At 31.4% G+C, this 72,089-nt stretch overlaps 6 protein-coding genes and 1 long non-coding RNA gene across 9 annotated transcripts in view; 1 reads left to right on the forward strand and 6 right to left on the reverse strand.

Annotated features, from left to right (window-relative positions):
• Positions 1-1,428: 1,428 nt before the first annotated feature.
• Positions 1,429-2,365, reverse strand: LOC108475326 (deoxymugineic acid synthase 1-B-like). Its single transcript, XM_017777290.2, has 2 exons — positions 1,927-2,365; positions 1,429-1,846 (listed from the first exon to the last, which is right to left on the reverse strand). Exons 1-2 carry the CDS (start codon positions 2,250-2,252, stop codon positions 1,588-1,590), a joined length of 585 nt encoding a protein of 194 aa, XP_017632779.1. The 5' UTR covers positions 2,253-2,365; the 3' UTR covers positions 1,429-1,587.
• A 1,483-nt stretch (positions 2,366-3,848) lies between these two features.
• On the reverse strand, positions 3,849-4,698 carry LOC108475470 (17.6 kDa class I heat shock protein-like). Its single transcript, XM_017777438.2, has one exon. It carries the CDS (start codon positions 4,567-4,569, stop codon positions 4,006-4,008), a length of 564 nt encoding a protein of 187 aa, XP_017632927.1. The 5' UTR covers positions 4,570-4,698; the 3' UTR covers positions 3,849-4,005.
• A 31,846-nt stretch (positions 4,699-36,544) lies between these two features.
• On the forward strand, positions 36,545-36,925 carry LOC108475327 (probable 2-oxoglutarate-dependent dioxygenase AOP1). The gene has a single exon (XM_017777291.2). It carries the CDS (start codon positions 36,545-36,547, stop codon positions 36,923-36,925), a length of 381 nt encoding a protein of 126 aa, XP_017632780.2.
• A 1,750-nt stretch (positions 36,926-38,675) lies between these two features.
• On the reverse strand, positions 38,676-39,474 carry LOC128290155 (uncharacterized). The gene is made up of 2 exons (XR_008279795.1): positions 39,427-39,474; positions 38,676-38,906 (listed from the first exon to the last, which is right to left on the reverse strand). It is a non-coding gene; the product is annotated as an uncharacterized LOC128290155 (long non-coding RNA).
• A 3,831-nt stretch (positions 39,475-43,305) lies between these two features.
• LOC108474373 (proteasome subunit beta type-2-B) lies at positions 43,306-45,960 on the reverse strand. The gene is made up of 3 exons (XM_017776279.2): positions 45,694-45,960; positions 45,464-45,587; positions 43,306-43,844 (listed from the first exon to the last, which is right to left on the reverse strand). The coding sequence occupies exons 1-3, from the start codon at positions 45,849-45,851 to the stop codon at positions 43,512-43,514; spliced, it is 615 nt and encodes a 204-aa protein (XP_017631768.1). The 5' UTR covers positions 45,852-45,960; the 3' UTR covers positions 43,306-43,511.
• An 8,170-nt stretch (positions 45,961-54,130) lies between these two features.
• LOC108476128 (uncharacterized) lies at positions 54,131-57,308 on the reverse strand. Of its 3 annotated transcripts, none has more exons than XM_017778234.2 (5): positions 57,087-57,308; positions 56,762-56,915; positions 56,068-56,483; positions 55,212-55,535; positions 54,131-55,115 (listed from the first exon to the last, which is right to left on the reverse strand). In XM_017778234.2, the coding sequence occupies exons 2-5, from the start codon at positions 56,890-56,892 to the stop codon at positions 54,406-54,408; spliced, it is 1,581 nt and encodes a 526-aa protein (XP_017633723.1). In that variant the 5' UTR covers positions 56,893-56,915; positions 57,087-57,308; the 3' UTR covers positions 54,131-54,405. The 3 variants fall into 3 exon arrangements, with proteins under 3 accessions (XP_017633723.1, XP_017633724.1, XP_052881970.1); XM_017778235.2 differs by having other exon boundaries at positions 57,077-57,308; XM_053026010.1 differs by having other exon boundaries at positions 57,247-57,306.
• Positions 57,309-69,724: 12,416 nt separating this feature from the next.
• The window catches only part of LOC108475709 (uncharacterized), a 2,676-nt gene continuing 311 nt past the window's right edge, over positions 69,725-72,089 (reverse strand). Inside the window, exons 1-4 of the mRNA XM_017777690.2 lie at positions 71,821-72,089; positions 71,611-71,700; positions 71,400-71,495; positions 69,725-70,390 (exon numbers count right to left, since the gene is read on the reverse strand). The exon at positions 71,821-72,089 is cut by the window's right edge and continues 311 nt beyond it. Coding sequence (XP_017633179.1) covers positions 69,842-70,390; positions 71,400-71,495; positions 71,611-71,700; positions 71,821-72,089 — 1,004 coding nt within the window. The 3' untranslated portion in view covers positions 69,725-69,841. The remainder of the gene's footprint in view (positions 70,391-71,399; positions 71,496-71,610; positions 71,701-71,820) is intronic.

Raw genomic sequence — 72,089 nt, forward strand, 5'->3', positions numbered from 1 at the left:
CGACTCGATAGAACAGGATCTACAAAAGCCCATTCGAAAGTGTTAGTGGCACAAGAGATCGATATGAAGCCTGCAGATTCGACTGTGGAGCCGACAACTTTGGGAAATGTGGGTTGTGCATCGGGCTTCGAGGAAAAAGGAGCGACGCAGAAACAGTCGGGACGAGTAAATGCTGTGAGTAAGGTACATTGCGAACACTCTGATAGTGTGTTTCATTCTAACTCGTTGACTTGGCGAGAACGTAGAGGCCCTGTCGAAGTTCTTAAGCAAGAAGGCCGAGAGACTGTAGGCAAAGCGAAGCTGAGTGTTGTGAATCACGAGGATTCTATTCGAGGGGAGTTAGAATGTGGGCAAGGGAGTGACATAACTCCTTGTCATCGAGATGTACAAACGAGTAGGACGGCTCGAGTTAAGAAGCGACGGAAGCCGAGGCAAAAGTCCCGAAGAAAGGGAAAAGCTAAGGCGTCAAGACGAGATCGAGGCAAATCAAGTCAATGTCATTCGGAAGTCGCAACGAGGACGTTGTGAGAATGGGTGGAGGAGAATATCACGGGCCAGAGTTCAAAACCCGTGACCATTGTACCAAATGCATCTGATGGAGGTCTATTGCTTAGATGTGGATCATTTGGCCCACAAGAGCTGGCCGATTCAAGGAACTATTGGAGAAGCCTGTCAGAATGAAACCTGGTTGGCCCAATAGCGAAGATATGACAACTTAGGCTACTATGGTAACTAATCTTAAAAGATAGAGGGAATCATATCTTGTAAAGATTAGATAGGATTTGATATGGCAATATATTGTAAATCCCTTAAATCATGGGATATGGTTAATCTCGTCCGTCGGTGTAAATATATCTTGTCCGTTGGTTTTGGGGGAGCTCAAGTATAAATAGAGAGCCTCCCCCTCATTTGTACTCACTCCATTCATTGTTTCATTACTCTTTGTAAATAAGAGAATAGAGAGAATTTACTCAAACACTTTGCGAGCGTCCCTTTCTGTTGTTCTTTGGTTGCTTCTTTTGGCATTAAACCGCTTCTGCTTATCAACTTGGTGCCTTAGAGGAGTTCTTAAAGAATCCTCACTCGAGTAAAGGCTGACTTAAGTGAATTTGAACGAGCAAATCGCCTAAGGCCACACGGATTGCGAGACGAAAGGTCTAGCCCCGTGACACCAGTACCAACATGTTTTAGTGTACTGTTTCGAGTTTATTGATGTTTTATATATATATATGATCCAATTTTTAATGTCTTGATAAATTATATATACATTTAAATTTTTTACACATATATTTAGTTTAATTTTAGTTTCTTAATATCTTATATATTATTTTGGTAAAAATAAATTATATACATGCAAATATATTTATATGTAAATATAAATTTTAAAATTATTAATTAGGTTAAATAATTTCATTTAATACCTATTAAATTTAAATTTAAATTTAATTATAGAAAAATCAAAATGATTAAAATAAAAGATAAAAATTGATTTAAAATATAAAATTTTTTACCGACCATTACCAGCCGATATGCATCAATATACGTCGACATTGATCAAAACGTACCAAAATAAATCGAAATTTTGACTCAAACAGAACATAAACTACTTGATATTAGTGGGATTCTGGCACTGGAAAGGAGGGTTTCTAGTTTCTTGCAGGAGAAATTGCTTACACCAATGGATTTTGTTAGGCCAATATCATGACACTCCTCCATAGCTTCCCACACAGATTTTATATCCATAGGAACCATGTCTTCTTTCTTAAAAGGAAAATCATGTTTACCTGGCTTTAAACTCAGTGGCCAGTGAATTAGATACAGATCAACATACCCCAACTTCAAATTCCTGTTGAAAATTAAGAATCAAACATAGTGAAAAAACATCAGCAAAGAAAGGGGAGTATACGTATATGAATATATATATACTTGAGTGTTTTGTGGAGTGCTGGGAGCACAAGGTCATGGTGTGCATCACTGCACCATAGCTTGGAAGTAATGAAGAGTTCATCTCGGGATTTGATTAACCCTAGACGAAGGGCATCTGATATCGCTTCACCTAAAGGCTGTTCGGATTGGTAAACAGCTGCTGTGTCGAAGCGACAGTACCCTAGTTTGATAGCTTCGATGATGGTTTCTTTCAAGGTATCCCTGGAAGCACCGAAAAGATATTCGGCTGTGCCGAAGCCGATAAGGGGAATGGCTTTTTCATCAGTTGATCGAAGAGGGAATGTCGGGACGCTTTGCACTGACATGGTGGATATCTCTGGGCTTGTTTCCTTCTCCGGCGCGCGACTGCATTTTGGTTCCAGCTTCCATGTCTACGAACAACTATATATGATTATCAGTTAAATATCAATATCCTTCCACGGCATTGATATTGGCATCCTACTATATATTAAAAATTTCAATCGCCATGCTCTCGTCATTTGAATTCCTCCTCCATTGGCATCCTAAGATTAAAGTTGATTCTCGAATAAGGACTAAATTGAAATTAAGGAGATATCGTTGAGGGACTAAAGAGGTGAACATCATTAAAGGATTTGTAGATCATAATAGTTGAAGAATGACTACTCTAAAATTGGGATAATTGGAGGAGGACAAGTGCAAACGTACCAATAAATTAGGGGACTAAGTACAAGAGCTGAAGGACAATAAGTAGAGAATTTGGCATGATCGAAGAAATGAAAAGAAAAAAGAAAAATGAGGCTTGATGACACCTTCATATTAGGTGCCAAGTAAGTATTAATTGGAGGCAATTTATGAGTTAGGTGGCAACGGATTAAGTTGCCAATTTCCTCCACCTTGCATACAGGGATGAAACTATTTTTTTTTCCTTTAATATTGCAAAATTGGTTAAAATATATCATAGATCCTTCTATTCTTCACAAATTTAAAATTTAATTTTTTATTTTTATTTTCGGAAATTAATCTAAATTTTTAGGTTTTCATAAAATTTATTGATGTAATTTTTATAATAAAATATGTTCAATTAGTAATAATATAACTAAAAATAATGTTATAATAAACTTAAATTTAATAAAATAATAATTAAATTTTAAATATAAAAAAAACTTATAACATACTGCACCCTACAAAATTTTGAAGAATTAACCATGAATTTATTAAAACGAATTACCCTATATTTATGAATTAGCGAGTAAGTATGAATTTTGACCATCAAATCACATTTCTTAAAGCTCAAATTTTTATAATTTTATTGTTACATCATTAATGACAATTAATAATTAAACGACTAAAATATTACAATATAAATTTATTGTTACATCATTAATGACAATTAATAATTCAATGACTAAAATATTACAATAACAACGTAAATAATTAAAACATAATATTTTAAACATAAATAAATAAAATATAATTTAAAACAATTAAAAATAATTCTATAATTCTTCCCAAACTTATTAGAAAACTATATGATGATAGTTTTTCGAAATTTAGTGATATTTTTATTTTTGGCAATTATAATTAAAAATTGTGAAATTAAATTTTTTATTTTAAATTTTTCCTAAAAAAGTTGACTTTCTCTACTAAAAATTTCAATTTTCAATTTGTATCTAATTCTTTAAATAGAGTCACTCTCTAAATATTTAAAGATTTGAGAATAACACATTTAAGGGTTCGAAAATTGCAAAAATATATACATTTGATTAAAAATAAAAGAGATTTAGACAATAAATTCAAGATTCAACAAATCTTTCTAGTTTGGTAATTTTAGATTTTCAAATTTTAATTAAACCCAATAAAATTAATTAAAAATTTAAAAATGCTTATTTTTTTCCTATTTTAAGTAAAATTCAATTAAACACTTGATAAAATAGAACATGTACTTAATACTAATATATTAATAATATTGAAATTAAGCATCACCATTCCATCATACTTCAACCAAACACACAAACATCAACTTATTATTACATAAGTAGGCGAAACGATGAAAACCCGAAATCAATCCATCAAAAACCTGGTAGATCAATCAAATATCTAATGATGACCCTGGGAGGTTGCCTTGATATCTTCACCAGTACCACCCGACTGAACAATGTCAATCACCTTAGCCTGCTTCTTATTTTCATCTACAATTTTAGGCACACTGATCCTCAAAACCCCATCTTCCATATGAGCTTTGATGCGATCCATATCCACATTCGCAGGCAACCTGAACTGCCTCCAAAACTTCCCATTCGTCCTTTCAGCTCTATGCCATTTCTCTCCTTCAATTTCTGCTTCTTCTTTCCTTTCACCACTGATCCTTAACACTCTGTTCTCTTCAACCTCGATCTTCAAATCCTCTTTTTTCATCCCTGGGATGTCCAGGGTAATGGCATGGTACCGTGGGGTTTCTTTCCAGTCAGCTCGAGCTAAAGCGACGGGTTCTGATCCTTTGGGGACGGTCACTGGGGTTTGTTCCAGGATTTTGAATGGGTCTTCAGCAAGCATCACGTCCCATAAGGATCTACCGTAAGGGATTAGGCCGTTGGATTGGGTTGACATCAGAGTTATTGCCATTAACAAAATAAAGGCTTTGGTGAGATTTGGGATTCTCATTTTTGGTTTTAATGGAGAAATTTGGTAATGGGAGACGAAATTGTTGAACAGTTTGAGGATGATTCTGATTTGATGATCTTTGTTAATCAATGCGGGTGATTTACAATGAGATGTGTAGTGAAATATATATAGTTTGAGTGGGAAGTAAAGGGATTTATCTGGATTGTTCGTGTTGTTTCAATACCGCGAAAAAAGGTTGGTGGAATCACCAGAATTTTCTCGGGGAAATTTGAAGTTTCCAGATATTAATCTTCAGGCCAACACGTGTTGCTTTAGGCGACTGCGACTTTATTTATAATATAAATATTAAAATATTAATTTGACAAGAATATTTAATCATACTATATATTAATTATATGGGTAAAATGATATTATTATAGCGGATTCAAATAATATTCGAATTTGGATATTAAAATTACTATCTACTGCAGATTCAGAGCAGATAGATCTCCTCGAATGGATCTACATTCGTTATTTGGATATTTGTAGATATCTGATTCCACATAGCTAGACTTATTCATGAGTCAAGTGTCTAAGCCAAAAGCCATGTCCAAAATTTGGGAGAATTTGGGTAAAAATGTTAGTCAGGGCAAAAAAATTATGCCCGTTTAAAATATGAGTTGGGCTCGGGCTTGAACATTTAAGGCTTGAGCTCAACCTAGCCTAGCCTGTTTTTAAGTTTATAATACTTTATATTATGTTATTTTTATATATTATGTAATTTAGAACATATTAAAAAAATAAGCCTATACTAAATATATAATGTTAACATGATAATAGAAAAAATTTTAATAAATAAAAAATGTATAAAATGTAATATTCCGAATTAAGGCCTAATCGAAATAGTGGTTTCGTGACCACAAATCTGAGATAGAAATAATTATTTTATAATTATTTTGAGGTTTATGATATGATTGCATAATTGTGTGAAAATTTCGTGAAGAAATTTTTGGCATAACGAGTTTAATTTAAAGTTAGGGACTAAATCGAATAAGTTGCAAAACTTGCATTCTAGAAGTTTTTAGTATGAAATTGCTTTGAAATATTAATTAGGAGGTCTTAAATGGAATTTGACCAATTTTAAGTTCATGGACAAAATTAGGACATGGAAGGAATTTTTGGAAAGTTTAGTAGTAAGGGCATTTTGGTCATTTGGATATTAAATGAAATAAAAATAGGAAAAATAGCCCAAAATAATCATCTTCTCCATATTGTTCTGTCGATTTTTGCTCTCCTCCATAGCTGGGGTTTCTTCAACTTTCAAACTTCATAGTAAGTGATTTCAAGCCCCGTTTTTAATGATTTTATGTTTTGAAATCCGTTAGCTCGATTTGGCTTATGTTAACAATAATTCAACCTATGGTTCACATTTGGAAAAATACCCATAGATGAAATTTGTATATTTTGGTGTTTTATGACAGAATATGAGGTTTTAAATTTTGTTAGACAACTTGTGCTACTCGGTTTTGAGTAAAAACGAGTAAAAAGGCTTAATCAAGAAAATATTTAGTAGTCATAAATACATGTTAGAGTGAGAATTTGATGTTGCCATAGAAGGAAAAATGATCAGAATGTCATAAAACATGATAATAAGGGATGAAGTTTAATTCCCGAGCCTAAGGGAAAAATTGTAATTATGCAAAAGTTTAGGGCAAAATGGTAATTTTTCCAAAGTTCGATAAGGACTGTTTTAATGAATGTATGTATTAAATAAGATTAATTTGGTATTATAGATCAAGAGAAACGAGATTCAAGTCGTGATCGAGGAAAAACAAAATTTACGAGGAATAGGCTCGATTGTTAAAAATTTTGTACCGAGGTAAGTTCATGTGTAAATAAGGTAGCATAATTGTTATTTTTAAGTTATTGATGTTAAATATATGATATGCTGATTTTTATAATGAAATATATGCTTTGTGGTTATTTTCGAATAAAAGCAAATTAAGTGTATTATTTGTTAAATATAAAGTGCTACCGAGTATTGGTTTCGGTATTTTACGGAAGATGGCAAGGAGATGTGTAACGTCCCCTAACCCTATACCGTCACCGGAACAGGGTTACGAGACATTACCAGTCAGTACAGTCCAATTTTGGTCATTAATTAAAATAAATATTCACACACATCCTAATTTTAAGATGTCGTCCCTTTAATGGGCCCTCGCGGTCCAATATGAACAGTAAATTCAATTCGGGACTAATTTAGAATCACTACGAATTTTTAGTAAATTTCAAAATTCATACTACATACCGTTGCCAACCATAATTTTCTCATTTCATCAATACTTTTACAACCTAAATGACTCTCATTAAACATCCCGGTACATGCCATTATCGACTCAACATACTTTACCCTAATGAATTCAGGATCGTCTTGGGATGCTTGATCCAACGTATTATCTTTACTTAAACTGCAAGACGAAACAAACCGTGCATGAGTATGGTATACTCAAGTGGTATTTCTATAATCTGAACAATTAATAATATAACAAATACTTAAGATCATAATAACAATTACAATTATTCAATTATTTATTCATAGATAAATTTCAACTACTTACCATATAAATTTTATACAAATTATATAATAAACACAATAACATAATTGTTCAATTCTTAACTAAATCCATTATTATTTACTCCATTCTTTCACTTACTACTCGGTATAGCTTTTCTTAATTTACTCACAATTCAATATCATTAAACTATATTCAACTATACACTTATCAATCATATTCCATTTTAATTCATTTTAATAACTATCAATTTCATTTATATCATATCAACTTACTATCCCCGATAGCTTTCAAGATATACATACGATTCATATATCTCAAATCACATTTCAATTCATCAAGTGGCATCATATATCATCAATTCAACTCCAATCATTTCATGAACCTTTGGTTCATATTTTCAATTTCATATCTAAATTTTCAATTCTCAATTTAATTTCTCGTTTCATTTCAATAGCTTGATCAATCAAATTTATTCGATTTATCTTTCACTTATTTACCCCTATTAACAAACATGAACTTTGACGGATACACGGATTCCAACCCAAACACACCAGTACGGCACATTGTGCCTAAAACGGTACATAGTACCTGATCAGTATACGATACATAAAGTGCCTAAAACGACACACGAGGTGCCTGATACGACACACGAGGTGCCTGATACGACACACGAGGTGCCTGAAATACGACACATAAAGTGCCTGATCGATAAAGCCGGCAAATCCCGTACACTTCCAGGTCTTATGGCATGCCAATTATATCCGACTTAGCCCGACTAGTTAATAGGGTATTTCATTCACTTTCTCAATTTAATAATTCTTTCATCAATATACCATCCTGATAATCACATATATTCACCCATTTTCACAATTCATACAATTTCATTCAATTCAACAATATATTTCAATTATTCACATTAATTCATAATTCAATACAATTCAATTCACTTTTCAATATCAAATATTCAAATATCACAATCTCATATATTCATATCAATTTCCTCATATTTCCAATCAATATATTTTTCAATATAACATTCATTCAATATTCAAATTTCTACATAAATCATATATATTATATAATTCAATCAATATAAATTCAATCAAAATAATTTCAATCAATATAAATTCAATAAATTCATCGCATACCAAAATCAATCCATTCCAATTGTAAAACATCATAATTCTAACACTAACAATTGCCATATGTATATAAATATAACAAATAATAACTAAGTTCGGATTATAGAAATACAAACCGTAATTTTCGAGCTAACTCCGTTGACTTTGTCTTGTCCTCTCTTAGCCGAGATTTCCGTACCACATTGACTACTGAAATTAATACAATTCATAATCATTAATACATTACTAATTCATATCTTGAGTTACAGAATTCTAAATTAAGATCCGCTAATTTTTCTTGAAACTAGACTCACAAATCTTCTTACAATAAAATTTTCAGAATTTTTGGTTTAGCCATTAAGTACAATTTATTCTTTAAATTCACCCCTATTCTGCTGTCTAACAGTTTCGTCCCTTCTTCACTAAAAATTAATTATCTCACAGTACAGAACTCGGATAATATTCCCGTTAATTTCTCCTGAAAATAGACTCATTAGGATTCTAAACATATAGCTTTAAGCCTCTAATTATTTTTATTCAATTTTTGGTGATTTTCCAATATCAGAACAGGGGAACCCGAATTCATTCTGACCTTGTCTCACAAAATTCATTATATCTCATAATTTAAAATTCAATTGCTTATATCGTTTCTTCTATAAGAAACTATACTCAATAATATTTAATTCCATATTTTATTCATCCTCTAATTAAATTTCTACAATTTTTGGTGATTTTTCAAACTTAGACTACCGCTGCTGTCCAAAATAGTCTTAGTACAAAATGTTGATTTACTTTAATTTCAATTTAATTCTAACTAAATTCACTTACTTTCCTATCTTAATTCATACTTTATTTCTACTCAATTTTAACCAAACTTAGACATAATTATCTATTTTTCACCATAAAATCATAATTTCAAAATTCTTTCAATTTAGTCCTTAAAGCATAAAACTTATGGATAACTTTACAATTCAATCCTTGTATCATTTTTAACTTGAATTTCTATCAATTTAGCCCTTAATTCATCATTTTATTTAACATGGACAATATCTAGAAATCTAATAACTATCAAAATATCAACTTAATTTCATCAAAACTTTGTTCTAAAACTTCTAAAACATCAAAATTAAGTAAAAAGGACTTGATTGACTTACCTATTAAAGCTTAAAGCTTCAAACCTTCAATTTTCCCTTTTCTCCCCTTCTTTCTTTCTTTTTTTCCCCTGCTCTCTGTTTCGTTTCATTTTGTTTCTATTTCCTTTCATTTGCTTCTTTAGTTTATATATATAATATAATATAATATAATATAATATAATATAATTAAAACATAAAGTATCTTTATTATATAATAATATAATAATATACTAATATACTAAACATAAAAAAAATCTTAGATTTTCTTCACGATAAACCGCCTCAATTTATACTTTTTGTATAATTGCCCTTTTAGTCCTTTTTATTTTCTTTTAATCTATAATTCAACTTTCACACTTTATTCAATTTGGTCCTTTTACTTAATTACTCTTAATTAAATTAAATTCACTTAATTAAACTCTAATTAACCACTCATTTTACTTCGTAAATATTTTTAATAAATATTTACGAATCCATTTTTCAGAAACGGAGACTCAAAAATATACTTTTTCGGTAACGGTAAAATTCGGGTCATTACAAGATGTGTTCGAGGAAAATCCCGTTTGAACCTTAGGAATAGATTAGGATACAAGTGACATGTCACTAGGATGGTTGAACATCCGAACTCGTTGAGTTGAGTCCGAGTTCACTTATGGATGTGAAATGTCCGTACTCGTTGAGTTGAGTCCAAGTTCGTGAGATGTAACTAGGCATCCGAACTCGTTGAGTTGAGTTCGAGTTGTGAGATGTAACTAGGCATCCGAACTCGTTGAGTTGAGTTCGAGTTCACTTATGGATGCGAACGCCCGAGCTCGTTGAGTTGAGTCCGAGTTCACTTATGGGCGGGTTACATGGTAGCTTGGCTACAAATATGGCACTTATGTGTAAATTATCCATGTATCCGAGTTATATTCCGATGTGTTCAACGGGTAAAATTTCTAGTGAAATGGAAGAACACTTAAGATGCAGGTGACGTATTGGTAAGTATTGTGAAATGGACACTTTGGACAGGTATGTACTTAACCTTCGGGTTGAAAATAGATACAATAACGATAAGGTGGTAAGATGATTAATGATGTTTAGAAATGTGATATATGTTTTGGTGATACCATGCTAAGGTTGTTTGGTATAATTGTATTGTTATGTTACTTGTTATTTGCATATGACTTACTAAGCATTTATGCTTACTCCCTCCTTTTCATTCACTGTAGTTTTGAACAAGCCGGCTTAGGAATCGGGATAGGTCGAAGGTTCGATCACACTATCCGAAGGACTCTTTTTGGTAAATGGCTTGTAAAACTTAAGTATGGCATGTATAGCAATACACCTATTTTGTGTAAATAATTTTGTGATATGGCCATGATTTGGTTGAGAAAATGCTTAATAATGATAAGTAATGGAAAATGCTAAGTTAGATCATGTTTGATGTCATGGAAGTTTAATATGTTATCTAGATCATAAAAACTCATGAAAAGATGAAATTTGCCATAAACAGAATATTGCAGCAACACTGACATGAGTTTGAAAATTTACTAAAAATCATAGAAATTGAATTTGGTGATGGATTAAATATGGCATTGAATCCTAGTATGTCTAGTTTCATATAAAACAAATGAAACAAGTAAAGGAATTATATGTTATAAGATATTTGAATTTTAGTGAAGCAGGGCCAGAGCGATTTCTGGATCCCCTGTTCCAAATTTAGAAATTTACCATAAATTGTACAAAAATAATTAGGTGGTGTATTTTATATTATTGGAATCCTTATTGAGACTAGTTTCGGAATAAATAAACTTCATAGTCATATAAACTTTTCACAGAGAGAAATATGGTTCGTAGTAAACAGAGGTCAGTCCAGTCAAGTCCTGAAACAGGGGTAATTTTAACTAATAAACTGTATTAATTGGCCAAACCAAAAATTTTAGAAAAAAATTAGTAAATAGATATATGAGTCTAGATTTAAGGAAAATTTACGGATCTTGATTTCGAGTTTTGTAACTCAAGATATGATTTTTCTTGTAACTGTGATGCAGGTAGCTAGAAAGCTGTGAATGTAGAAATAAATGATTCGAAGTTCTTAATTCGATAAATTATGTTCGGTAACACCTCAAGCTCGACTCCAGCGACGGTCTTGGGCGTGGAGGCGTTACATTTAGTGGTATCAGAGCAGGTTTATTCGGTTCTTGGACTACATGTTGTATGTACGAATTTTGCTATACATGCCATATGTATAAATTGTGATAGTGTGACGACTTCTGACCTATTAAATGATTTTTTTATAGTAAATGGATCCCGATCCAACTGCAGCTGATGATGTAGAGTGCAATGCACCAGCTTCGACTGAAGGGGCGGTGCCAACTGAAAATCCACCTCCTACTGTTGGTCAAGGAGGAGGAGAAGGGCTCGAAACCTTTCTCCAAATGATGAATGCTTGGTATCTTGAGTTCGTTAAATGCGAACCCAAATGCACAACCTCCCCACCACCCCAATTCCTCAACCTATACCCCGATGCCTCGGGGTGTGGATATGATAAAATTTCACGAACTCCGGTTGATAGAATTAAGTAAACAAGGGGTCAAGAATTTAGGGCAAATATTGATGACGATCTTAGAAAGCGAGTTACGGCTTGAAAATTCTATCCGGGTATTTGATGAATTATCTTGTACACTGAAGAATATTTGAAATGTGCTATATCTTTGTTGAGGATTCACTTATAATTGGCGAAGACTTTGATTTGGTGGTACCGAAAGAGATGGTAACACAGAATTCTTTCAAGAAGAGTTTGAAAGAAATATATTAGTGATAGATTTATTGATCGAAATGTAAAGAGTTTCTTGAGTGAAGCAAGGTAATATGCGATCCACGAATATGAAAGAGAGTTTGTTCGATTGAGTAAGTATGCCAGAGAATATGTTCCTACAGAAGCCAAAATGTGCCGACGATTTGAAGACGGGCTCAACGAAGACATCAAGGTATTTGTTGGGATCCTTGAACTAAAAGAAATGGTGGTACTTGTCAATCGAGCTTGCAAGGCTGAAGAACTACTTAAGGAAAAGAAAAAGGTAGAATCTGAGACACGAAATTGGAAGAAAAGACCAATGAGTAATGCACCCTCACAACAACCCGGAAAGTCAAGAAATATGAATCCTCGTTCCCAAGTTTCAGCTGGCCAATCATATGGGAATTCTAAGAAGCAAAATGTGGGTCCTAAGTCCCAGACTACTTCGGCAGCCTAGTGTAGGGAACTCGAGATTTGTTAAACCCGAGTGCCAGCGGTGTGGTAGAAATCATTATGGTCCGTGCAGAGCAAATGAATGTTTTTGATGTGGTTCTCCGGATCATTTTATTAGAGACCCCCGAGAGAGTGAGAAAGAAAAATTTCATATACAAAAGCAAGTGGTGCGGATTCAAGGGAAGGTATCCAAGAAAAGTGGGAATGAAGCAAGCGGTAAGAATGTAGCCGAGATCGTGAGTTAGATCTGAAGGTAGGGCTCGGCTAGAACTTATGCTATTAAAGCGGCGTGAAGATGCTTCTTCACCGATGTGATTCTGGTATATTTTCTCTTTATGATGTTAATGTTAATGCTTTGATTGATCCGGTTCTACTCATTCATATGTATGCATGAAACGGTGTCTAGTATGAATATACTGTTGAGAACACGAATTTATGATTAGAGTGTCGAATCCACTAGGCAAATGTGTGATAGTTGATAAAGTATGCAAGAAATGCCCTTTAATGATTCGGGGTCATTACTTTCCGGCCGACTTGATGTTGTTGCCGTTTGATGAATTTGATATTATTTTGGGTATGGATTGGTTGACATTGCATGATGCTATAGTAAATTGCAAAGAAAAGGTTATAGAATTAAAGTGTGAAAATGGTGAAACTCTGCGGGTTGAATCAATTAAATCAGAGGCATTGTCTAGTGTGATTTCTTCAATGTCGGCTCAAAGATATTTAAGAAAGGGTTATGAAGCTTATTTGGCGTATGTAATTAATACAAAAGAAGTTGAAAAGAAAGTTGAATCAGTGCCGGTTGTGTGTGAATTTGTGGACGTATTTCCAGAAGAATTGTCGGGTTTGCCTCCAGTCAGGGAAGTAGAATTTGGTATTGATTTGATACTGGGAACAGTTCCGATCTCGATTGCTCCATATAGAATGGCACCAGCAGAGTTGAAAGAATTAAAGTCGCAGTTGCAAGAGTTGATTGATAAAGGTTTTGTGAGACCAAGATTTTCACCTTGGGGTGCTCCCGTGTTATTTGTGAAAAAGAAGGATGGTTCTATGAGATTGTGTGTTGACTATCGGCAATTGAATAGGGTGACAATCAAGAACAAGTATCCATTGCCAAGAATTGATGATTTATTTGATCAGCTAAAAGGAGCGACATGGTTTTCAAAGGTTGACTTGAGATCTGGATACTATCAGCTGCGAGTAAAAGAGTTGGATGTGCCTAAAACTGCTTTTAGAACAAGGTACGGTCATTATGAATTTTTAGTTATGCCATTTGGGTTGACAAACGCTCCTGCTGTGTTTATGGATTTGATGAATCGCATATTTCGGCCATACTTGGACAAATTTGTTGTGGTGTTTATTGATGATATTTTAATTTATTCAAAAGATGAGAAAGAGCATGCTGAGCATTTGAGGATAGTTTTGCAAACTCTGATAAATAAACAGTTGTATGCTAAGTTTAGTAAAAGTGAATTTTGGCTTCGGGAAGTTGGATTTTTGGGTCATATTGTTTCAGGTGATGGTATACGGGTTGATCCTAGTAAAATTTCAGCCATTGTTGATTGAAACCACCGAAAAATGTAACAAGTTAGAAGTTTCTTGGGGCTAGTTGGGTATTATTGGCGGTTTGTAAATGGATTTTCTATAATTCTTGCTCCTATGACTAGACTACTCGAAAGAATGTTAAATTTGAATGGACGGAAGAATGTCAACGAGTTTTGAAGAATTGAAAAAGTTATTAACAGAGGCACCGGTGTTAGTACAACCCGAATCAGGTAAAGAATTTGTGGTGTATAGTGATGCTTCTCTAAATGGTTTAGGGTGTGTACTCATGCAAGAAGGAAAAGTGGTGGCTTATGCTTCAAAGGCGTTAAAACCTCATGAGAGGAATTATCCTACTCACGATTTGGAATTGGTCATGGTGGTGTTTGCTTTGAAGATTTGGCGACATTATTCGTATGGTGAAAAGTGTCGGGTATATACTGACCACAAAAGTCTTAAGTACTTGATGTCACAAAAAGACTTGAATTTGAGACAACGAAGATGGTTGGAGTTGTTGAAATATTACGAGCTTGTTATTGACTACCATCCGGGAAAAGCGAATGTAGTTGCCGATGCTTTAAGGAGAAAGTTGTTATTTGTTTTGAGAGCTATGAATACTCAGTTAAAGATATCAGGTGATGGTTCGATTCTAGCAGAGATAAGAGCAAGACCGATGTTTTTACAAGAGATTTCTGAAGCTCAGAAAAATGATGAAGATTTGCTAGCAAAGAGAAAACAGTGTGAAGCTGATATGGGATCAGATTTCAGAATCGGTTCTGATAGTTGTTTGATGTTTAAAAATCCATGGTAATTCGATCCCATTTCCATTCAGGAACCATGATAGGCTGGAGTAATCCCGAAGGTACTTGGTGTTCAGCTTTCACTTGTTGACAAACTAAGCACTTTGATACAAACTCGGAAATATCTCTTTTCATTCCACTCCACCAGTACATTTTCTTCAAGTCATTATACATTTTCGTACTGCCCGGATGAACCGCCAAACAACCATTATGTGCTTCATACAAAATCCTTTGAATCAACTCATCATTTTTCGGTATACAACTCTGATTTTTAAACATCAAACAACCATCAGAACCGATTCTGAAATCTGATCCCATATCAGCTACACACTGTTTTCTCTTGGCTAGCAAATCTTCATCATTTTTCTGAGCTTCAGAAATCTCTTGTAAAAACATCAGTTTTGCTCTTATCTCTGCTAGAATCAAGCCATCACCTGATATCTTTAACTGAGTATTCATAGCTCTCAAAACAAATAACAACTTTCTGCTTAAAGCATCGGCAACCACATTCGCTTTTCCCGGATGGTAGTCAATAACAAGCTCGTAATATTTCAACAACTCCAACCATCTTCGTTGTCTCAAATTCAAGTCTTTTTGTGACATCAAGTACTTAAAACTTTTGTGGTCGGTATATACCCGGCACTTTTCACCATACAAATAATGTCGCCAAATTTTCAAAGCAAACACCACCGCAGCCAATTCCAAATCGTGAGTAGGATAATTCCTCTCATGAGGTTTTAACTGCCTCGAAGCATAAGCCACCACTTTTCCTTCTTGCATGAGTACACACCCTAAACCATTTAGAGAAGCATCACTATACACCGCAAATTCTTTACCTGATTCGGGTTGTACTAACACCGGTGCCTCTCATTAATAACTTTTTCAATTCTTCAAAACTCATTGACATTCTTCCGTCCATTCAAATTTAACATTCTTTTGGAATAGTCTAGTCATAGGAGTAGCAATTATAGAAAATCCATTTACAAACCGCCGATAATACCCACTAGCCCCAAGAAACTTCTAACTTTGTTACATTTTTCGGTGGTTTCAATCAACAATGGCTGAAATTTTACTAGGATCAACTCAGATACCATCACCAAACAATATGACCCAAAATCCAACTTCCCAAGCTAAAATTCACTTTTACTAAACTTAGCATACAACCGCTTATTTCTCGAGTTTGCAAAACTATCCTCAAATGCTCAAGATGCTCGTCTCATCTTTTGAATAAATTAAAATATCATCAATAACCACCACAACAAATTTGTCCAAGTATGGCGAAATATGCGATTCATCAAATCCATAAACACAGCAGGAGCGTTTGTCAACCCAAATGGCATAACTAAAAATTCATAATGACCGTACCTTGTTCTAAAAGCAGTTTTAGGCACATCCAACTCTTTTACTCGCAGCTGATAGTATCCAGATCTCAAGTCAACCTTTGAAAACCATGTCGCTCCTTTTAGCTGATCAAATAAATCATCAATTCTTGGCGATGGATACTTGTTCTTGATTGTCACCCTATTCAATTGCCGATAGTCAACACACAATCTCATAGAACCATCCTTCTTTTTCACAAATAACACGGGAGCACCCCAAGGTGAAAATCTTGGTCTCACAAAGCCTTTATCAATCAACTCTTGCAACTGTGACTTTAATTCTTTCAACTCTGCTGGTGCCATTCTATATGGAGCAATCGAGATCGGAACTGTTCCCAGTATCAAATCAATACCAAATTCTACTTCCCTGACTGGAGGCAAACCCGACAATTCTTCTGGAAATACGTCCGCAAATTCACACACAATCGGCACTGATTCAACTTTCTTTTCAACTTCTTTTGTATTAATTACATACGCCAAATAAGCTTCATAACCCTTTCTTAAATATCTTTGAGCCGACATTGAAGAAATCACACTAGACAATGCCTCTGATTTAATTGATTCAACCCGCAGAGTTTCACCATTTTCACACTTTAATTCTATAACCTTTTCTTTGCAATTTACTATAGCATCATGCAATGTCAACCAATCCATACCCAAAATAATATCAAATTCATCAAACGGCAACAACATCAAGTCGGCCGGAAAGTAATGACCCCGAATCATTAAAGGGCATTTCTTGCATACTTTATCAACTATCACACATTTGCCTAGTGGATTCGACACTCTAATCATAAATTCTGTGTTCTCAACAGGTATATTCATACTAGACACCAGTTTCATGCATACATATGAATGAGTAGAACCGGGATCAATCAAAGCATTAACATTAACATCATAAAGAGAAAATATACCAGTAATCACATCGGGTGAAGAAGCATTTTCACGCGCTTTAATAGCATAAGTTCTAGCCGAGCCCTACCTTCGATCTAACTCTGCATCTCTGGCTACATTCTTATCGCTTGCTTCATTCCCACTTTTCTTGGATACCTTCCCTTGAATCCGCACCACTTGCTTTTGTATACCAAATTTTTCTTTCTCACTCTCTCTGGCGGTCTCTAATAAAATGATCCGGAGAACCACATCAAAACATTCATTTGCTCTGCACGGACCATAATGATTTCTACCACACCACCGCACTCTAAGTTTAACAAATCTCGAGTTCCCTACACCGTCAGCCAAGTAGTCTGGGACTTAGGACCCACATTTTGCTTCTTAGAATTCCCATATGATTGCCCAACTGAAACTTGGGAACGAGGATTCATATTTCTTGACTTTCCGGTTGTTGTGAGGGTGCATTACTCATTGGTCTTTTCTTCCAATTTCGTGTCTCGATTCTACCTTTTCTTTTCCTTAAGTAGTTCTTCACCTTGCAAGCTCGATTGACAAGTACCACCATTTCTTTTAGTTCAAGGATCCCAACAAATACCTTAATGTGTTCGTTGAGCCCGTCTTCAAATCGTCGGCACATCTTGGCCTCTGAGGAACATATTCTCCGCATACTTACTCAATCGAACAAATTCTCTTTCATATTCTCGGATGTCATATTACCTTGCTTCACTCAAGAAACTCTTTACGCTTCGATCAATAAATCTATCACTAATATATTTCTTTCAAACTCTTCTTGAAAGAATTCCAGTGTTACCATCTCTTTCGGTACCACCAAATCAAAGTCTTCGCCAATTATAAGTGAATCCCTCAACAAAGATATAGCACATTTCAAATATTCTTCAGTGTACAAGATAATTCATCAAATACCGGATAGAATTTTCAAGCCGAACTCGCTTTCTCAAGATCGTCATCAATATTTGCCCTAAATTCTTCTACTTTGTTTACTTAATTCTATCAACCGAGTTCTACGAAATTTTATCATATCCACACCCTGAGGCATCGGGGGTATAGGTTGAGGAATTGGGGGTGGTGGGGGAGGTTGTGCATTTGGGTTCGTACGAACGAACTCAGTATACCAAGTATTCATCATTTGGAGAAATGTTTCCCGAGCCCCTTCTCCTCCTCCTTGACCAACAGTAGGAGCTGGATTTTCAGTTGGCACCGCCCCTTCAGTCGGAGCTGGTGCATTACACTCTACATCATCAGCTGCAGTTGGATCGGGATCCATTTACTATAAAAAAATCATTTAATAGGTCAGAAGTCGTCACACTATCACAATTTATACATATGGCATGTATAGCAAAATTCGTACATACAACACGTAGTCCAAGAACCGAATAAATCTGCTCTGATACCACTAAATGTAACGCCTCCACGCCCGAGACCATCGCCGGAGTCGAGCTTGAGGTGTTACCGAACATAATTTATCGAATTAAGAACTTCGAATCATTTATTTCTACATTCACAGCTTTCTAGCTACCTGCGTCACAGTTACAAGAAAAATTATATCTCGAGTTACAAAACTCGAAATCAAGATCCGTAAATTTTCCTTAAATCTAGACTCATATATCTATTTACTAATTTTTTTCTAGAATTTTTGGTTTGGCCAATTAATACAGTTTATTAGTTAAAATTACCCCTGTTTCAGGACTTGACTGGACTGACCTCTGTTTACTACGAACCATATTTCTCTCTGTGAAAAGTTTATATGACTATGAAGTTTATTTATTCCGAAACTAGACTCAATAAGGATTCCAAGAATATAAAATACACCACCTAATTATTTTTGTAAAATTTATGGTAAATTTCTAAATTTGGAACAGGGGATCCAGAAATCGCTCTGGCCCTGTTTCACTAAAATTCAAATATCTTATAACATATAATTCCTTTACTTGTTTCATTTGTTTTATATGAAACTAGACATACTAGGATTCAATGCCATACTTAATCCATCAACAAATTCAATTTCTATGATTTTTAGTAAATTTTCAAACTCATGTCAGTGTTGCTGCAATATTCTGTTTATGGCAAATTTCATCTTTTCATGAGTTTTTATAATCTAGATAACATATTAAACTTCCATGACATCAAACATGATCTAACTTAGCATTTTCCATGACTTATCATTATTAAGCATTTTCTCAACCAAATCATGGCCATATCACAAAATTATTTACACAAAATAGGTGTATTGCTATACATGCCATACTTAAGTTTTACAAGCCATTTACCAAAAAGAGTCCTTCGGATAGTGTGATCGAACCTTCGACCTGTCCCGATTCCTAAGTCGGCTTGTTCAAAACTACAGTGAATGAAAAGGAGGGAGTAAGCATAAATGCTTAGTAAGTCATATGCAAATAACAAGTAACATAACAATACAATTATACCAAACAACCTTAGCATGGTATCACCAAAACATATATCACATTTCTAAACATCATTAATCATCTTACCACCTTGTCGTTGTTGTATCTATTTTCAACCCGAAGGTTAAGTACATACCTGTCCAAAGTGTCCATTTCACAATACTTGCCAATACGCCACCGCATCTTAAGTGTTCTTCCATTTCACTAGAAATTTTACCGTTGAACACATCGAATATAACTCGGATACATGGATAATTTGCACATAAGTGCCATATTTGTAGCCAAGCTACCATGTAACCCGCCCATAAGTGAACTCGGACTCAACTCAACGAGCTCGGGCGTTCGCATCCATAAGTGAACTCGGACTCAACTCAACGAGTTCGGATGCCTAGTTACATCTCACGAACTCGGACTCAACTCAACGAGTTCGGATGTTCAACCATCCTAGTGACATGTCACTTGTATCCTAATCTATTCCTAAGGTTCAAACGGGATTTTCCTCGAACACATCTCCTTGCCATCTTCCGTAAAATTCCGAAACCAATACTCGATAGCACTTTATATTTAACAAATAATACACTTAATTTGCATTTTATTCGAAAATAACCACAAAGCATATATTTCATTATAAAAATCAGCATATCGTATATTTAACATCAATAACTTAAAAATAACAATTATGCTACCTTATTTACACATGAACTTACCTCGGTACAAAATTTTTAACAATCGAGCCTATTCCTCGTAAACTTTGTTTTTCCCTCGATCACGACTTGAATCTCGTTTCTCTTGATCTATAATACCAAATTAATCTTATTTAATTCATACATTCATTAAAACAGTCCTTAATACGAACTTTGGCAAAATTACCATTTTGCCCCTAAACTTTTGCATAATTACACTTTTGCCCCTAGGCTCGAGAATTAAACTTCATCCCTTATTATCATGTTTTATGACATTCTGATCATTTTTCCCTTCTATGGCAACATCAAATTCTCACTCTAACATGTATTTATGACTACTAAATATTTTTACCGATTAAGCCTTTTTACTCGTTTTTACTCAAAACCGAGTAGTACAAGTTGTCTAACAAAATTTAAAACCTCATATTCTGTCATAAAACACCAAAATACACAAATTTCACCTATGGGTATTTTTCCAAATATGAACCATAGGTTGAATTATTGTTTAACATAAGCCAAATCGAGCTATCGGGATTTCAAAAACATAAAAATCATTAAAAACAGGGCTTGAAATCACTTACTATGAAGTTTGAAAGTTGAAGAAACCCCAACTATGGAGGAGAGAAAAAATCGACAGAACAATATGGAGAAGATGATCATTTTGGGTTATTTTTCCTATTTTTATTTCATTTAATATCCAAATGACCAAAATGCCCTTACTACTAAACTTTTCAAAAATTCCTTCCATGTCCTAATTTTGTCCATGAACTTAAAATTGGTCAAATTGCCATTTAAGACCTCCTAATTAATATTTCAAAGCAATTTCATACTAAAACTTCTAGAATGCAAGTTTTGCAACTTATTCGATTTAGTCCCTAACTTTAAATTAAACTCGTTATGCCAAAAATTTCTTCACAAAATTTTCACACAATTATGAAATCATATCATAAACCTCAAAATAATTATAAAATAATTATTTCTATCTCGGATTTGTGGTCACGAAACCACTATTCCGATTAGGCCTTAATTCGGGATATTACAGAACTCATTGAGTTGAGTCCGAGTTTACTTATGGATGCGAACGCCCGAGCTCGTTGAGTTGAGTCCGAGTTCACTTATGGGCGGGTTACATGGTAGCTTGGCTACAAATATGGCACTTATGTGCAAATTATCCATGTATCCGAGTTATATTCCGATGTGTTCAACGGGTAAAATTTCTAGTGAAATGGAAGAACACTTAAGATGCAGGTGACGTATTGGTAAGTATTGTGAAATGGACACTTTGGACAGGTATGTACTTAACCTTCGGGTTGAAAATAGATACAACAACGACAAGGTGGTAAGATGATTAATGATGTTTAGAAATGTGATATATGTTTTGGTGATACCATGCTAAGGTTGTTTGGTATAATTGTATTGTTATGTTACTTGTTATTTGCATATGACTTACTAAGCATTTATGCTTACTCCCTCCTTTTCATTCACTGTAGTTTTGAACAAGCCGACTTAGGAATCGAGACAGTCAAGGTTCGATCACACTATCCGAAGGACTCTTTTTGGTAAATGGCTTGTAAAACTTAAGTATGGCATGTATAGCAATACACCTATTTTGTGTAAATAATTTTGTGATATGGCCATGATTTGGTTGAGAAAATGCTTAATAATGATAAGTCATGGAAAATGCTAAGTTAGATCATGTTTGATGTCATGGAAGTTTAATATGTTATCTAGATTATAAAAACTCATGAAAAGATGAAATTTGCCATAAACAGAATATTGCAGCAACACTGACATGAGTTTGAAAATTTACTAAAAATCATAGAAATTTAATTTGGTGATGGATTAAATATGACATTGAAGCCTAGTATGTCTAGTTTCATATAAAACAAACGAAACAAGTAAAGGAATTATATGTTATAAGATATTTGAATTTTAGTGAAACAGGGCCAGAGCGATTTCTGGATCCCCTGTTCCAAATTTAGAAATTTACCATAAATTGTAAAAAAATAATTAGGTGGTGTATTTTATATTATTGGAATCCTTATTGAGTCTAGTTTCGGAATAAATAAACTTCATAGTCATATAAACTTTTCACAGAGAGAAATATGGTTCGTAGTAAACAGAGGTCAGTCCAGTCAAGTCCTGAAACAGGGGTAACTTTAACTAATAAACTGTATTAATTGGCCAAACCAAAAATTCTAGAAAAAATTAGTAAATAGATATATGAGTCTAGATTTAAGGAAAATTTACGGATCTTGATTTCGAGTTTTGTAACTCGAGATATGATTTTTCTTGTAACTGTGACGCAGGTAGCTAAAAAGCTGTGAATGTAGAAATAAATGATTCGAAGTTCTTAATTCGATAAATTATGTTCGGTAACACCTCAAGCTCGACTCCGGCGATGGTCTCGGGCGTGGGTGCGTTATGTATAAAATATTAAAATAATATAATATAAATATTTTAAAAATAATATAAGTGGGCCTAAAATGGGCTTGATTAGTCTTTTACAAATATGAGTGAGTTTAGGCAAAATTTTAAGCTTATGTTTCGGGCCGAAGTGGACTTAGGTAAGCATGAAATATGTTAATATCATGCTTAGGCTCGACCAAACTCATGAACACCTGTACACATAGTTGATTACAAAATATTTAAAATTTTAATTCCAAAAGGGTTAAAAGACAAAACCTTTAACAATTTAAACTATAATTTAATTGTCGAAACCATTTTCAAAATTTAAAAAATGGAGGATCGACTTTTTGAAAACAAAAATGTGGAGTCGCCACCAATCTTTTATTTAGGTGTGATTGGGTCACCTAATAAAACACTTTGTTTTATTAAAATCGATTTTGGCCTACATAAATATGAGAAAACGGGTTTGGGAGTCGGTTACGCATGAGGAAGGATTAGCACCCTCACTATGTCCAAAATTGGTACCAAATCGATTAAATATTGTCCTTATGTCTAAGATTTAAAAATGTTTTTGAAATGTGGTTCCTTTTATAAACATTTGAATAACCCGAGTTGGTCGTCAAAACGATAGGACACGATCCTTTATACCCTCGAAAACACGATAAATTTCGAGTTTCAAAATTTTATATGTTGAAAATCAGAGAAGGATGCCCAATTATTTAGTCCAACGAAAAAACCGAAACCCAGCACAGTAGGGCACGATTCCTCGAATTTTTAAACATCGAACATTGCCTCATTTTAGAATTTAGAGAACATGGGTGAAATTCTAAAGGGATATTCGATTATTTTGACCAAATAGGAAATTGCAACCCAGCACGATTGGGTACGATTCCCCGAATTGCCAAACATCAAACATTACCTTTGTTTTAAAGAATTTTTAAAACATGTGTGAAATTCCAAGGGAATATTCGATCATTTTGAACAAACGAGAAATTGCAACCCAGTACGATAGGGCACGATTCCCCGAATTGCCAAACATCGAATATCGCCTTTGTTTTTAAGAATTTTTTTTTATGAATAATCATAAAACTAGCTTAAAACGCATTAATTTTACTTCAAATAAAACGAATTTAATCTTAAAGATTTGGACCTTATAAAACCACATTTCGTAAACCAAGTGGAAAAAAATGATATGGGATAATACACACGCATAAGATACGATATTTGATGAGTGAGAACAATGTATCTTATTTAATCGACTAACAAAATAAACAATTAAGTATAACTAACTTAAAAATATAACTCAATTTCGATCATGCATGGAGAATAATTAATATAACAATACAAAACAATGAATAAATAACATGCAACGACAATGTATGGCACCATATAAATCAATCAACAAAACATGTACAAAACAAAATGGAATTTAGAAGTTAATGTGGTATAAAACATTTTCAAAATAATGATGAATTAATGAACATATAATATATAAGTTGACAAATTTGCATAAAAACTAGGGATATATAATTATTGAAATAGATATTATAGAAATAAAGTTTGAATCAAATCATATGCAAAATATTTTAAACACAAATTCATTTAAAAATTGGCAATGTACATGATAACTTAAATAATATATAATATGAAAGGATAATAAAATACATGATAAGATATAATACACATAATAGATTTACAAAACATGCATATATAAATAGATTTATTGTAAAAATAGCATGAGATTAATAATACATATAAAAAGAATTAAGTTAATCTATAAATTATATACGTACCATTATACATAAAAACATTTAAATGAGATACTATATAAAACATATAAATAATATAATATAAAGAAACATCCCAAAATAATAATTTTATAAATATAAAGACGGAGTTCCTAAACTAGTTTCATATATACATAAAGAAAACACTTGGTGAATCATAAAGCAAGAAATGTTTTAAATAGAAACATCTATTAAAGTAATAGATGTATTAATATTTAAACAAGAGATTACATAAAAGTGCTAAAGTAGCTTAATGCAAAAAGAATTTTAAAATGATGGTTTTATAAAACAAAATGAAGTTATGCATGTACAAATATATATATATATAGAAATAAAGAATATTGTACAAAATATTAAAATAATCTAAAAAACTTCAAAACAATTGTATACATAAGTAATTAAGAATAAAAGGGCTATAAAATAAAAGGACTTAATTAGAATTAAACTAAAACAAAAGGGATAATTTGAAAATAAAACAATAATAATAAAAGGACCAAATGGTAATGCGCGCAAATGCGTAGGGACTCAAACTGGAAATAATCCAGACCCCAAAATGCATCATTGAAGCGCGGACCAAATTGAGCTCATGCGCAAATTATTGGAAAAATTTAAAAACAAATGAAACATAAATGTAAGCTAATTGTAATGCTGCGCAAAAAGGGAAGGACTTATATTGAAAATATCCCCTCACCGCAAAAACGCGCGGATCCCAGGGGCGGAGAACCGGATCGGGTTGGGTATGGATGACAAGGCATCCTTTTGGAGCTAATGAATAAAGCTCAGAACGGCGCCGTTTTGGATCCGTTAAAAAGGCAACCCTCAACCAACCGAATTACCCTAGCCTCATTTCCTCTTCTCCAGCAAACCCTAAATGCCCATCTTAAGAGCCGATTCGCCACATGAACGGCGACCAGCCTAATCGAGCCTTGGGGTTATCTTTTTAGCCTTAAGGCATCCTTTATGCTTCGATTCTGACGAAGTAGAAGACGACCCATGGCGCGTTTACGAGGTAAGCCCCTTTTCCTTTTTCTTATTTATTCGTGCCTTCAAATTGAAACAAACAAATCCAAAAGACTTAAGCCGAAAATAAAATACCCAGAAGTTTCAATCGAAAATCACCTTCTCAAAAATTACTTTTTGAATGCTCTTTTTTAATCTTTCGTATGTATTTCAATGTGTATATCGCGTAAAAAAATATAATGGTCACTATATGGCTTTTTATAGCCGAAACAAAGAAAATGAAAAAGAAAAATACAATTTTCTTTTTTTCCTCTTTGCTGTGTTGTGGTTTTTGTATTTGCTGCTGTGTTCATCCTTTTTGCAAGTACGGGGTGTGCTAGCGCTTGGCGTGAGGTGTACGGAGGCGCGCGTGTCGGTCGTACGGAGGCACTGGAGGCTAGTTGCGGCGCAAGCATAGGCTAGGGTTTCTACCTTGGTTTTTGGCTTTTGGGCATTGGGCCTATTGGGTTAGGTTATTTTGGGTTGGGTTTTATTATTGGGCTTGGTGTATTGGACCTGTAAACTGGACTTGGACTATTAATTTGGTTTTATTTTTATGGATTTTATATTTATTTTGTATTTTGATGGATCCGGGCAAATTGGCCTATTTACATTAACCATCAAAATTAGTTTTCAACTTTAGTTAAAATTTATACAAACTAATAAACAACATATAAATATCAATAAAAAATTTTCTGAAATTAAATATTTTAATTTATAATAAAATTAAATACAATAACTTATAATAAATATAATAAATTTAAATATGTTTAGAAGTTACAAAAATATATATATATATATATATCTTATTTAATATGTTATTCTCTTAAATCTAATGCTTTTGTATTCGCAAAATTAAGTGAACAATGAGATAAAATTATCGAATTTCTAAATTTTCGATTATCCCTTTTATTATTTGATTAACTCAATTAGTTAAATTATTTTAAACAAAAATTAACTAATATTTATATAATTAAAATAAATATTATAATATGAATTTATTTTTAATGTGACATAATTATCTTTAGTACATAATATATTATAAAAATAGTATACATACACTTTTAAGGACATATAATATATCAATTATTATATAATTAATGTAGCGACGTAAAATTTTTTTGCTTTGGGTCACTAATTGAGGTGATTATTTGAAATTTTAAAAAATGGAACTTCGGTTTTAAAGAGAAAAGGAGTCGCCACCGATCTTTTTTCTAGGTGTGATCGGACATCTAATAAATCATTTTTTTTAAAAAAGAAAACTTATTCTTGAACAAAAATGAAGGCCGAATTTGGGTCTACGCGAAAATCCAGAGAAAAATAGGGTTCGGGAGTCGGTTACGCACGAGGAAGGTATTAGCACCCTCGCGACGCCCAAAATTGGTATCTTTATTAAACATGTGTTGTCTTAATTTTCTAAAATACGAGTTCAGTATTTAAATTTTAATCGTGATTCGATCAAAATACGAGAAATTTTAAATTTTGATTTGTTAGAAAGGCGTTCCGTTTTCAACACAAGTCGATATGATTCACCCAACATAGCGATGAAATCAACGACTTAGTGTTAAACCGATACGTTGCCTCATGTATTGAAATTAATTAGAAAACAAGAATAAGATTTTCGAAGTAACGCAAAGCAAAATTGATATGAAATAAAAATAAATAAATGAATGTTGAGGCCCAATTTTGGCCCAACATTAAACTCAAAATATGCCCCAAATACCCATCTAAATTAACCCACAATTAAATCCAAATTTTAACCCACAACCCAATAACAAACAAACTTTAACCCAAAACTATCAAACCCAACAGATTTAACCCAATACTAAACCCATTAGCCCTACCTGACTCACCAAACAATACCCAAAACCCGTAGCCCAACTACAACCAAGCCCAAATCAAAGAAAAGAAACCCTAAACCTAGCAGCTGCCAAATCATCCTCCCCACTTGCTTTCTGCCCTCAACCGCCCCAGTCACGTCGACAGTGTAGGTGGCACCTGCCTCCATCACCGTTTGCCTGCAATATTAAAAGAAGAAGAACAGTGTACAGAAAAAAAAGCCTTGTAAAAATAAGCTATATAAGCCACAATAGAATCGGGTTTAGGGGGGATTGTTCGTTCTTTTTTTTCGAAATATAAGAGGAAAATAACAGCAAAGGGCTTCAACAAAACCCGAACCTACAGCAAGAAATATCAAAAGACCGATCCAAAGGTCTATTCACCATTTTATTTTACCTTTTTCATTTGCTTTTTTTTTTTCTTTTGAATTCATTGGCACATATCATCTATATTTCATTAGAAACAACACATAGATATATTAAATAAAGATAAATAAAAAAAAAAAGAAGAGAAAAGTTACCTAGGGGCGATTTCCGGCCACCGCGGTGGAGCCACGGCGGGGCAATGACCGTGCCCAGGATCGGTGCTGGAGCCCTAGCAGAGAAAAAATAAGCCCCTTTCTTTCTTTTTTTCCCTCAACATGCAGAAATGAGGAATTTTTCAAAATTTTTTAACTTTTATAGGGGTCTAGAACGGCGTCGTTTTAGGCCCTGCACTTAAGCACTGAAACGGCGTCGTTTCATCATGGATCGGGTCGACCCGACCCTACCCACTAGGATCCGCGTGTTTTCTTGTATAATGGTATAATTGCGCGCACGACCCTTCCGCATTTTCGGCGTTTTAAATCAAGTTTATATTTATTTAATAATTTAGCCCTGAAATTTGACCCGCTTTACAATTTAGTCCCGTTCGATGCTGTGCGTTTTAGAGGTTTGGGCAAATTACCCATTTGGCCCCCCACAGTTTTATGCGCGTTCTAATAAGTCCCTTCCTCTTTATTTTCTTTTAAATCGGCCCCAAAATTTAGTTTCTCAATTCAATTTCGTCCCTTTTTACCTCTTTCTCGTTACTCTTCTTTAATAATAATAATATTATTATTATTATTAGTGTATATTTTATGTACGTATATATATATGAAGTGATGTTTTATTACTTTATTTTTATTTTTTATTATTATAGTAACTTTTTGTATCTCAATATTATTATTTATATTATTATTATTATTATTATTATTATTATTATTATTATTATTATTATTACTATTTCTTTCATGTCTATTTTTTATATAATACTACTATTATAATCTTATTTTATTATTATCATTCTTATTAATACATTATCATTATTTTACCATATTATTATTTTATATATTATTGCTGTTATTAACATACTATTATTATTATTATACTTATTAATAATATTATTAGTACTAGTATTTGTAATATCAAATTATTCAGTGGTGTCGAAAACAGTGATTCGAGATCACTAAATCCGACGAGTAATTTTAGAAATTTTAACAAATAATGATTATAGGCCAAGTACGAACTTAAAAGAATTATTTTTTAATTAGTGAATTTTGCGACTTTAAAAGAATTAATCAAGAAATTAGGGTGAAAACGAGGTATCGAGACCTCGAATTCATAAACCGAGCCATAAATATTTTTATAAATATTTATGGAGTGTTATTAAGTTAGTATTAAAGTTTCGTTAGAAAATTTTAACGTTTGGTTAGTCAATTAATTAAAAAGGACTAAATTGAAAATAGTGCCAAATTTATTAAATTGTGATTAAATAGTTTAAGTGATTAAAAAGGAGGGATTTAAAAGGAAATTGGACCCAAATTGTATGGGCTGGACGGTTGGCCAAGAAAATCAACAAAAAAGACAAGGAGAAACAAGGGCAAAATGGGAAATTTTGTAAATTAAACATATAAAACAAGACAAATTTGAAAAATCTAGAGATTTCATCATTTTTCTTCAGCAAAAACGCCATGAAAGGTCTGAAAGCTGCTGGTTTTTCATACTTTGACATATGTGAGTTCAATTCTTGCCCTTTTCTTTGATATTATTATGTTTTGTGACTTTTACAATTAGGTCCAAGTGTTTAATTCATTAGTTTTTGATTTTATGAACAAAATTAAAAGCTATCATTGATAAGTGTTGGCTGTTTATGATTATATAAAATGAATTTGAAGCTTTGATTTTGTTGTTTGATGATTTTATCAAGTAATTTCAATAGAAATTGATTTTAGGATCTAATTGTGAAAAAGTTGTGAATTAAGGTTTAGTGTTAAAATTCTGATTTTCAAAGGTTGTGTAATATTTTAGAATGATGGAATAAAATGCTAATTGAGAAAAATTAGCTTAATAGATGGGTTAATTGAGCAAGGACTGAATTGTATGAGCTGTGAAATTTAGAGGAAAAATGGTAATAAACATCTTGAACTAAAACAGTTTTGGACAGCAGCAGTAGGTTGACTTTGAAAAATCACCATAAATTGTATAAATTGAATTAGAGGATGAATAAAATATGGAATTAAATCTTATTGAGTCTAGTTTCTTATAGAAGAAACGATGTAAGCAATTGAATTGTAAATTATGAGATATAATGAATTTTGTGAGACAAGGTTAGAACGAATTCGGGTTCCCCTGTTTTGATTTTGGAAAATCACCAAAAATTGGATAAAATTAATTAGAGGCTCAAATTTATATGCTTAGAATCCTTAATGAGTCTATTTTCAATAGAAATCAATGGGAACATTATCTGAGTTCTGTACTGTGATATAATTAATTTTTAGTGAAGAGAGGTCAGAACCATAGGATAGTGAAACAGGGGAAAATTAAATGAATAAACTGTACTAATTGGCTAAACCAAAAATTCTGAAAATTTTATGGTGGAATGATATGTGAGTCTAGTTTTAGGGAAAATTTACGGATCTTAATTTCGAGCTCTGTAGCTCGAATTATAAATGATTGAGTGACTATGACTCGTGTGAACAGCTTGATGTGAGCATTAATAAGTAAATTGTGAAATTGTACTTACAAGAATGTTATATACATTAAGGATGTGGAATGGAGAGGAGTAGGAGGAAAACAAATGATATATGTTTATAAGAAAACAGTATGAGAATGATACATATCATGACATGTATATATATGACTAGTTTCAATATGATGCTTGTTGGGTATGAAGTTGGATTGAAATGTCTAAGGCAAGCATTTTATTCCGCGCATCTGAAATGTGATATTTTATAAAGATATGATCTAGCTTTAAATATATATGCTTGATGATTAAGCTGAAAATATTTGGTAAGATGATAATCATGGTATAAAAGTATAAGTGGTACCATAATAGACAAGGTAAAATGAGTATAAGAGACACATGTATGATGACATACAAATGCTATGTTTGTAGTTTAATTGAGAATGTTTAATCATTAAATGAATACCATGTTATATGCTTTTGATTTTGTATAAGTGTGTAAGAGATTAAGGTCGACCAAGGCTTGGAAAATAGCTTAGATATTGACCACACAGGCAAAGACACTACCGTGTGTCTCAAATGCATATATGGAACACGACTTTAGGACACAGGCGTGCGATGTGGCGTGTGCCCTAAATTGATGATGATGTCATAAACAGAAAGCTCCACGGACAAGGGACACGGGCGTGTCCCAAGCCACACGGGCGTGTGGAATCCACACGGCCTAATCACACGGGCGTGTGGGTACTGTTCACAAGTAGACTTTTTAAAAAAAAAATTAATTAAGCGAAAAATTTTACGAGAAATCAGTTGAGCTCCGACTTGATTTTAATGTTCATGTTGGGCTTCAAGGGCCTAAATAAAGGTCGTTATATATATATATGATCTCAGAAAGTGAATAGTAATGTTTCGATTAATCTGTAAATGTTCTGTATGTATTGGTAACACTCTGTAACCCTGTTTCGGCGATGGATACGGGTTAGGGGTATTACAGTATTGATTTTCACTTAATATTTATATATGTATATACATGTACGTATTTATGTATTGTATTAATAGTTTTTTATTATCATTTCTAATATATATATATATATCGTATATGTTTATGTATCTATCTTTAGTATTATTAGTTATACGTTTTATACTATTTCTTGTATATGTTCTTACCAATGTTAGTATGTGTTCTATTTTGTGTATATATCTTTAATATATATGTATGTAGTTATGGAGTAATATTAAGAGTTGTCTTTTAGCATTATTTTTAATATGAATATACAATGTAAATATTTTAACATTTTTATATATATTGTGTGTATGTATCTTTAAATATTGCATTTTTATATATGTTATGTATATACCTCTAATACCATATTATTTGTATATTTTTATTTTTCATATCTTCTTGAATACTATTACATATATATATATATATATATATCTTTTAATACCACATCATATATATACTATTATTTTATTTATTTTATTCCTAGTATATTTATTATTAATATTAGTATATGATATATTTGTGTGGTGTTGTTAATATATATAATTTTCATGTTATTAGTATTTATAATGTATCTTGCATATGTTCATTTTATACATTATGTAGGTATATATTACATATATATTTTAGTATTACTATGTATAAGTAAAAGAAAACTAAAATTGATGTTACACTATGGCATGAACTACTAATGCTAAACTCGGAATAGACAAATATTAATAAAAGTTAAGAATATCCAAAATAGATAATATATAGAACATTAACAATAAATATGCAATAGTAATAGTATAAAACAATAATAATGCATATGGTATTAAACATGATAGTAATAGCATTAAACACGAAATAAAATCATGAATATATATAAACATATAATAATAATAAATGAAGTGACGTAAACATAATATTAAAAATACTAATAGTGCTATATATATATATATATATATATATATATATATAGCTTTACTCACGTTAGTAGCATATTTCTATGCGGGTCTTTCAAAAAAAGGATTGGGGTATTTCAGTAAATACATTCAACCGGCAGCAACATGCCCTTTTTTCTCTCTTTTTTTTTTTCTATCAAAGAATCATATGAACGATTAATTCCCGCATGATACACTTTTGATCGAAAGAGTTTTACCAATTCCAACAACTTTTCTTTTTTATTTGAAAATAGTTTGAATCGGATCCTTTCGATTTCTATATCACAAATAGAATTTGATATCTTTATTTCCGTCTCAGCAAATAGTTTTTTTCCACAAGGAATCGTGATGTCTTTCTATGGGATCGCAGGCCTCTTTATTAGTTCCTATTTGTGGTGCACAATTTTTTGGAATGTAGGCAGTGGTTGCGTAAGAACCTGCCCTTGGGAGGGAACAACAATTGAAACAGTGCTAATACCCGTGAGGTGAGGAGCAAAGGAGGAATCCGCCCGAGGAGGGGCTCGCGTCTGATTAGCTAGTTGGTGAGGCAATAGCTTACCAAGGCGATGATCAGTAGAGATCGAGTATGGAATTCTGTTTACTCACTTTAAATTGTATAATATATACAAGGGTAAACTATCAAAACAGTCACTTTTGTTTACCTTAGATTACATTTTAGTTATTATGTTTGAAATGTTACGTTTTAGTCACTAAGCAGTTAATTGTAGTTAACGGTGTAACGGTAAACTGACATGGCACATTAAATCATCATTTCAAACAAAAATTTTAGGTTAAATTATACAATTGGTCCCCGGATTTTTTTCATTTTGAGAACTTTTTTTTTCTTTTAACTTTGTTTTTTAAAAAAAATTATTTTCCATTATCTTCTGCTTCTCCCTTTGTTTTCCTCCCTTCTTCATCTATTTTAATGTAGTTTTTTTTATATTTTCCATTTCTTAAAACTAAAGGGGGAGATGAAAAAGAAAAAAAAGAAAAAAAATTAAAGTATAGGATTGTTAAAATTTTGTTAAATTTTAATCAAATTTTATTTGACATGTTGGCTAGAAATAACATCGCCATATGCCAATTTCTACTGGATTGGCAAAAAAGCTTTCTTGAGAGTCCCCTTCACTAATAAAGAAGGTAAAAAAGAGAAACAAATGAGGAAGAGTGATTTAATTAAAATTAGGATTGGACGATAAAAAAATTATAAAAAGTGATTCGATTGATGTAACAGAGGAACCTAACCTATATATAATTAGTTACATATTTAAGATTTAAATTGCATTTTGTTAATAAAAAATGCACATTATAATATCATTTCTTTAATATATATTTTATTTAAAATAAAATAATATAATAAGGTAATAAAACATAGTCTATTATAAAACTAATATTTATTGCTTCTCTCTTTAAAATTATAAGAAGATGGTTAATTTTAAATTCTAATCCTCCTATCTTTTGAGATTATATAATAATAGTTTAATTTCAGTTTTGATCTTTATATTATACTTAAATTTAAGATTTAATATTTATATTTAATTTTTTTATATAATTTGGTATCTTAACTTTTTAATATTATTAGTTAACCTAAATATTTTATTTTATTCAAATGCTTATGTGAATGTCGAGAATTACTAATACAGTTAAAATTCATTTTTTTATTACATGATTACCAAATGAATTTTTTCTTTTATTTTCAAAATGCCAAACGAATGAATTTAAAAGAAGAATTTTAACGTGTTAATAACTGGATCTATATTTTTAATTTGAAAAGTAAAGGGCTAAATTTTTAAAATAAATGTATGAGGACTAAATTTCAAATATACAAAAGAATAAGAACTTAGAGCATATTACATTCTTTAAATTTTTACTCTATAATTTAACCCTCCAAGGCAAAGCATAGAAATCATACTACTATCAACTAAAAATAAGTAATCACGTAAATATTAAATTATAAAATATATTATTTTTAAATTTTATACTAATTTTGTTTTAAAAATGTTCAATTTTTTATTTTTATTAATTTATTTTTAAATAATTATAGTTTTAATTTTAATTTTATATTTTATATATGTGAGGGATCTACTTACACCGATGTAAAACTTATACCCTTTTGTAATATTTACACAATTAATATTTTAACAATCCAACCGTTATATTTCATACTCTATTCATGTTCAATGTTCATCATGTATGTCAAGCTTGGTATAAATTAAAGTTTTCTAGCTATGCGTTTCATGTAAAAAAACTTCCAACCATTAAATATATATTAATATAGATAATATTGTAGGTCGATATGATAAAATATTGGATCGATTAAAAAAGTTACATGCATGAAAAATACAAATATATTGATAAATTTAAATGCATGAAAATACAAATATACTGATAAATTTAACTATTAGGTTGTTAAAATATTAATCATATAAAAAGTTACGGAAGAGTGTAAAATCACTTAAAATTTACACCGGTGTAAGTAGATCCCTCCCCTTTACATATAGACACTTTAACTAAAGCCCTTAACGGTAATGTTTCTTTTTACTATATTTAATTTTATTGCCACCGTTGTGTTTGAATTCAAATACATATTTTATCATTGATTTTAATCTTGCCGCTATAGTCACTAATCGTACTATTATAGTAACTAATTTTACCACCATTACTGTTTTTAACCTCAATAAAAATAATCTCACTAATAATTCAAAAGAATCCTAGGGGTTAGAGTTCGGAGTTTCCTAATGCAATGAGTACTTGATAAGCCACTTGGGCGAAAAATAGGTCTAAAATTTTATTAAAGTTCGATCCAGATAAAAATGCTAAAACCCAAGTCTAGTCTGGTTCACTTATATTAAATTTTTATATATAAAATTTTAAAATATAATACAAAACTTTCTTTTCATATTGATTTTCTTTTCAAATTGCGAAAATTGAAAATTTAAGATATTAAAACAAAACTTTAAATATTGTATTATTATGTTCCACGTGTCTAATTTTTTTTTACCCCTGTTTATGGGTCATGTTGTTTTTGTTCTTATTATTATTTGGGTCAGATGGTTAATATTATTTTATTTTATTCACATGTTTAATGTTATATATAAATCTTTTACCATGTTTAATTATTAAATATGAAATTGAAAACAAAAATTAGTAAATATAAATGTTATGATTTTGATGGTAGTAGCCATAAATTACGGATATTTAAGGTCCTTTTAAAAGGTGATGCATTTATTTATGGTTAATGTAAAAATAACAATAATAATAAAATTAAATATTATAACGTTAAAAAGAAAAATTAAACACACAAGCACTTACCTAAAAACACCCATACATGCATTGAGGTTGAATTTTGAGGGCTAATTAGTAGCCAAAAGGTACACTGATTTCTGAACTGGGAGAAAATGGAAGACAATCTTATTTATAGGTTAATACGTTTTTTCTTAATTAGAATTGAATGGTTGACTCACAATTAAGAGAAACAGATAAATTTAATTATTTTTAGGGTAAATTATATTTTAGATTATTAAACTATTAATAAGTTTATATTTTGATCACTTAATTTTAAAAAGTTATAAAATGTTCATTGAATTATTCAAAAGTTTTTATTTTGCTGAACTATTCGATAGTTTTTTATTTAAGTCTATGCTATTAAGATTTTTTTTTTTAAGTTCAATCCCCAATAACGAGTAAAAGAATATACCTTAGATTTAAGTTGGTCTGGCGGTTAGTGTCGGATATCAAAGAAGAAAGTTGTTTGGATTTTAGTTTGTAGATTCATGATATTTAAAGTTATTATATGAAAAAAAGAATACGGTTTGTAGATTAATGCTGGGGTGCGAATTGAGAAGGTAATACACCAATGATTTTTAATAGTCCGATGATTTAAATGAAAGCTTTTAAATAATTTAATAACTATTTTGTAATCTTTTAAAGTTGAATAATCAAAACATAAATTTAAACTAATTTATTCTTATTTATATGTATAATAAATAAACCTAAAATGGTGGAACATAAGCAACAATGTATTATTATTATTATTTGGTCACATGATTTTTTTTTTTGAAATTATGGCTACAAGGGTCGGTGCCTTAAAGACACTTGAATTTTGTTAAATTCAAATCATCATGATTAATTTTATATTAGGTATCGTATAAATTTTCCTTTGACCAGTCCCCAACTAAAAAAAGCTGAGAAATTGATAGAAAATGCTATAAATAGACGTAAATCCCTACGCAAAGAGAAACCAAGGTAATTTACAAGCTAATTTAGTGTAAGAAAACATTCTCTTATAGCATAAAATTAAGAACATGGATGTCGATACTAAATTTGAGGTCCCAGTCATTGAGTTCCGATCATTAGATTTAGAGCGAGGAACTGATGAGTGGCACCATTTGTGCAAAAGGTTTCGAGAGGCTTGCGAGACTTATGGTTGTTTCGAGGTGGTGTACGAAAAGATATCAACGGAACTTCGAAACAAGATGTTCGGGTTGATGAAGGACTTGGTTGAGCTTCCACTGGAGAGGAAACAGAAGAATGTTAGTTCCATACCTTACCATGGCTATATTGGACCAGGCAGTCTGTTTTCTTTATTGTATGGAGGCTTCGGACTTGTTGATGCTTCCAACCATGACTCTGTTAAAAGCTTTACTCAACTTATGTGGCCTGATGATCACGCACAGTTTTGGTAACAAAAAATTCTTTTACCTTTTTTAATTTCCCGGGTTGAGTTGGTTTCAGATATGTTTTGTTTGAGTTGAGTGAGTTCGAGTTATTGACCTTTTATTTTTGATCTTTTGTTCTAGTGACACTGTATATACCATGGCAACACAAATAGAGGAGCTAAACAAGTTAATCTGGTTAATAATAATTGATAGTTATGGATTAAGGGGGAAATGGGAGTTAGTGATGAAACATTGGTGCGGCTTATAAAATACATGGCCCCTCTAACGAGGGATTATGAGAGAGGACTACATGCTCATACTGATAAATCAATCAGCACAATTATTTTTGATAATCAAGTGTCAGGGTTGGAAATTGAGGTCAAGGACAGTCAATGGATCAAGTTGTCTATATATCCTTCTTCCTTTGTCTTTGTGGTTGGAGATACTCTCAAGGTATGTATGTATATATGATTAATTTTCAATTTTTAGTTTAATCAAAACTTAACATGCATTACCTATGTGAGTAGAATATGAAATAGTTTGAATTAAGTTAAATATTTTAAGGAGTCAAACTGTAATTTTATCATTGTATTGTATCATAATTTCATACTTTTTGAAGAGACTTAAGTAAAATTTTACCAGTTTTGGGGTCCAAAGCCTTGTCCTGAGTTCAATTAAGTCTTGGATTCAAACCTTGACAACTTTTCTTCTTGCTCCTTAATATATGAACAATTACCATAAAATACTTACTGATGTTGACACTTGACCTCGAGCTCAAAATTTTGAATAACCCTTTTACCCTACTAATAATATATGTATTTCGAGAGAGAGATTAGATTACTTTAGTGATGTTGAATGCAAATAATTAGCATAAAACACTTATTGATGTTGATTTTGGAAATTAAAGGCATGGAGTAATGGAAGATTAAAAGTGGTTAATCACAGAGTGATAATGAACGGATACAAAAATCGATTGTCTATAGCAACCTTCGCTATTCCAATTGAGGGTACCATAATCAAGACACCTAAAGAGCTTATTGATGAGCAACATCCTCAGCTTTACAAAGACTTTGACTGTAACGTCCCCCTACCCGAGACAGTTGCCGGAGTCAAGCAGGAGACATTACAAAACTTATCTTAGCACTTAACTAGTTTTCGTAGTAAACTATCCATCTGCATCACAGTCGCAAAAAAAAAATCATATCTCGAGTTACGAAACTCGAAATCCAATTCTGTAAATTTTCCCTGAAACTAAACTCATATATCTACTTACTAATTTTTTTTCTAGAATTTTTGGTCAGGCCAATTAGTACAGTTTATTAGAAAAAGTCTCCCCTGTTTTAGGGTTTGGCTACTCTGACCCTTGTGTACTACGAATAAAATTTCTTCCTGTACAGAAATCCAATGACTATTCCATTTGTTTCAATTAAAAATAGACTCAATAAGGAATCCATACATATAAAGTTTGAGTCCTAATTCTTAATACACAATTTATGGTGAATTTCTAAAGTCAAAACAGGGAATCCAGAAATTGCTCTAACCCTGTTTCACCAAAACGTAAATATCTCATAAAATAAAACTCTTTTACCTATTTTGTTTCTTCCATATAAAAATAGATTCATTAAGCTTCAATTACATATTTTATTCATCATATAATTCACTTTATACTATTTTTGGTACATTTTCAAATTTGGACTACTGTTACTGTCCAAATCTGTTTTAGTATAAAATGTTGATAACTAAGTTTATAACATCTTCATTTCTTCTCTCTACAATATTTACCAACACTTCCTCTTATTACTCTTCACTAACATATCAAAACATACCATACTTAAGGTTTTGGTAACATTTACAAAACATACCAAAATATCACTTAACATCTTAGATACTTTTAAAATGACCAAAAGACATCCTAGGTACAATGCCATTTTCCAAAAAGATAGAAACTTAACCAATTTGAGTTCGGGGATCGGCTTGTATGCTGAGTCTTTATACTTTCGTACCTAGCCTGCGCACGAAAACAAACCGTACGCTAAAAATACTCTCAGTGGTATTTCTATAAACAATAGCTTAATCAACTTTAAAACATGATAATTCAAACACATTATTGCTATTATTCAATATCAATCAGTACTTTAATAATTTTTACTTTATTTACCCTTATTAACATAACTCGGACACTAACGGATACACGGATCCAACCCACACTCCGGGATAAGCACATAGTGCTTCATCGGAACAAATCCGGAACTTTAACATTATAGTACACAAAGTACTTCATCGGAACAAATCCGGAACTTTAATAGTAGTCGACACATAGTGTCTCATCGACTCAATGTCGGAATATCCCAATACTTTCAATTCTTATGACATGTCAACTATATCCGACTAGCCCGACACTGTTAATAGGGTATTCAAAATCACATTCATTTCAATATGGTAAAAATACTTACCTCATTCACATTTTCATACAATATAAATATCAAATATAGCAATAACGATTAAGCTCGGTTTATAGAAATACAAACCACTATTTATCGAATTTAATCGATATCTTCGTTCACTTTCTCTTTTCCTTCTTTGATGACGTATCCGTGCTACGTTTGCTACTAACAATCATACAATTAAAATCATCAATATACTAATTCATAAAACACATTTTCACTTTCTATCAAACTTTTACAAAATTCCAATTTCATCCTTTTTCATTACTAATTTTTTTCTTTAACGTAAGCTTCATATTCTCTTTTAATCAACTCATTAACAATTTTGTAACTCATAAAATTCATTATAAAACATAAATTTTGAGCTCTATTCAACTTAATCCCTATTTAAACCTAACTTAGAATTCTTTTAATAAATCACTCAATTTTCACTTCTAACTTCAATTTCTATCAATTTAACCCATGAAACCTCAATTTATTCAACTAAATCAATATCTAAAAATTTTCTATTTTTCTTCATTTTAACCTCATACATGTAGAACTTTGAATTAGGCATCCATAAACATAAAAATTATAAGAAAATAAGCTAAAACATCTTACCAATCAAGCTTTAGGGCCTTCATTCTCAAATTTCCCTTTTCTATTTCTTTCTTTCTTCCTTCCTTTCTTTCTCACGTTTGCTCTCTGTAACTCTTTCTTTCTTTCTTTCTTTTTTTTTTTAACTTACTCATAAATCTATATTCAATATAATAATATTGATAATATAATATTATTCTAATAAAATAACTTAATCTATAAGAAAAACTACTTTAACACATTTAATATCTTTACCAACTATTACACATGTTATATCAACATTCACACACATGGCACTTAGGGTCTAATTGCTAGATTAGTCCCTTTACTAATCTTTAATCTATAATTAAACTTTTATACCGTATGCAATTTAGTCCTTTAAACTAAATTCAAGCTACTTCACTTAATTAAACACTAAATAACCATTCAACTATAATTCATAAATATTTCTAATAAATATTCATGAATTAATTTCACGGAAACAGTACTCAAGACTCAATTTCCAATACCGTAACTTTCGGTTCATTACATTGACTTCATGGACTTCTTACATTTTGCCTTTTCTGACCCAGCAAAGCACATCGACTCCAGCGAGCGACTCCATGCCTTTGCTTCTCTTTCACCACCAATTTCCCATTAAAAGCATGCCCATATTGACAATTAAAAAACTTTGATTTTGGATTAAATTTAAAGTTAAAGATAAGAAATTGAGTCTTATACTAGGGATCTGCATTCTCAAATCATATTACTATATTATAATTTGTTATATTCGTGTAATTGTATCGTGCCAGAGGTTACTAAATTTATCGTGTAATTGAGTTCATTGATATGTATATTTCATTATTATTTTTAATTCTTTAGGAAATTATTATAATAACATGTGTTAGTATCCCGGCCTCGCTTGTAGAGTTTTTATATTCCACTTCAAATGACTAGAATAATTATCATTTAAATAAAGATATAATGATAAATTTAGCTCTCAATGTTTACATTTTCTGCCAATTTGACCCTTATTCTTTTTTTGAGTTAAATTTAACTCTTAACCTTTCACAAAAGAATCAAATCGCTTTCTTTAAACAAAAATGCTGACTAAAAGTTAGATTAAATAATTTATCGAGAATCAGTAAGTTGTTTGGTTTGGTACATTATTGAAAAAAAAAATTCATTTTTTTTTTGTTTTCTCTAGGTATCTATCAAAACAAGTCTATTGATTAATCATTCGTGTTCTATAAATCCATTAAGAGGTAGACGTTGGTAACGGATTTCAAAGCTGGATCTATACCTAAAACGAGAATTAAATTCTTGACCACTGATCAAAATAGAAGAGATCCTTATCATCTCACTCGATGAAATTTGAAAATTCTACCTCTTAATTTTATATTAAGCACCGCATTTTTTTTTAACCAAGTGCACCTTCCTCGTTTTGCTTGGTTAATGATATTATCTTCATGTGAAAAAAAAAATCTAAATTTCTTAAATTTATTCATTAAAATTGAATTAGTAAATAATATATTAATTGTAATGACTCGATTCTTAATTGTGTCGGACAAATTCGGTTTTTGAACCGAAGTTAACCAATCGAAGAATAAATGTGTCGAGTACGATATGAAAAAGTCGAATTATTAAGTGTTATTAAATTAAATCAACTATTAAAAATAGTATAGGGACTAAATCGAAGGTGGTCAATATTAATAGAAATTCAATTAGAGAAATATACAAGGGTTAAATAGCAATTATACTAAGTGTATGACGGCAATTAAACCAAATTTTACTTAGCTTAGTGATCTGGCATGATTATCAGTCGTTGATTGTCATTATATTATATATATATATATATGTGTGTATATAATTCAAGCCATTAATTAATTTGTCTCAAATAAATAATTAAGGCTAATGTTAATATAACATATTTATGTTAGTGGAAAAGAAGAGAACATAATTCTCTTTCTTTTACATCCCACCGTCGGGTAAAGAAGAAAACAAGAAAGAACTCCATTTTCTTGCATTGCCGATTCCAATCCCAAAGGTAAAAGATGGTTTTTCAATTAGATTTTCATGGAATTCTAGTTTGAAACCTTAGTATATTAATACCCAAACATTAATTTAGAGAATTGATGGTGTCTTAGTTGGATCTCCATTGTTAAAAGCTTAGGAAAGCTTAAATGGAAAGAGTCAATCATGCATGTTCAAAGTTAGATGAAATTTTGATGAGAACATGTTAAAAACGTTAAATCTAAGCTTGAATTAAACATAGATTATATAGATATAGTATGTGTAATTAGGGACTTTTTTTGTAAGGGATTAATTTTTTGGGATTTGAAAATAAATGATGGTTGTAGGACGTCCCTGTACTATATTTATAAAGCCAGATTTAAATTCGATCAGGTAAATTATGAGAAACGAGTATTTCAGATATTAGGGTTTATAGGAACAAAAATGAATAAAGTGCACTCATGTTTAACCATTATATTTCTATGTCCGAATTATATATCTAATAGATATTTTGTATCTGAATTTATCACATGTAGTTAAAAATGACGTCGGAATATTGAAAAGTAAAGGAAAAAAGCAAAGCCGTTGATGTATAGTTAATATGGTTTGTAGTCTCATAATTCGAGTTCATTAGATATTTATATATATAATAATTAATTGAATTTCTTTTTGTTACATTGATAATAACTTTTTAAGTTTATAAATTGATTAAGAGGCTATTATCCATTCTATTTGTTTTAATTTTAAAACTATAATAAACAATACGTATCATTAATAATTTGTTTTAATGTACCGATTAGATCATTTCAATCATAAATAAATAATTAGCAAATATGGAATGTCTCAAATTTAAAAGTTAAAATTTTTATTAGAAAGTTTGCGAATAATGTATAAATATGGAAGGTTAAATTTGTTAAGTTATTTAGAATTAGATTGATAGACTATGTTAGTATTGAGAATTAAATGCATTATTATACCAACTAGAAAAGATTATCCATATCAATTTAACGATGGGCAACTAAAAACGTGAGGTTCCACTAACCATGAATTATAACTTGTTCAAATTACAAAAATCATTGCATTGCATTATTCTATATTAACATGAAAAAAGTTGCAACTATAATCAGCAAACAATATAGGAATTTTCCTATTTTGATGCCATGTATTCTACTCTCTTCCGGAGAGTATGTTGTGGCACATGATGAACAGGTGTGCCTATTTTAGTAGAATTCACAAGCACTTAGTAACTAACCTTGGTGATGCCACTATAGGATGGTTCCAATTACTACTGAAGCCCATAGTTCCAAGCATTTCCCACAAAGGTCCAGCTCAGCTTGTCATAGGCTTTATTAGCAATGCATCATTAAAATTAGATGAGACATTCAATAACACCCATTGTCATGGTCTTCCCTCTACCTGGAGGCACATAAAAGGGTTTCCATTCCAAGATAAAATATCATCAAATTTCCACTTCAGAACATAATCAAATCAAAGTAAATAGTTTTCTTATAATACTTTTCACTGCCGGCACACATTGTTCCCTATCGGTAAATGCAAATAAAAACATCCAGAACGGCAGAGCAAGTATGTGATAAAATCTTTCAGGCCGAAGGAACTGCGGCATCCTTGACGGATTCACGCCAGGCATATTCTCTTGCTCCATCTTTATCGACAATCTTGATGACAAAATTTGGTGGTGCCACAACCAGTCTTGATCTGATCTCCATTATGCATTTATCAACTAAATCAATGGCTTCTTCCACTGTCATGCCACTGTGGTAGTGCCTGTCCATCATAGCAAGAGAAAAGTAGGATCCATAACCAAATGCTCCCTTATCAACCTTATGAAGTGTAGCAATGTAGTCGATATAGAACAGAGATGGGCCTGTCTCTTTGTCATAGCCAGCAAGAAGGATGTTCACAAAGTATGGATTCTGGAAAAACCAAATATCATTGTTAAAAATAGTAAAACAAGGAAAAGGGACATGATAGAGAATTAAAAATCGTTCTTGTGCATAGATGAGCACGTAGGTGCATTCAAAGGCACTAAAAAGCAACAACACACAATCTGATGCAATTACCAACTGCTAGAAATTGAAGATCAAAATTTTAAATGACAAGTATTTGGTAGAGTTTACTGCTGCGAAAGGAAATGAGATATCCACAACAACGTTTAAGACTAAAAATCTATGCATCGAGTTCAATTTGGTTGAAGAAAAGTCATGAATATAAAGATTTATATTTGATGCACTAACAGTATAAATCTATAAACTGTCAGTGAATCAAATGATGACACCTCATTAAAAATATAATTATCTGTATTGGTTTTTAAAAACTTTATTCACTTTACACAATGACTGTATATATCCACTATCAGTTCATCAAATATAAACTCTAAAAGTGAACCCACTGCTAAAAGGAAAATAAACAGAGACGTCAACAAGAACTAGATATTTTAAGTCATCATTGGAACTCCAAAACATAACAAAATATTTTTAGTGTACTTATGAAATTCCTTGGACTGTTCTAACCTGATCTTCCACCTAAACAACAAGGATTAATGTCATAAAACTTCAAAAGGTGTTCCATCAGATACTATAACCTAATTAACCAGAGGCATCATAGGGTCATGGATTCATGCAATAGAAGTATCAACTCTACTTTAAATCATTATCAACCTTACATGGTACTATAACTTTCTAGTTCTAGGGATTCTAGTTAAAGCAAGCACAGGTGATTGTCTTGGAAAAACACTAAAGGAGCCCTCTTTAGCTAGCACATTTCCTTGAAGCAGTCCTAATTACAAAGATCCAATGCCCAACTTCATAACCAGATTTAATTGCTTATTTTCCACTGACAGAACATATCTACAAGTATGTCATTCAAAAACATATAGAATAGGAAACCACACCATTTTACAGTCTAGTAGGTTGCAAAAAAACTCCAAAATATACAGCTAAAAGGCCAAATAAAATCTAAGATTGAGAAGCCTACAATAGCCATCTAAGTGACTCCATATCCACCAACCTTACGCATCATAAACACATCCGATAGTCGAAATTAGTTTGTTTAGGCACGCAGAGAAAGTGATTTCTAAGCAAGTTCAGACTTCCCTATGAGTTAGCGAAGCAGTTCATTTAAGTCACCTCTCACCTAATCACACAAAGTAGTTACTATTACCTAGGGATCTCCTAAATTTTGACTATAAATAAATATTCAGCTCTAAATAAAAAGCGCGATCTTGATTCTTTCCACGCAAGACTTTCAGCTTTGAAATCATAGCTTAGCACTGATTAACAATGCTGCATCTCTTGTTCGATGAATTATGCAGTAAACGGGCAAATAAGTGATGCCATCCTTATACAATCCAGGGTATGGTAAAGCTTTATTGTATATGGCGACTGCTACAAATATAGAAGCCTAAAAACTCCAATTCATCAAACCCTTCCTACAAATTCCACAAAATTTCAACTAACGAATGCCATCAACAATTCTAATTAGCCATAATTATAATACTATTAAAACCCTAATTAGTAGTCAGAAACTTTTATACCTTCCTTAAGGCAGTGGCAAGCTCACCGCGAGTGAAATTAGCGGCGGCGGCAGTCGTCAAAGGAATACCGTTTCGAAACTGATACAAGGCCACGTTTTTCTGTATATACTCCGTGAACTGCACTCTGTAAGAAGAGAAAAAAGAAAGTTACATAATTTTCCGTTTAAATTTTAGCAGGACGAATAAATATACTAGATTTATACGGAAAACGAAAAAGAAAAAGGGAGAACCTGTCCCCGGATTCACCGCTGGCGGCGATGAGTTTGTGAGAATCGAGGATCATGATCTTGTCTTCGTTAGATTTGTGAACAAGGATGCTGTGAACAGCCGACGTGTCCGCCACCACAATGGCAAAGTCGTTGCCCACTAAACCGAACACGCACTCCATTTTCACTTCGATCTGTTGATTCTGAGTTTTTTTTCCCCTTTCAGAGATTTTATTTCCGTTGATTTCGTTTTTCTGTATTTAATAGAATTGTCTTGAGGAAGAAGTTGTGCAGACTACAGAGTGGCAAAATGGAGAATAATGGGGAAAGATTGGGGCTATTTTAGTCATAGAAATAAAGTGTCCGATTATTAGTTGCAGATTGGGCCAGACTAAAGCTGTTTCAAAAAATTTCAAGCCCATGTCAATTTTTAGGCTGGCTCAGCTAGCCGAAAACTTCATTTTACTATTTAAAAATTAATAAAATATTAAATATATATGTTTAATTGATATTTTATATACTTTTATATTTAAATTGAATTTTTCCAAGTTCAGCCCAAGTCAAGTCGTGTAGGCTACCTGACCCTTGAAAAGGTTTAGGCTAAACTTGTCATGGTCCGACTGATCAATCCAGCTTTGGAGAAGTTAATTTTCACTTTGATTTAATTTAGAAGTGTTCATGGGTTAGGCAACTCACTCGGCTCGATCAGTTTGGTTTATTTCGACCTAAGATTATGTTTCTATTTCTTAACCCATGTTAGTTTGGATTAGCTTGTTTTTTTAGTAGAAACAAACAGCATTAAGCGAAAACAATGAAATCACACAACTCTATTTTAGGAAATCACCATTTGATTGTAAGATCTCTTGAATCAAAATTGGGGGATCCGCAAAAAGCTTTAACCCAAACTAATTATCATAAGAACATTTCGCCATTCAATTAATAGCCATATTCTGAGATCTAAGAATGTGACGGATTCTTGTCTTCCAATTCCTCTTAAAGTAAACATTAATTAGACGTAATTCAACTAGGTTACTATTGGTAGCACTACCCATAAGAATGGACTCTACAAGTAGTGCATTGTCGCATTCAATCTCCAACTATTTATAACCTTTCTCCCATGCAATACGTAAACCTTCAAGAATAGCTCGAGCTTTTATATGAAAGAGCGTTTCCTTACTGACTTTCAAGGAGTACCTGCATAACCAATGACCATTTACATCCCTAAAAAGAGCTCCAATAGAGACGTTATCATCATTCATTGACACTACTCCATCCAAATTCATCTTAATCCATCCATGTTGCCAATGCCGTAGCGAACGACTGAATCTTTATATTTAAAAAATAATTAAAAATTATATCAATATTTATATATTTTATAATTAAATTTAAATTTAAATATTTTTATTAGTTTTAACACTAAAATGGTTCATTTTGGACACTCAATTTCAAAAAGTTACAAATTGGTCACTTAACTATTCTAAAGTTAACATTTAAGTCACTAGACTGTTAAGTAGCTAAAGGATGCCTGATGGCCATTAACTCACTATTTATCTAGAGTAAGCTACATCAAATGTCACTCAATTATTTGTAAGTTTACATTTTGGTCACCCAATTAAAAAAAAAGGTTACAATTTGTCCAATAAATTGTTCGTAAGTTTTAGGGTTTTAGGAACCCCTTTCACAATTGTATTCTTGTAAGCTTGCCACTGTTCGATGTTCGCCTCCAACAAAAATAGACATCGAACCAAGTTTTTTCCTCCTATTTCAACTTTATGGTTTAGTTTTCCTTGAAATGGCTTGAAACTCCACTGATGTAAACCCAGATCCTTAATAAAGAAGCTCTTTGATCTTCTTCTACTATCGTCGAATGGCCACCTAACTTCAGTATGTTCATCTTCTCATCGAGACTTTCTTGGATTGAGCCCTCGTCACCTAGAACTCTCTGACTAAGTCCTGACTAAATTTGGTACGTTTTTTTCTGATTTTATTTTGTCTATTTGCTTCTATAGGTCCCATTTGGGGCTCACTAATATTTTTTATTTTTTATTTTGTTATTTTTTGTTTGATTTGATTATGTTTGTGATGATATTTGGTTGTTAGTTTAGGGTAATGGAGTTGAATAACTTAAATGTGAAATTTCTTGACTTATGGATTTAGTTGAAGGGAAAATGGTGAGTGGGTTAAGAATGAATGATTGATGAGTTAATTAGGTTAGAGGTGAAGCATGGGGCAGATAGTGGCTTAAATAGGGTTTGGGCTTGAGTTATTCCTGATATTATTTGAATTATCAAGTTAGGGAGTAATGGTGCAAAGATTTAGTGACCAAATTGTAAACTTACTAATAGTTTTGTGACACCCCTAATGTGACCCTAGTCGGAAAGTGGTTTCGGGACCACAAAACCGAGTCACAAAAATAATTAGATGTTATATTCTGTGCTTATTATATGTGGGATTTGTATGTGTGAATATTTCGTGCCTTGATTTTATCAATTAGGTGCTAATTTATAAGAAAGGACCCATGTGATAGGACTTGAAAATGTGATAGGTGAAATTTAAAGTGGCCAAATAATGCATGAATTATTGACATGAGGGACTTGCATGTCAAATTAGCCAAAAATCTAAATGGTGGCCGGCCATGCTATAGGGTAAGGCATATTATAGACATATTATGTTAAAATGTGTGGGAAGAATAATAAATAAAGAAGGGAGTGGGAGGAGAAACCAAAGTTGTCTCCCCCCCCCCCCCAATTGCCGTGAATGGAAGAAAGAAAGACTTCAACTTTCATTTTCTATCTTGCTTCCTTGTCTCTTGCAAAGGAAGCTAGAGACGATAGGCCGGCTGCATGTAGTGGAAAACCATGGAATTTGTTTGTTTCTAAGTTGAAATTTTCAAGTAGAAGGCTAAAAAGGGGGATTAAGGTATGTTAATGCTCTTTCATTGAAAATCTTTGTATATTTGGAGTGGTCATCAAGTATAGAAGCTAGCTCATGGCAAATGTTTTTTTTAAATGTGTGAAGATGACAATCGGCTATGTTGAAGTGCTAAATGAGTGCTAAATTGAGCTTAAGATAGTAATTAGAATTTGGGAAATTCATGCATTTTGTGGTCCAAGGGTGATAAGAACCATACGGTTATGGCATGTAAGCATGAAGATTGTGGAAGTCTTAGAATTGACTCAAGTGTTTTCGTCATTAACATATATATATATTGTCGAATGTATGCTTGAAGGGTTGGTTAAGTACATTGTTGTTAAATGCTTGTTGATTTGTATAATTGTTGCTAGCTACTAAATGAACTTAGGATATTATGGATAAGCTCAAGAATGGCAAAATTGAAATGAAGTTGCTTGTGCGAATGTACATATAAGTAAGGGGAGTTATGTTATAATAGAACTAAGTGTGGCTAGTAAAGCCTATTTAATTTTCTTGCTATGTTGGACCATAAATATGATACATATTTAAATCTATTGTTCTAGATATAGATTAAATGATATGTGATTGCCAAATGTGATTGTTAAGTGAATAATATTAGTTAAGTACCTAAGCAAATCTATTGTTGTACTTAAGCTTAAACGCAAAAGAGGACCAAAGTTGGATAAGGAAAAGGAAAAAGTGATCAAATAGCCATTGAGATCGTTCGACCACATCCGAGGTAAGTTTTAAGTGATCAAACTTTGAGTAAATTCAATCAAAATAGGACATAATGAGTTGATTTAATAAGATATGATGTGGTCATGATATGTTTAAAGCTCAAATGGTAAGTTCATAAGTGTTTGGACTTGGAAATTTAAGAGCAAATTGTAATAGTTTGCTTAGGACAGCAGCAGTAACGTGATTTTAGAAAATCACCATAAATTGTTGGTGTGGAATTATAGGCTGAATAAAATATGTAATCAAAGCTTAATTAGTCTAGTTCCTTATAAAAGAGGCCGTATGAGCAAAGAAATTTCCTATAAAGAGATATTTAAAGTTGTGCGGGACAGTGTCGGAATGACTCGAAATCCCTATTCTGTTTTTGGAAAATCACTATAATTTGTAAAAAATGGTTATGAGATAAGATTTATATGCTTAGACTCCTTAATGAGTCTAGTTTCAAATGGAATCAAATAGAACACATTATGAATTCTGTACAATGAAAAATTTGATTTGTAGTGAAGAGTGGTCAGATTAGTCAAACAGTCCAACAGGGGAAACTTTAAGAAAAATCTGGTATTGATTGGCCACACCTAAAATTCTGAAAATTTTATGGATGAAAGATACATGAGTCTACATTCGGGGAAATTTAACGGTAATTGATTTTGAATGTCGTAGCTCCAGTTATAAACAATTTAGTGACTGTTGCTCAGGAAAACTGCTTGTAGTGAATATGTGATGTTGTTGTAAACTTTGATGAAACTATTTGAGTTGCTTATAAGCTATTGCTGAAATTGATGTACAAGAAAAAAATATGAAATTTGTATGAGGTATATATATGTGATAAGGCCTAATGGCCGATGTGATGAATGTGAAAGTGTATATATATGTGTGATAAGGCCTAATGGCCGACGTGATGAATGTGAAAGTGTATATATATGTGATAAGGCTTAATGGCTGATGTGATGAATGTGAAAGTGTGTATATATGTGAAAGTGTATATATATGTGATAAGGCCTAATGGCCGATGTGATGAATGTGAAAGTGTGTATATATGTGATAAGGCCTAATGGCCGATGTGAAGAATGTGAAAGTGTATATAAATGTGATAAGGCCTAATGGCCGATGTGATGAATGTGAAGGTGTATATATGTGATAGGGCCGAATGGCCAATGTGATGAATGTGAAAGTGTATAAATGTGATAAGTCCCGAAGGGCATTTGTGTCAGTATTATATCCGGGTTAAAACCCCACAGGCTTTATGCGAGAATATTTTCCTGATTAATGTCCGTAGGCTTCGTGCTCGTACTATATCCGAGCTTTAAAGACCCGACGGCTAAATGCTAGGATTCAAGTAAGACTTTGATATTGAGTATCTGCATTAAGTTACCATCAAATAAGTATTATGTACTTAAGATGTTCAGGTACGTATCACTTACTCATCGGTGGAGTGATTTCGAGGTGAATTATCAGTATCAAAGAGGAAAGGATTATTGAAAGCTGATAATCGATGAAGCATGTGCTTTGGAAATATTTGACCATCTAGGTCATTATTATTCGAAAGTATATATGTGGCAGCCAAGTGTTGCGTTTAATGACATTATAGATCGAGATGAAGCTCTAGATTAACTTCATCGAACAGTTGAAATGAATGACCAATGATAGTGATTGAGAACACTTTGTTTTGCTTAAAACTTACTAAGCATAAATTGCTTACTCCGTTTCTTTGTTCTTTGTTTTATAGATTTTGCTCGTTAGCTATCGGATTCGGGATCATCGAAGTCGAAGTCATCCACACTATCAAAGCCCCCTATTTTGGTACAATTTTGGTTGAACTTTGAAATGGCATGTATAGGATTACCCTTTTGTTGTAGGTCATGTACCTTTTGGTTTGTGTAAACTTGGATAGCCATGCGAAAATGGCTCATATACGTTTTTAGCATAGTACTATAATCGTTTGTATGTTGATCATTATGAGGTATGATATTGTTTTGAAACGGTTAGCCATTGGAATGGTTAATCATAATCACTCTTTGTGCTATGTATGCAAAAAGGGCCAATTGAATCATGAAATCATGAAATAGGTAAAGCCTACCTTCAAGGCAGATGCTGACAGCAGCAGTGATGTGGATGTGAAAAATCACTAAAAATAGTAGGAATGGTATTAAATAGTGAATAAATTATGTAAATGAACTTGGATGAATCTACTTTCATATGAAAGAAACGAAACGGTCATATGAGTTATATGTTAAGAGATATTAAAGTTCTCGTGAAACAGGGCCAGAACGGTTTCTGGATCCCCTGTTCCGACTTTGGAAATTCATTGTAAATTAACCAGAGATAATTAGGAGTCATGCCATATATTTATAGATTCCTCTCTGAGTCTAATTTCTATAGAAACAAACGGCATCAGTATTGAAGCCCTGTACATGGAGATATCCAATTCGTAACGCACGAAGGTCAGTGTAGTCGATCCCTGCAACAGGGGAGACTTTAACTAATAAACTGTACTAATTGGCTCGACCAAAAATTCTAGAAAAAATATTTAGATGGACATATGAGTCTAGTTTCAGGGAAAAATTACGAAACTAATTTTAGAGCTTTGAAAATCAAGATATGATTTTTAAGGCGACAGTGATGCAGTAACCAGCTTGTTTGGAAATTTCTAAATGGACTATGAAAATAGTTAAGTCTGTGTGCACCTTGTGTTCGATTCCGGTAACGGACTCGGGTACGGGGTGTTACAAGTTTAATGGCCAACTTGTAACTTTTTGAAATTGGATGATCAATTATAAACTTACTAATAGTTGAGTGGTCAAATTGTAAATCTACCCATCCCCACATCCGATGTCCTTTAGCAACTTAACAAGTCAACGACCAACTTGTAACTTTCGAATAGTTCATTGACTAATATGTAACTTTTTTGAAATTAAATAACTAAAGTATAAATTTATTAATAGTCAAATGACTTTAGGTGCAATTTACCCTTATATTTATTAACAAAAACAGATCACTCAAAATCCGAAAGAAATGAAAGAAAATGTAAACGGTGTGAGCAAAGTGTGTCCATTGGAAGATCGTTTCATCATTTTTAACATTTTATTGTTTATTTTAAGGTATAAAAATATATGATAAAATTATATATATATATATATATATTAAGGAAAGGGTTCTTTTCCGAGCATATACTAGTGTAAGAAGACATTGATTTAAACGCGTTGAAGTGCGTTATATTTAAGGATTAGAAGAGACTATAAATAATTCTGAGCATTGTATTAAAAAAATCAAAAACAAAAAATCTTAGGGTTAAACATATGCCTACTTCATCCTGGACTTGTTTAAAAATCGGATAACTTGTCCAAGTGCAAAAGTCTACTTGAAATAAGAGAAGATTTGGACAAAAGTATGAGACCTAAAAAATAAGGTTTTTAAAATTAGATCGATAGTCAAATTGGCTAGACCACCTGTTCTTGATTCGACCAGCAGAACTGATTCAACTTGTCGATCTGGTTTAATCAAATAAGTTATTCAAAACTCATAAAAATATATTAAAAATATAAAAAACTAGTTCAACTAGTTTTGTAACCCAATTTAACCGATTCTAAAATGGTTTGCTCAAAAACGGATTCAATCCTTTTTCTGGACTAATACATTGATTGATTTCCGGTTTAGTCGGTCAATCCGATTCGGTGCCAACAACATTACTGAAAATGAGCTTAGACAAAAACTAATCAATCCCGTTTAAAATATAACCTGAGCTTAAACTTTAACATTCAACGTCCAACCTGACGTATTTTTTTTACTTCATAATATATTTAGTTTAATTTATATATTATATAATTTATATCAAATAAAAGTAGATATATAATATTATAATTTGAACATAAAAAGATGTTATCTTCTCTATGTTAAAAATTTAATAAAATAAAAACATATAAATTTAATAAATATTGAATTAAAAATAATATATTTAAAAAATTAAAATAATTATTATAATATAAAGATGACTAAAATGAGCTTAAATTAATCATATACAAATATAAATAAAATTTAAAATCATATTTCTAATCGGATCGAGCTTGAATCGAACTTGGACAAGCATATAATATAATTAGGGATAAGTGTTAGATTGAATCGAGTGAAAAAATTTTGAGTTTACGAGTCTTATTTTGTCATCCTAACTCAATTTGAAATTTTTTCGATTCGAGTAGAGTCAAAACGAGTGAAATTGTTGCGAATTAAATTAAAAAAATTAAACATGTCAAATAAAAATATTGTTACATTATAACTAATTCCATATTAGAGCATATAAATTTGAAATCATATATATTTAAAAAAATTCAAAGCAAAATAATAATAATAATAAGATACTTAGGTACAATAAATTTGAATAATTAATTAAGCTCCAAAATTATTATTTTAGAAATTTTTAAAATTTTAACTTTTTATATATTTTTAGAATTTTTAAATTTTTATAATTTTCTTAAAATATAAATTTTGAAATTTTATAAATATTTTAATTTTAAAAGTTATTTTAAAATTTTGAATATTATTTTGAATTTCTTTTTGTAATTTTTATTAATAGAGATTGATTTGCTTATTTTCAAAATTGACAGTGAACAAAAGGGCATTTATACCAATTTATTTTCCAAATTATTCGAATAACACAATTCAATTAACTTGAAATTCGAACAAAAATTTAATTTTTTTAAATCGAATCTAGTTTTACTCGCCCTAATACTAATATCACATATAAACCCAAATATTGAAAATGGTAGATATCAAAGCACAAAAGGATATTGCATCTCTAATACTAACTCCACAATAATTAGATAATGCTACTGCCACGGCATCTTTCACCATTAAAGACCTTCAGATAAATTACAAGGATACCTACCTATAGATAATGCTATGGCATTTTTAATAGCATTCAAGGCACACACACACAAGAACAATAGAAAGATAAGCAATGCAGACGCAGCAAATAGCAGCCTCAGTTCCTGCTGTTATAGAGATAAAACTAAAAGATTAGTCCCATAACTACTGTGTTTTAGTTTATTAGCTCTTTAGCAGAGAATTTGATTCGGGGAAGATTGATATTTTTCAAAGGGAAAACCCTTTTAGAGGAGCAAATTTAGCAAGTATTTCAGCTTCGCGTTTGTCTGCATTCTCTTTCTTTATCTCCCATTCTGGTTTCCTGGCATTAGCGAGCTGAACTTCGTGTACGACTTTGGGAATGGAGTTCGCCACCAACTTTTGATTGTACGTTAACTCCTCCTTGTCTTTCTTCTTGTTTTCTATCAATCTAGTGAGCTGTGCGCGATGGGATTTCAGTTGCGCTATTTGATTGTCGATTTCTTGTACTGTCAATGTGTTGGCTTCTACTTCCGACTGCAGGCTTGTTACTTGCTGTCTTAACTCGCTGTATTCTTGCTTGAGTGAAGTGACCTTGGTCTTATTGAGCTGAAGGGTTGTAAAGAATTTGTCAGCCTGTTCCATTATTTCCCTGTTCTCGAGAAAAACCTCACAAAATGACGGGATCTCTTCTATCAACTTCAACTTCACAAGTTGTTCAGCAGTAAGGGTTGGATCTTTCCGAAGTTTAGATGCTAAACTTGTGAGTTCATCGAGGTCTTTGAAGCAAATCAACGAAGGGAAATCCATGTCAAGAAATGAAGACAGTTTCATTCGAGCTTCAGCCATTTCGCTTTCTGCAGCAAAGTAGTTATACAACACAGGATGGGAAAACGGTTCTTCAGGCAAAGGCTGAGTGAGCATGTCATCCAATGCATTGAGATAGTTGTCGAATTCCGCTGTAAACATTAGAAAATGTCAATGAAAAAAAAAAAAAAAAAAGAGAGAACGGATAAGTTGTATCTTCAAAATCAACTGCAATTTCATATTCTAACCTCTTGTTGTTTCATCATCTAAGAAAGATAGTTCAAGACTGCCATTTCTATCTTCGGTTTCCGGTGGGGGTGGGGCAGGAGTTTTAACACGCTGCCGAGTTGGTTGTCGCTTAGCTGTGGCTGATGCTGATCCTTTGGCTGATGCTGATCCTGATCCTTTACTTGTCTTCTGCTTCTTTTGACCATTGCTGGGAGTGAGAGGCTTAGGCGGGGGATTCCTCTTCCTCTGGCTGCTACGGGGAGTCTTTTTGTTACTTTCGATTTTAGCATCCTCCAAATTACTTTCTTTTTTAGCCTCCTCGATTCCAACCGCTACTGGTGTCACTGATTGTGAGTAAATGGGTTTGCTTAGCTTTTGCCAACTCTACACCTCGACTAGAAAAATCTAAAAGAAGCGTAGCCAGAGTTCTTTTTGGGTACAAAGCCTAAACAATACTATCTTACAAATCTAAACATGTTTAGTAAGTAAATGATGCAATACTGTTGTTTATTACAACAACCATCAGCAATTCAACTCACAAAAGGTTTTGGCTACGAACGAGTCTCAAGAAAAGAGTTCCTACAGGGTAAAGTAGATACACTGCTGCATGTTTAAACGTTTATATCCATAATCCGTGCTTTTATCTTCCATTAGTCGTGCATTTCAAACTTCTTAAGTAATTGACATGACATTAAAAGATTCGACTCAAGCAAACATTTATCCCATGTACTCAATGAGATTACTCCGACTATAATCTAATGTTATCAAAGATGCATTCTAGATTACTGTGCGTGGAAAAAAGTTAGAAATTAAATTGTTCTAGAAAGAATAAAAGGGCAGAAAGAAACAGAGAATAGTATACAGTTTGCAGCCAACCTTTGGCAGGAGGTTCCAAAGTTGCAGGGATCTTCCAAACAAACGAAGCAAAAAACGCATTAACATCTGCAGTCGGGAAATGTGATAAGATAAAACGTTCAAGCGTTGGCTTGCTTGCAAACATTTTCGGACTGTTTGGAAACCGAAGACTTTTCGGAACATTGATAAATCTATCACTATAAAACCCAGCATTGTTAACCCTCCTCCCCACTCTCCAGCTCCAAACATCACCAGGGTTTGGCCAATCCCTAGGAGCATAAGGTAATCCTTCGCCGGAAGTACACGGCGGAACCGGTGGAGTAGGGAAATCGTTCTCTTTAATTACAGGAGGAAAACCATTATCTCCATTCGGAAAATCGTTCCTCGAAGGCTCTTCTTTCGGAATAGACGGAATGGAAGCCGGTCCACCATAGTAACTACAATTGTAATAAAACAGCATTCAAGAAAGCATCATCATAAACACGAATTTGGAGCAAAAAGTGGAAGTTACCCAGATCCAAACATGCAGCAGTTTACACTATGAAAGTGATTTCAATACACCCTAAGCAGTAAAAGGATCATTAAATTATGGCAATTAAACCTTCTTTCATTACATACAAGATGTACATTTTAATACTATTTTAAAACAAGAAACCAATTAAAAAATTTCCAACTTCAACTCAGTACCAAGCAAAACAAAGAGATCAAAGCTTACTCTGGGAAGAGATCTTGGTGAAGATCAATATGAAGAGGACTATCCATATCAGAACGAGTTTCATGGATTGAAGAAGCAGTAGGCATATGAGGAGGGGTACCCATACGAGTAGGTGAAGGAATTGACATCATTAGAACCGAAATTCCTCGTTGACCTGCAAAATCAAGGCAACCCAAAGATCAAACACTTTTGATCTTCAGATTCTTTTACTCAACAGTGATCATAAATTATAAGAAATAGTAAGAAATGAAGCCGGAAAAGTAACAAAAGAGATTCCATTACAAGACCACAAAAAAAAAAACAAAACCATGAAACCTGGATTTACAATTTTATTAATTAAAAGAAAAAAGGAAAGCTGATCTGGGAATTCGAGAACTGATGTCCTAAAGGAAAGTGGTTTTGTGTGAGATGAGTTTATAGATTAATTTAAAAAAGGAATTTATTAAAAAAAATTAGAAAACCCAACAACAGCAGCTAGTCTTTACTGTCCACTCTCTAGGAAGAATATCTTAAGGGGGGCAGTGAGGAAGATAAAATGACTTCTCCACCCTTCTAAGTAGTTCGAGTTCGGTTTGATCATTTTTTTTCTTGAATTGTACATGATAATTCGGTTTTTGATTTTTTATTAATTTTAAGTGTATTAGATTAAATTCGATTCGGTCAGATTTTTAGATTTTTTAATTGTTTATGATAATCTAATTTAATTTGTTTTCTATTTTCATATTAATTTTAGATTTTAGGACATTTCTATACAATAAATTTTGTTTTATACCACTTGGATATTATTTGCTAAAGTGTTTTTAAAATTTATTTATTAATATTATTATAATATTAAGGTAGGAAAGAAGATAACGAGTTTGAATCCATGTCATTTAAGTATTCTTTTTAAATATGCAGTGCGTTTAGCTTAAATTTTTTCTTACACTACAGTATCTTTATAGTATCTAATATCACTGTCACTATTATTTTTACACGCGCCTATCCAATTTCACACTAAATGTAAAAAATAAGAGCTTTAATCACTTTCGAACAAATCTTAGCATTTGAAAAATTCTTTTATATAATATTTTTAAGTCATTTTCATTGTTTTAAAAATAAAATATTTATTTTTATGTTATAAGAAAATTAAAAGAAATTATAAATTAAATAAAAAGTAAAATTCTATTCAATTTTCACAATCATGTTTTTTAATTTATGAACAAAAATTATTAAAAATACTAAAATCAATCTTCATTCTTTTCATTATTTCTATCCAACCTAAACTACACTACTTTCCTTTTGAAAAATTAATTTATTTGAGTTTATTAATTTATTAATTCAAATATTATAATATAAAATTTTAAATAATAATTAATTTATGCTTAATTTTTTCAAATAATAACTTTACTTTATATTAATAAAATTAACATGACTTTTAGTTACATTAAAATATTTTAAACTAACAATAGTGAATTATAATTATGATTATCACGATTTTTTTCTATATTGTATGCTTAGAGTTTTATTTAAGTAATAGCTCTACTTTCAAATTAGCACATTTTTAATTAATAATTGTAATTTAAATTCTAATTATTTTTAATGGGTAATTATCACGACTTCTATTTTATTTTGACTTTTTACCTAATAATTCTAAAAATAATATAAATATTTTTAAATATGAATTTAGTAATATAATAAAAAATAAATAGTATTTTCTTCAATTCACAAGTTTTTTTAAACTTGTGCTTTTATATATATTATAAATGTAATCAGATAAAATAAATATTTGATACATGATTGATAAAAAAATTATTTCATAAATTGGGTTTAGATGTTATCACGTGTGTATATATATATATATATATTTATATTTTAAAAAATTACTATAATCTTAAAGGAGAATGTTGAATTTAATTTAAGGAAAATAAGGTTATTTTTGTTTCATTTAAGAAAATTTTAAAAATGATTTTTATAAAATAAAAAGAAAATATACAAAATTTTAAAATATGCTTTCATTATTTTTATTAAAAATACTTTGCAAAATTTAAAAAAATGAAAATAAGAACTTTAAACTTTAATGAACCATTTTAGAAAATAAAAATATATATATACAAAAATTGTGGAAAAAAAAGTAATTGTTTTCATTATTTTTGTTAAAAATGTTTGCAAAATTGAAAAGTTGAAAATAGGAGTTTTAAACTTTAATGCTTAAAATTAGATATTCTCATGACATTAGCCACTCACCTAGACTCGAAAGTTTGTCTGAAAAATAAGAGGGTTTAGACAAAATACGAGACTTGAAAAATGGGCTTGGGTAAAATTTAAGGCTCGTTTTCTACACCGGTCAAGCCTTGGGCAAGTTTTTTGGTCCAAGCTCAATCCAGCCCAAATACATTATGTTATAAAATAATATTATATCAATTATATATGTTAAATAATAATTATAAATATTTTTATATTTATATTAAATCACTAACCCAATAGCAATTAAACTCATTATCCAAAACCTAAAAAGTTTACCTAACTAAATAACCCGACTCAAAATATAAAATTTTAAAATTATGTTTAATACAATAAAATATTTATTATATTTATTTGTGTTTTTAATATAATAAAACATTTTAAATAAAAATATTTTAATATTTATAATTTTCAAAAATTATTTTAAATAAAAATTAATCTAAAAAATATGGGCGGATTGAGCTCGAGTTTATTTTTCTTAAATTGAGCGAATTTGGAAGAAAAAAAAGTAAGCCCATTTTTAAGTTGAGCTTGAAAAATTAGTCTAAATATATTATTCAAGCTCAGCTGACCAAACCTATAAACACCTCTAGTTCAAATTAACATAAATGCAAAATAATAATAATAATAATAAATATCAGTTTTTAACTCTAGTTTGGTTTCATATAAATGTAAGAATTATTTTATTTATTTCCCATATTTTGTTGTGAGAAAAGGTTATCAAAATTTTTTTTCATATTTTCAATATTGGAAACAATTTTTATTTTATTTATTAGAAGTATTTTTCAAATTTTAAAAAATAGAAATTAAAATGGTTTCTATCAATGAAAATATAAAAAATAAAAATATTTTAAAATAGCATGAATAATTTTTCATCCAAAATGCATATGTCCCACCAATAATGTAACTGAATTGTTTTTTTGTGTTTAAAAGTATTTTTTGGTATGTCGAGAACGGTCAAAATAGATGTTTCTCCGGCAACCACCACAATTGCAAAGAGTTGACCCATGACCCATAATTATATATATGGAAAATATTTAGTACACTGTTAGTGGAGTTTTTAAACTCCACATGCAGGGTTGACAATTGTCTTATAGGAATATAGTAAAATATAAAAATATATATTTATAAAAAAAGACATATGTCAATTTTTAAAATTACTTTTAGAATAAAAGAGTACACTATTAGTATACCAAATACACACCCATATTTATGTTCGAGGTTCGTGGTTTTAAGATCTTAATAATGTAATTTTAAAGTTTAAATTAGCATTTCTTATAATTGCATCGATAACTATTGGTGACTCGTAAATATTTCAAACTTAATGAAAAATTACAATCTCATATTTATAATTTTCACATTTATATTTAATATTTATTAATGGCTTTTTGTAATAAGCATGTTTTATATTTAAATATAACTTGTTATTTAATTATTCCATAAAAAAATTAAAATTTTAATAATGAAATATTTTTCATGCATTAAAAACGCCGTAATTGAAAATTTAACAATAATAAATATTTTATTAAAAATTCTTTATTTTAGAAATTTAATCTGTTTACTTTTTCAAATTTTAAAATTTAAGTCTAACTGTCTATGTTCTCAATTGTGTTGATAGTATTGATAATTCTAATGGTGTTATCCGAGCTATTTGCAAGATGATGGAAAGAGGGCGGGGGGTTCTTCACACGTACAGAGAAGGTAATCGAGTGGTAGATGCTATTTGTCGACTGTCTAGTTCTAAGATTTCAGACATTCGAATACTCCTATGGCCACCAGATGCAGTTTTGGAGTTACTACATGATGATGTTATGCAATAAGCATTTCCCCGTTTAGTTTCTTAGTTGGTCGATTTTCGCATTTGTAGCAAAATAAAAATTAATTGTCACGACACTTTAAAATTAAAAAAATTATTCACTTGATAGTTATGTAAAAAAAATAATGTTGTAATAAACTTAAATTTAATGTTGTTAAAAATTGGACTTGCTTTTTAAATTCTAATAATACATGGACTAAATTCCTTTGAATAAAAGTAGAGAAACCAAATTCTAAATATCTAAAGAGTAAAATGACTTAGAATATTTTAACCAACTTATTATTATGTTAGCTACCTGTTACTATTTTAACCAACTTATTATTATCTTTTAACAGTAAACGACTTAAATAACTAGGTGGATTGGAGCACACACAAAGTAAAGCATTACGAGATGTTACATTTTGCAAGGAACTAGGCTGGTAGCTACCTCCCATATGGGCCAATGCGTTGGCACATTTGTTCCTTTCGCGAAAGACGTGCTTTAGAGAGCTAAAACTCATAGAACAAAATAACATCATGCACTCATCAATCAGAGGAGATAACAATATATTAAAAATTACAGATATCTTTATAAGATGAATTACAGGCGTACTATCAACTTCGATATCAAGATTTTTTATGTTAAGGTCGCAAGCTAATATAAGCCCATCTCTCAGCATCCAAAGTTCAACTTCTACATTAGTGGCATTAGGGATGTGACGGAAGGAACCAATCACCCAACTCCCCAAGTGATCATGAATTAAGAGTACCTGCACTAGCTTTACCTGGATTGCCAATAGATGAACCATCAGAATTCAATTTAACCCGGCCCGGCAGAGGAGGTTTCCACCAACTAGAACAAATTCAGAATGATTTAAATTATTTGCAAGAGGAAATTATAGAAAATTCACCCACTCCATGCATTATCCATTGCAATGAGCCCTTTAGAGGTTAAGACTTGGAGCAAACTAATGCATTTCGACACAACCAAATTTCCCATAAGGCAAAAGTAAATACAATGGACCAAGGAATCGACGAGTGGTGAACCCACACTTGTGAAGTGACATTGCCCTAGATCTATTCCTGCCAATTACTCTGCTGAGGAGGTCTAACTCGAAAGTGAGAATGAATAGAATTCCATAGTTCCTGGACAATATGACATTCCTAGAAAAAATGGACTATGGATTCCTATTCAACATTGCAAAAAATGATAGAGATCTACTAAGTTCATACTTCGACGGATCATAAAAGACCATTCCACCCACATTTACAAAGGAAGAACTTTAACTTTAGAGGAAGACGAGCTTTCCAAATCAAAATCCATAGAGTTAGTTGACTACCGGAGGAGTGTCAATAAAGAGAGCACTATATCTAGAATGAAAGAATAAGCACTAGCCAGGGTAAATGGTCCAGATTTCGATGGCCCCCAGCAAACAAAATTCGATCCCAATTCAGAAGATGATACTAGAGCACTTAAGAATGCATCGATCAATTTTTTCAGGAGTTGGAAAAATATCGTGTGAAAACCACTACGGTCCCATCTATTGTGGACTTGCTTGAAATACTAAGAATCTTCCAAGGGCGTCAGAGGACCTTGTACAACATGGCGGAGAGGGCCTTATCCCGACCAATTATCACTCCAAAATTTCACAGTTCTACCATCCCTAATAACCCATCTTATCCTTGACTCAATGAAGTGGCTAATCTTCCTCAAAGAATACCAAATCGGGGATGCATTCCATGCAAGGTATGGATTACTGAGGTCACCCGATGTGTTTTGGTATAAGGATTCTAGCCCAAAGGCTATCATTCTCTTAGATTAGTCTCCAATCAAGCTTTACTTGCAAAGTTTGATTTTTAATTCTCGATTTTGGTTTACTGAAACCTCCATGAGCTTTAGGTTGTACGACCAAATTCCACTTTAGAAGGTGTCCATGATTTGCATCCTCATCACTTCCCAGAGAAAGTTCATGTTGATTCGATCTAGCTGACTATGAGTATTAGAAGGGAGCAAACATCACTGCATGTAATAATTCGAGATGGAGGCCATTTTTGACTGGATAAGAACCAACCTTCTAATAGGGGATGGAAATTTGGTTTTCCAAGAGCTCCGCTTGTAACGACCTAGTTTCTAGTTGTGTTGAAAAATGAGGTTTCGAAACCCTATTTACATAAATGAGTTCGTAAATAACAAATATGAATATTTATAGAGTTAATATGAAAATATAATAAAGTTCAGTTAGATAATTTAGCCGAAAAAGTAGTTAATTAAAGCTCAGGGATTGAATTGTAAAAGTCTAATTACTATTGAGTTTTAATTGAGAAAAGGCTTAGGGACCTAAATAGCAATTATCTAAAGGACTAAAATGGATACTAAACCATTATTTTATTATAGTTAGTGGATGATGATGTTGATTTCACTTGAATTAATTAGTGGTGGATTAATTATAAAAATAACTTAATTAAAATTAACTAATTAAGGTTAATAATATTTAACCATGGTAAAAAGGCCAAAGTAAGCGAAGAAAAGATGATAATTTATCTTCTCCACCATCCTCTTGTGGAAACAAAGAAAACCCACCATTGTTGAAGCTTTAAACATTCAACCACCTATTCAAGTAACTCCCAAAGCCATTTTTTTTTATGGAAATTGGGTCATGGGAGCTTGATCTATCTAGCCCATGTATCAATTTGTACAATTGTTAAGTCTTAGCAAATTTCTATTTTTGAGAAATTGATGATTTAGGCTTGAAATTGATAGATACTAAGCTTGGATCACAAAAAATGACTAGATTGTAAAGTTAATAAAGCTTGTTAGTTAACTTTGTAAAATTAGGTACCAAATTGAATAAATTAAAAACCTTTCATGAGATGTGTTATATTAGTAGGAAGTATAGGCTCCCTAATGAAATAATGTGAAATCAAATTTTAATCTGAAGCTAAATATCGAAAAATATGCTTATCCCGAGTTCAAGGACTAAATTGAATAAAAATAAAAATATGTTTGGATTTATATTTGGATCTGAATAAGATGAAATCTAATATTTTTTTTTATCTATTGAATTATCGAATATAGCTAAAGACGACGTCGGACTGTCGAGAGGGAAAGGAAAAGCGAGAGTCGTTGACGAGTGACAAAAAGATTCAATTTGTACTTTTATGATTTGAGATCATTACATTTGTATGCATATTCATGTTAATTACATAATTGAGTATCAAGGTAAGTATATAATTGTTGCATGATCTTATTCGTTGTGAATGATGTTGATTATCGAAAAATTAGACTAAATTGAATAAAATATAAATTGATAAATGTCTTATATTATGAGTTGATGATAGAAATGGTATGGAACAATGGTGTTGAATATGTGATCATATAAATTTGATAATAATAAATTACATGAATTGATTTGTCTTGACAATATTAAATATCGAGAATTTAGACTAAATTGAATATATTATAAAAGAGTGTGACATTATTAATATATGATATGTGATATGAATTATGCTATATGATATTGAATATTTATATATATGTATATTAATTGATGATGAAATGAAATGAGATTATAATATATGAATGATTGATACAAATGTTAGGATATAGTTGGCATGCCAATAGGGTTATATGCGCATTTCTGTACGAGTTTGTTATTGATGTGGAGATTATGATATGTCATTTGGGATCCAACATTTGTTGCGGATGATTGAGTATTTGAATACGTATATACATTTGATGCCTACGAGCTTTGCATTTCAGTACATTGGTAAGGTGTAGTTTATGCTTAGACGAGCTATCTTGGTGTGGTGTAGTTCACCCATGTGTCTTATTCCATTTTTACTAAGATTACATTGGGCAAAACGCTAAATTGAATTTTGAAATCAGAATATAAAATGTGTATTTTTAAATGATATTTCCAATGATATAATAATACAGAATGGAATTACAATTATATATATGTGAAATGTGTTTCACGATAGCATGTGAAAAACCATGCAAATTAGTTTATATGAGCCTAGAGGGCTGATATGAAAATATAGCGAATCAATAGGTATGATATGAAAACTAAAACATGATACGTTAAATGGCTTGAGTTGAAATGAAATTGAATGCATTAACGCTAATAGAAAGTAAAGGTTGATATGTTATATTGATATGATTAATTGGTAACACTTGAGATGGAGATATATGTATGAATAGTAATAGATTGATGATATGTATAAATTAGATTGAGATTGATGACATTGTATGAAATTGAAACACTTGATATGATATAGTTGGAATGTAATGTTGCAATGACATATATTTATCTTGTTACAGTGTTATTTATATGACTTGAATCATGAAAGTAACATTGATCTTTATTGCTTAGTGTACAGTTTGTTATTATGTGCGCATGTATCAGGAGATCTCAAAGTTTGAAAGGTGAAGCAACACTCAAATCGTCGAATCTCAACTCATAAATGTTTGTACCGTTCTTTACATTTTAAAAGATTGCATGTACCCAAAATTTTACTGGTTTAAAGTTGTAATTGGTCAAGTAGGTATTTTGGTTAAAGAGTGTTAGATGGAATTTTTTTTTGTGATCTAGTTATGTTTAAAGCGTGTTTTGATGTCTTTAATATGTTGCAAAGTGAAAATGATCATCTTAAGTTGAACAGAATTGCATATTGGGTCCTTCGACATTTGGTTTGTATAATTTGGCAAGTTGAATTCAAAAGAGTAAGCTTGAGTCTGCCTTTAGAGTTGCAACACAGCTTTATTGATGTCATTATGCCAGCTCTCAATGTCGCAACATCCTTTATTTGAAGTCATGGTGCCATCCTACTATTTTGGAAGTCGCAACATTGCACCCCTGAAGTCACGAACATTTTGAAACTTTATAATTTAGTCCTTCAATAGTCTCGGGTTATTGAAAGAGTTTTTGTAAGCTCAGATAAACCTTAGATGTAATGACCTGAAATTCACGGGCACCGGAAAAGTGAGTTATAGGGCCTCCGTCTTAGTGAAATAAGTTAAAAAATAATTATTAAAAATATTTATGAGCCTAGTGGTGTGTCTAATTAGGATCTAATTAAGTGAATTTAGCTTAATTTAGAGTAAGTAATAAAAAGGATTAAATTGAATAAAGGGTAAAAGTTTAATTATAAAGCAATAGAAAATAAAAATGATTAAAATGGCAATTAAGCCATTGACTACAAATGAGGTGGCATATTGATGAAATAAAATCAAAGATTTTTTAGGTTTTATATATTATAATGATTATTATTATGGTTTTATATTAAATTGTTATGATTATTTAATTGATAATATATTATAAATAAATTAAATAGAAGACAATTATATGGTAATAAAATATACATGTGTAAGAATTGTATGGGTATATTTGTAATTTAAATATTTAATTACTTATAATTTAAGTATAAAGATATTTGTTAATTAAATAATTAAATTATAAGATTTTTGGTATGAAAAACAAATTAAATAATGACATTTGTAATGATATGAATATATACATTTGTATTATAATTATGTATTTACTTAAATTTTAAGTTAAAGATATTTATTAATTAAATATTAATATTATAAGATTTTTATTTGTTAAATAAATAAAAGAAAGACAAATGGATGGTAATAATAGTGTACAAATGTACAAAGATACATGTATACAAATGTGTTAATTATATTGTTATTAAATTAATAATAATATATATTAGTTAAGTGATAAAATAAATAAGTAAAATAAATGAAATAATAAAAGAAATAAAAAGAAAGACAAAAGAAACAAAGAAGAAACAGAACAGAAGCATTTCGAAACAGGGAAAGAAAAAGAAAGAAAGAAAAGGGAAAGGAAAAACTAGGGTTTTAAGGTTTGAAGCTTTAAAAGGTAAGTCAATTAAGTCCTTTTCTCTTAATTTTGATGTTTTAGAAGCTTTGAAACAAGATTTTGATGAAATTAAGTTGATAGTTCAAGAGTTCATATGTTTCCAAGTAGGGTTCATGTTGGAAAAATTATGGAATTAGGGATTTAATTGAATGAATTCTAAGTTAGAATTGATTAAGGGATTAAATTGTAAACTAGGCTATAAGTTTTATGTTGTAGGGACTAAATTGAATAAATTTCGAAATTAGGGAAATATGCTGGAAATTTTATAGTTAAATATAAGTTTAGACAAAATTTGAATAGAAAAAGAGAGTGAATTGGATTAAGAAAATAATTAAGTTTAGTTAGGATTAAATTGGGAATAAGGTAGGAGTTGTTTAGAAATTTAATTATTTATTATAATTGGTGCTGTAAATAATAATGTAAATTACTATTATTTTCAGTAGCCAACAAAGAACCTGAAGCATCAACATCGAAAGGAAAGGAGAAAGTCATCGAGGACTAAAACGGAGAATTACGGTGTGTATTACTATAATTCAAATTTTAATTATTATTGATTGCTGAAATTTTAATTGTTATGTATGGTAAGTAAGACTTGAGGTAAGTATGTGATTATTTGAAAAGTGTATTGATTGAAAAATAAATAAATGGTGACAATTGTATGGTGTTGATGGTATACACTTGTGTGAAAATTAATTTGTATATGAATTAAGGTAATAGATATTTGAATTGAATGAGTATTGAAAATTTTGTGTAAATTAAATTGAAATTAGAAAAAGTAAAATAATACCCTATTAACTTGTCGGACTAGATTCGATACAAATGGCATGCCATTGGATTTGTGATGTGATGAAGAGATTGTAGTTCGCCGAGAAGATGTTTCATTATTATATACTCGGTTTATCCGAATAGGCATTTAATGCCTTATTGGTGTGTTTGGGAGGATATATTATACCGTGTGTTATGGAGGATTTACAATATTCCGGGTGTGTTTGGGTTGGATATTCTGGTGTGTTTGGGTGGAAATCCGCGTATCTGTCATAGTCCGAGCTTTATTAATAGGGTAAATAATTGAAATGAAATTTTGAAAATGAGATTATTAGTTTTAGTACTATTGAAAAGTACGAGAAAGAATGTATGAACTAAATTATGAATTGAGTTAGTATGAGAAAAATAAATTATGAATTTAAGATTTATGAAGTAAAATAATTATATATAAAAGTAGTTTAAATAATTATAGAATTTATGGTTGATGTTTGTAATTTATTAATGTTAAATAGTCTTGATTTATAGTAATACCACTGAGTATATCCATACTCAGCGTACGGTTGTTTCCATGCGCAGGTTAGTAGAAGTCAAGTGTCCTGGCTCAGCATCCAGAACAATCCCAACTCCAACACAAACTTGGTGATGTATATTTTGCTTTTGGGTAAAGGTGGCATGTACATAGGTGTTATTTAGTCACTTGAATATGTATATTACTTTGGGTAGTGAAGGATGAATTATAAAATTTAGATGGTTAAATGAATTGGTAAGGAAAGTACATGATATTTTGATACATGAACATTAAGTTGTTAAATGAATGAAGTTTTTAATCAATTTTGAATGATGCTATGATAGTTATTAAATTAAAATTTTGTTAATAATATAAATATTAGTATATGAATATGAAATATTGGTGTTGGTTGTTTTGGTTTGAATTTGCAGGAGGTTTAGGTAAAAATAAGCAGAAATGCTGCCGAAATTTTTATAAAAAAAAAAAAAGAAAAAAGAAAATTGGAATACTCGAACAAGTCCCGTTCTACTTTTAATACGTGTTTGAACTTCGGGAGTTCAAGATAGGGACTTAATTATTATATTATACTATGAAAGTTATATTAATTGTAAATTATTCGTAAGTTGCCTGATATGTCCGGTAATGCCTCATAACCTCGTCCCGGTAACGGTTTGGGGTTAGGGGGTGTTACACTAGAAAAGATTATACATTATAATATAATGATGTAAGAACATGTTAGTGAATTTAAAGTGTTGAATAAAAAAAAATATAATCATAGTTGCCTGTCAATGACTGTGGCATCTTGTAGCTTGGACCTGACGATCGAGTCGAGTATAAGGTGTTGCACAATTTATCTCGAATTTTATCAACAATAAAAAATCATAGTCATGTTTAGTGACTCTCTTCATGTGCGTATGGAACCCAAGATATTTCCCTAAATTCAAGGTTTCCTTAATCCTTAAAGCATTGAATATGCTTGCCTTTCGAGAATCCTCACATTTAGAGGAAAAAGCCACCTGCGATTTCTCAAAGTTTATTGTTTGTCCAGATTTTGCCATGAATAGCTGAAGAATCATTTGGATAGAGGACATCGATCTATCATCATTTGGATAGAGGACATCGATCTATCATCAATTTTTGCCTATCGGATTCTTCTGGACGATTTGAAGCTATTCAATTTAGATCCATTCAACAACACTGATGTGGATGTGGTCGAAATACAACTCATTATCAGCTTGACCCAACTAGGGGAAAAACCAAAGAACGTAAGAACCTTACTAATAAAGCTCCATTCTAACTCATCATAAGCTTTTTCTAGATCTAATTTAATAATCATCAGTCCTTTTTGTCCCTTAACAACGAGAAAAGGAATGGCAAATTTCCTGCACTATCATCGCATTATCCGAAGATTGACTCCCAGGAAGAAAATTTGAGAATGCCAAAGTGAAGCTCAGCCTAGTATAAGAAAAATGCATAGTGTAAAATTTAGCACTTAACATTTATATATTTTGTCAATTTAACCCTTACTCTTTTTTGAGCTAAATTTGACTCACTACCAACCCTTTAAAAAAAAGTTGAATTGATGTTTTTTCAATAAAAATATTGGCTAAATATTTATGAATTTTTTTATAATATTATTATTTTTATAATTTTTAAATTACTTGTTGAAGTGACATATAAGACAAATAGTATCATATCAACATAAAGTAGGTATGAACTATCACGTAAGTTGTCATTTTAGCATCATTAAAAAATTAATGTTCTACTCAGACAAAAGCGGCTTACCCTTTTTTGAAAGGTTAATAGTTATATTTAATTTTAAAAAAAAGGGGATCAAACTGATAAAAAATGTAAACATTAAAGGCTAAAATTATCGTTAAACCATAATGAAATCCACAAAAACATCAAAACAATCCAAGATTTCCCACCAATTCTTTCGAACCAAACAACAAAAACCTCTCAATTTCAAGCTTCTCACATTTGAGAGCATTCCTCTCCATCTCCAATGCTTTGTTCTTCTCATCAATGGCAGTTATTCTGCTACGAGCTTCTAAATCCATATAAGACTTAACGATCTCATTAAAACGTGTTACTGCAAAGTCTACATGGAATTTGATGCTTAGAGCTTCAGCTATACAACATCTCCATTTCCCAATCTGATCAGCAGTCACTTGTTCTAATGTTAATGTTTCCTCCATTTCTTTAAATGTGGCTAAAAACTGAAGCAATACGTTCTCAGCAGAAAAAGAACTTAACATACAGCTTCTTGTTATATCACCATGGATGGTAACTATGTTTTCAAAGATTGGGTGTAAAGGCAATGGGATTCTGTATCCTTCAAAATCTGTCGTGTCTCCTTGTAACAATGTCTTCAAATGATGAGAATATGAAGCATTGTTTCGGTCCTCTCGTTTCAGTTTTTCCACAAATGGTAAGCAGCAAGCAGGGACAAGCTACAAAATATCGTTTATGTTGTATATATGTATTAGTATTTCTTTTCGTAAGGTTTGTTATGCAATTAAACTAAAGATTAAAATACGTCATAAGTCCTTATACTTTTCGTAAATTTAGAATTTAATTTTTTTTTTATTTTTTATTTTTAGAATGTCATACCAACAAATTTAACAAAAATTGATTAACAGCATTAACAATCGAATCTAAATTTTAAAATCTGAAAAGAAGAGAGATTAAATTCCTGGAAATAAAAGTAGCGAGACCAAATTTTAAATATGTGAAGAGTACTAAGAGTTATGACATATTTTAACCTAAAGTAAATAGTGAAAAAATTGAAGGTTAAAATATGTCATAAGTCCTTTTACTCTTTGTAAATTTTGAATTTTTTCATTTTACTTTTATTTTTAAGAATTTAGTCTCTTTACTTTTTAGATTTCAAACTTCGAGTCCAATTACTAACACTATTAAGATTTCAAAAAATAGAAAGTAGAAAGACTAAATTCCTAAAAATAAAAGTACATGATTAAATTCTAAATTTGTGAAGTGTGCATAGGCCTATAACATATTTTAACCAAAAATAACTTGTTACTCGTATAAACGAGAACATATATATTTAATAATTGTCAATTAAGAAAAGGGTTAATATAACTTTTAGCCCTTGAATTTAGCAATTAGGTTTACTTTGGTACATGTGTTTTTTTTTCAGTTCATTTTGGTGTTTGAACTTGATAATTAGATCCATTTTTTGTCTCTAAACTTAAAAAATATAAAAGTTTGATGATATGACATACCAAGATTTTTTCACTGTCACTATCTGAAAACTAAAAAACATGAAATAATTTCAAAGTGTCGTATCATTAAATCTTGATAAAATTAAAGTTTAGGGGTCAAAATAGATTTAGTTACCAAGTTTAGGTACTAAAGTGGACAAAAAAAATACATATTAGAATAGACCTAATTGTCAAGTTTAGGGACTAAAAGTTAAATTAACTCTTAAGAAAATAATACCTCGGGCTGACTGATTATTTGGCTTTGCTCCAAGGAATTGCCTGTATCATTGGACACTGCAGTTGATAGAGGTATATTAATTTGAGGATTATGGTCCTGCATACAATAAAATAGATACGAGCCACCATGTTACTGTGGTCTCTGGTCTCACTTTTATTTTACGATGATTTTAGTTTGTATTTAGTGTGGTCCTGGTCAATCTGACAGATACCTGGAAGTAAGTGATTGACTGGTGTTCCACTAAGGATTGATTCTGAACCTCATGTTGAGCTACAAACGAAAGCTGAGATTGAAAATCATCCTTCATAACAAATATATAAAACAAGAGTTCTCCATTAATTGTTGTAAGAAGCTAGGTATTTGATGGTCTGAGAGATTTAAGATCAATCAATTCCAAACATATGCACATGGAATCAAGTACCTGAGGGTGAGTGAGTGGTTGGTTTTCTCCCAAATCAATAGGAAAACCCTGCATAATGTCCATATCTTGCATGAACTCATGTAAATCTAGTGTTGTCTCACTGTCCTTCTCTTTTAACTGGTTTTTTAACCTGATATTCTCTTCCTTGAGCCTTTCATTCTCCTGGTTTTTCTTCATCCTGTATCTGGCGTCATGTTGTCTCTTCCTTTCCCTTTTTTCCTCCTCGCTCAGCATGGATCTTTTACGACGACCCTTCCCTTTCTCTGAGG

Source organism: Gossypium arboreum, chromosome 3, assembly GCF_025698485.1.
Source record: "Gossypium arboreum isolate Shixiya-1 chromosome 3, ASM2569848v2, whole genome shotgun sequence".
Lineage (NCBI taxonomy): Eukaryota > Viridiplantae > Streptophyta > Magnoliopsida > Malvales > Malvaceae > Gossypium > Gossypium arboreum.

Coding starts and splice junctions, on each gene's coding strand:
- LOC108475326 (XM_017777290.2), bottom strand. CDS start 2,252: ATGTCAGTGCAAAGCGTCCCGACATTCCCTCTTCGATCAACTGATGAA. Junction 1,847..1,926: donor GCACTCCACAAAACACTCAA/GTATATATATAT, acceptor AATTTTCAACAG/GAATTTGAAGTTGGGGTATG.
- LOC108475470 (XM_017777438.2), bottom strand. CDS start 4,569: ATGAGAATCCCAAATCTCACCAAAGCCTTTATTTTGTTAATGGCAATA.
- LOC108475327 (XM_017777291.2), top strand. CDS start 36,545: ATGGATGTCGATACTAAATTTGAGGTCCCAGTCATTGAGTTCCGATCA.
- LOC108474373 (XM_017776279.2), bottom strand. CDS start 45,851: ATGGAGTGCGTGTTCGGTTTAGTGGGCAACGACTTTGCCATTGTGGTG. Junction 45,588..45,693: donor AGCGGTGAATCCGGGGACAG/GTTCTCCCTTTT, acceptor CTCTTCTTACAG/AGTGCAGTTCACGGAGTATA. Junction 43,845..45,463: donor TTGCCACTGCCTTAAGGAAG/GTATAAAAGTTT, acceptor TGGTTTTTCCAG/AATCCATACTTTGTGAACAT.
- LOC108476128 (XM_017778234.2), bottom strand. CDS start 56,892: ATGATGTCAATTCCTTCACCTACTCGTATGGGTACCCCTCCTCATATG. Junction 56,484..56,761: donor CACCAAGATCTCTTCCCAGA/GTAAGCTTTGAT, acceptor TTACAATTGTAG/TTACTATGGTGGACCGGCTT. Junction 55,536..56,067: donor TTTGGAACCTCCTGCCAAAG/GTTGGCTGCAAA, acceptor ACTCACAATCAG/TGACACCAGTAGCGGTTGGA.